The sequence below is a fragment of the Passer montanus genome, unplaced genomic scaffold, assembly GCF_014805655.1.
Source record: "Passer montanus isolate IOZ18808 unplaced genomic scaffold, ASM1480565v1 scaffold2, whole genome shotgun sequence".
Taxonomy (NCBI): Eukaryota; Metazoa; Chordata; class Aves; order Passeriformes; family Passeridae; genus Passer; species Passer montanus.
The window spans coordinates 29,645,977-29,717,095 of record NW_024366591.1 but is presented as its reverse complement, the minus strand read 5'-3'; the positions used below and the strand labels follow the sequence as shown (position 1 = coordinate 29,717,095).

Below are 71,119 nucleotides of genomic sequence, written 5' to 3'. Positions count from 1 at the left end.
GCCGGGCTCTCCAAGGCTGCTGTGAGATGCTCAGGGCTTTTGGGGACAGTTCCCCCCTCTGTTTGCTTTCCCAGAGATGTTGCCATACGCTGACAGGTGAAGTTTAGTGCCGGGACACTTTGGATTCCACCTGTTGCTCCATGCTGCTGCGCAGACTTTGCCAACACGGTGGATAACAAGCACACACTTACAAACGCTTCTCGTGTTTCCTTCAAACGCAGAACACTCAGCTGCTGCCGTGCTTCACACACATGTCTATGCACGGGCAAATACGTGCTATTTGCCCCAGTTTTTAAGTGCTAAAAAAGCACAAGTTCAGTGGGTCTGAAGGGAAGCTTTGCACTCAGCTCCACTCAGCTACCCTCCGGTCTGTGTGTAAAAGTGTGTACATCCCTACGTGCATGTGTTTCCTCAGACCGGATAATTTAATCTTCTTAGATTGATATTATATAATGTGAGCGTATGTGGGTGTTTCACATCAGGCTGCAGCAAGCTGCTGCTTTGTGCCACATCAAAATGAATCACAAGGAGTCGATCGAGCCCCTGCAAGCATGTGGAAATTCAGGTGGGTGCGAGTGAGCTCCCTGCCAAGGGCCACCAGTCACCTTCCACAAGGTTAAAGGCAGGGAGGCAGCAGAGGGACTTGGTGCACACAGTCCCTTTGCCCTCCTTGAGCCTCCTGACTATGAGGTTTGGAGTCAGGGAGAGGAGTAAGAGGACAACCAAATCTCCAAAGTGCTGGGGAAACAGCTTCCCTCTGTTTTGGTGGTCTGTCCACCTGGACCCCCTCTCCCTGCTGCATCCCCTGGGACACACATGTTCACATTGACTGTCTTTGCTGATCTCTCCACTAAGAGAACACAAAGACTTGACTTGTAAAATGCTTTTTTGATGCTGAACAGCTCAGCTCAGTACCTAGTGGTATGTGCAGAGGCTGGGAGACCACTCTGGGAGGGATGAGGCAGGGTGCTGCTTCACTCAAGTCTCTTAAAATTAATTTTACAGCCTGCCCCAAGTGCTTTCATCTCCCACCATGTCCAGTTAAAATGTGGGACATGAGGTGGGGACACAGCTCAATTCCCTGGGATGTTTCATTCACAGCAACCCTGCCTGTGTCCCTCAAACACACCTGCTATGCATTTCCTGGTGGTGTCTGTACAAAATAAAAGCTGATGAAAAACCCACATGCCCCCCAGGCACTCTTGCACCAGGCACACTGATTTGTCATTCTAAATGCCTTCCTACGCTCAGCAGGGCTGGAAGTTCAAGGTTTTTCCCTCCTTGGGAAGCTCATTCCTTTAAGTATATAATTTTTGATACATCAAAGTCCCTGAAGGAGGTCAAGGGACAGAACTGGGGCTCAACCTCCCCTCCATCCAGCTTCCATGGCTCCTGCAGCCACCACTGAGAAAAAGCAGTTCAGATCAGCCCTTTGCCTATCTCCTCTGGGTCCTCTTGCCATTTTGGCTGGCATGGGAAGATATTGAAGTTTCTACCTGGATAAGTGCCTTTCAGGGGGAGTGAGGGGGATGACACGGAACAGAATCCCTGGATGTCTCTGTGCTGAGTATGCAGATTACATCCCAACAAGTGGGTGAGAACATGGGCCCTGGCCCTGGCCAATTCCCATCGGGAGGCCTGGGGATCCGTGCTTTTACTGCTCGCTCTGGCTCCAAGCCACGGCGAGATTTATTTGTGTGATTAACCCTAAGGGCGTTAATAGCCCTTTTGAAAGCAAAGGCACACCTCCAGTGATTCCCATCAGTGATTCCCATCAGCCACACTTGGCTGCTTCTCTGCTTCAGGGTGGCTCCACAGCCCGTGGCCACGAGGGTGAGGTTCTGTGGGTGAGCTGTGTACCAGGAACACTGCACCTTTGGACCTACCCTTGGGGGAAGTCTTGCCGAAGGTATCCAGGTGTCCCAGGGATGGAAATTGTGTTATACGCCTGGGGAGGTGTTCTCCATGCAAGGGGGGTGTCCTAAAACAGCTCCTTCTGCTTTGTTTGCCCCAGCCACATGTGAAAAGCTGGGGCTGCAGAGGTGAGCAGGAGGGGCTGTTGTACCTGTGGCTCCCACCTTGCTAAGAACAAGCTTTTCCCTTTGGATAAGCCTTTATGTCAATGTCTAGGCTGAAAATGAGGGAGCCCAATTAACCCTTGAGCTGCTGAACTGCCACCTTGGAAATGGCATGTCCATGCAATCAGTTTTCATTACATCCCACATCCTAAAATGCCAAGTCCTCACTTCTCTCAAAGAGCAAAGCAAGAGGGGTTTCCTGCCATCCCTGACCTCACAACCACAGAGCAGTACATACATGGGAGTAGAGAATAAAATGGGATTAGCTCACAGTCTTTGATCACAAATGAGAATGAGCCCCTGTGCTCATTCTCTGCTCTCTTGGTAGGAGCAAGATACAAGCATTTCAAATTGCTATTTTTTGTCTTTATTTTCAGCCAGTACTAGTAAACAGAGCTCAACCTACTCTGATTTCCACTCCTTCCCTCATCTCAATGCTCACCAATTCCTGTTTCACTGCTGTGTATTTTTGCACTAAACAGTGTGGACTCCCCAGTCACCTGGGGGCAGGAACAGCAAGACTTGGGCTCTCAGCTGGGATAAAGGGCTTTCCAAGGAGTTGTGCTGAGGGGAACCAGATGAGTCCCTGTGCCTTTTTTATTACCTTCAGTTAATTTTATAAATCTCTGTAATATTTTGCTTTTCAGGACAGCATAAGCCAGTAAACAAATGGTAGCTCGTACGTTCAGGATCAGCAGCAGTCCAGCAGGAGCAGTGATGACAGAGCATTGCTGTCCTCCTGGAAGACACTTGTGCATCAGCATAGCCAAGGAGATTGCTCATTTCCCCATATTTTCCTCTAACCTGCTTGGAATGTAAGAGTTTTCATTGCATGTGCCTCCAAGCAAACACAAGACGCTTCGTGTCTGGATTTAGATCCCACTCGGCACGGGCTGACCGCACGACAGCCGGCCCCGCTGGCATCCCAGCCCCTCTGCAGCCATGCACGTGGCCACCTCCCTTTTCCAAGGGGCAACTGAGGCTGCACGAGGCGACGTGACCAGCGCAGGGTCACCCTTAGGGTCACCTCCATTTGGGAGCGGAGCTCGCCGGTTCTTGTCTCGCGGCCAGCGTTGTGAATCCTACGGGGAAAGTTTCCTAGTGAAAAAATAAACTCTTCCCACTTGGAATTTAAAAACAAAACCATGGAAACATTTCTCTCCATCCTAATGTTTTGCAAAAAGTTATTTTAACAAATTTAAATTTGGGGCTTGATTTGACCGTCCAGTGCCCTTTGAAATAGTTGAATCCAAGCCATCACCACAACCACGCTGGAGCAGGCCTCGAGCTCCGGCTTGCCTGACATCCCACCAGCACCTTGGGCATTTAAGTCCCCCCTCCTCAGCTGAGAGGTGGTCAGGCTCCCCCCAGTTCTGGGTTCCTGCACACACAGTGTGCAGTAGCTTGTTTTGCTTCACCAAGTTTCATGACCCCCCTTGCAAATAGTTTGCATGCCCAAGGATGCTGCAGACAAACTGAAACAGCTGCCACCTGCAGGCTGCCACCTTGGTGGCACCGTCAGAGACTGTCCCATGTGCCTCTGACCAGCAAAATCTTCCTAAGAGGTGGTGACTGCAGCTCAGACAAACTCCAGGCTGTCCCTGCATGGCCCTACCTGTGCATGACCTGGCACAAACCCTCTCCTCTCCGTGCTCGTGGCACACAATCTATTTATTTCCTTGGAAAAAAATAGGCTCTCGCAGTGTCATTCTTTCCAGCCACTTTCCACATAGCATCGCATTTCACAGTGACTTTCAGAGAGTGATTGAGAAGAAAAGGCCACTCAACGTTTGGCTGTGCTGCTCTGTGTGCCTCCTGTTGAAGCGGGCTGGAGAGCAGAGAGGGAAAATGGGATTCATACTCTGTGTTGAAAAGCAAAAAGGATGGATACAGCTGGCAGAGTAGAGAGGTTTGATCTTATAGACCCAGATGGGCTGCTAAGGGCCTGGGAATTGGATCTGCTTTTGCAAGGTTGCCTCTGGTTTTATTTTACACTGACCCCCCAGGAAGGAAGGGGCCGTGCTGGAGCTCAGTCTGGAGCCTCTGGTGAGGCTGGCTCGGGGTGGCTCAGCTGGTTCCCATCCAGCTCTGCAGGCCTGATTCAGTGAAAACTTTAATCTTGTCCTGATAATTCGGTTTACGCTTAAGGACTTTTCTGAGCTGGGGCCTTTCCTTGGATGGTGACAGCTCCTGTAGATAACCATGAGGAGAGTGGAAGGGCCAGCAACAGGAGGAAAGGACAAAGGACATGGCTTCTCTGTCCCAAGAAACTGAAAATATGAAGGCCTTGGTTTCTTCATGGTTTCTTCTCTTTTCCTCTCCATTGCTAGGTGGCACAGCTTGTTAGCCCCATGTCCAGAGTTACACCCAATGCCTGGTCCTTGTTTCACCCAGCCCTGCCTGGGACATGTCCCCACACAGCCTGCAGTTTCCTGGGCACGTGGCTGGTCTCCCTGACTCTTCCCTGGCCCTCTCTGTTGCCCACTGCTCTCACCAGAGGGGCAGAATTTCAGAGCCATTTTGCAATAAGGTAAAATTCTACAAAGCAGGAGAGAATTTGGCTCAAAAGCCCAGAGAAGGGGGGTTGATGTGGACCTCACATGGTGTAAGTGTCTCACCAGCATTCCCTCCAGGTTCCTGCAAAAGGAGGTGTCTTCTCCATCCTTCTGATGGTTCCTGCAGGAGATGCAGTTGGATAAAGCATGGATGAGCAGCAGAGCCCCACGTTCAGGGCAGGAGAACGTGTCCTTGCCCGACTCTCTGGAGTTGTAGCAAGCACCCTGCACCCTCAAGGAAGCCAGCAGAAGATGTGAGCTCTCAATGTGGCTCCAGATCATGCCAATACAAAAGGACACATTGAGAACAAAGAGTGTCTGGATTAATATTTATATTCTGTAAAGGGAATAGAAATGCCTTTTGGCTGGAATTGGAAGATCTCTCATTTAAAAAATTGAATCCTTTACTCAATCACTGCATTTCCACTTTTCATCATCCTAGAGTTTTATTTATTGATGGATTTATTTTTTTTAGCAGGGTATGTTTTTTAACAGCGTAGGTTTGGGGTTTTTTTAAAACAGAGTTTATTTTTTTTAAACACTGGTATTTATTTCCCTTTATTTTAATCTGTTGGTCAGATGAGCAGTGCCCTGAGATAAGTTGACCCTAGAGGCAACATCTCCCCTTCCCAGTTTCTGGCAGGTCACTTGCAAGCATCAGGGAGGCAGTGGGAGCATGAGAAACACAAAGATAAGTCCCCTGCCTAAGAGGGAGAGAAGCAACATGGAAATCCAAGCATCAAGAAGGCACAAAAACACAGGAGCTAACTGGGGGAATTCATTGCTTCTGTAGTATCTCATCTATGCTGTGACCACTGCTATCACAGCACAGGACATAGTATCTCATCTATGCTGTAGTTAAAGCTGTGACCACTGCTATCACAGCACAGGACAACTTTTACACCAGTAATACCATTTTTGCACCAAAGGAGGACTAACATTCTCGATGTCAGGCACATCTGTCTCAATAGAAATGAGCCAGTGCTCTAGCTCTGGCTGCTGTGAGAGCAGGTAAACCATTGTGTCCCCACCACAAAGCATGGGAGAGGATAAGCAGGGACATGGCAGACCCTGGAGTTTCCCCAGCAGAGTCAGTTTTGTTAAAAAGAGTAGAAAGAAGCTGGGGCAGAAAATCAGTGATGAAAATCTAGTATTGATTTAGGGGAATAGCTTCTCAACCAGCAGAGCCCCAAGCTCTTCGTCTTGTTGGATGAAAGGCAGACTTAGGAAGAGCTATGGCCACACTGCAGATGAGGAGCATGGAACAGCTTGCACTAGGATGTGACCTGGCTCCTGGCAGGCACCCAGCTCCTCTGGGTTTGTGGTAGGTCCAGGCTTGGGGAGCAAATCCAGGCACTTGGGAGAGAGGGACTCTGACCACATGGGTCTCAGCAATGCTCCTCTCCACACCCTGTCCTGCATGTGCACAGGGGTGCAAGAGCCAGCACGGTCCCTTGTGGTCGTCGGCCTGTCCCATCCCTGTCCTGATGAAAGTTTCTTACTGTTGTCTATTGAATCAAACCATGATGCTCAGCACTGACCTCAACTCTGACCTAAGAGGGCCTACATCTGTCAAGGAGAAAGAAGTAATCCCATAAAATCCTCAGCTTCCTACTTAAGAGTGGAGGCTAGTTAGCCTTTTGCCTTCTGCTCCGAGAGCTCACTAAGACAGGGATCGATGCAGTAATTGCTTCTTTGGGGACTCAAGGAATGAGTAGCTAAAGTAGCTCAGCTCTGAAGTCCTGTGCCTACTCAGTGGCAGCTCCTCCCTCCCTTTCCAAAGGCTGCAGCATGGCCTCAGTGGGGATTTGTGTTCTGCTCTCAGTGCCACTTCTCAATCCCTGGTTTGTGATCCACTGCCCAGAATAACCATGGCAGGATGATTCCTTCCTCCCCCCACCCACCACTACTCCTACCATTCCCAAAGCAGCAGGGAAAGGATCCTGGCCCCTGCTCATCACATCCCATACAGGTACACACATGGGAGTGGGACAGTCTCCACTGTGTAAACCCTCCATCCAGCGAGGTCCCCAGGAAGGGTCACTGCAGTTTGTCTTACACAGCTCCGGGTGCTTCCCATGGTAGGAAGCAGCCTGGTGGCTCCTTTCCTCTGGCAGCTGCATTGTCTGGCCAGCCCACAAGGTAAGGGATGAGCTTTATCTGAAATCCTTCACTACTGTTGAAGAATAGTAATCAGACAGCTCGGTCATGGCTCCAAAGAAGAGACAAATTCTCTGCTCACCTACGTCTACTCGTATGGACTTCAGTGCAACTGCACCAGGAGAAAACCCCCTTTGCCCCGCTGCGGTGACCGCTCCCAGCTGCTGAGGGCACCCAGGACACGCCGTGTCCCCATGCCACCCTGTGCCCACAGGTGGCAGCGGCCCCCGTCCTGCCATGCAACCTGGGCACTAAAATTCCTGCAGAAAGCATCTTAGGGGAAAATTGCGTCCAGAGCGTGAACCGGCGGCACGAGCTGATGCTCGTCCAGGTCTCCGAGTCATCCGGTGTCCAGGAGGGGGGAGCAGGGAAAGCAGCCGGCTGCCGAGGTCTCGATCCACGGCTCTCCAGCCGCTCTGCATCCCCCCGCGCCTCCTCTCGCTCCCGCGGCGTGCGGGACACGCTCCCTGCCGGGAGCGCCCGGCCCTGCAGCATCCTCTGCGGGGAGCGGCCCCGGGCGCCGCGCATCCATCTGTCCTCGGCACGGGACAGACGGACGGGCCACGCCGTGCGCCCAGCGGGGCTGCTCGGCGTTTCGCAGCTGCGGAGCAAGCCTGCGTGCCTTGCGGGTGGGGACTGCCTGCTGCTCGGTAGGCAGACGGCAGCAGAGGGTTTGTGGGTGGGAAGGTGTCTCCAAACACAGCCTCAGCCTCCACCAGCTCAGTCTTGCAGTCGGGGTGTTTCTGCAATATGGAAATCTATCACCACGGCTCCCCCCTCTGCAAAAGAGCACTTGGCAGCCGAGAAGTAGGTTGTGAGTGCAGCCACAACCGATGCTGCAAGAAGTGGCACTCGTCCCACAGGAAGCCTCTTAAAATGCTCCATGGACCCAGTGCAGAGCATCGCCGACACCTCCATGGTGCAGCCACCCCTACAGGAGGGTTTGAAGATGAGGCCATGCCAGTCTGGCCCTGCAGCAGTTTGACAGGCATGGGGAAGGAGGAGGATGACCTTCTCCACTTGGAATTGAAATCTACATAACAGGCAGGAGAACCAGCAGCCCCCACCGCCAGGGCTGAGCGAGGTGGCTGGAGTTGGCATCAGGTGGCAAATATGCCTGGACCTTCAGAGCATCTCAGTTCTGTATGAAGGAGGAATTGTCCCACTCACCTGACTGTGGACCACACGGCCTCACCACCACAGGACACGTGGAGGCCCACCCTGCTCGCAGAGGGAGCCAATAGATTCCCTGGGTTATGCTGGACAAAGTCAAAACCTGCAGCTCAGCTGTGGTGCCTGGGAGCAAGGGATGGCACAGAGGCCTCACCAGGGATGGCTTTCTCATTGCAGCACCAGCTACTGCACCAGACCAAAACCAGCACCTCGTCTGAAATATGGTGTTCCCTGACCTGGCAAAAACCATACTGGGCTTGCAAGGTGGGGCTGGCTGGCTGCACAGGGAGCTGCACAGGAATCAGGCCCCACATCTGTGCCTGCAAGAAAGCTCATCTCCCATACCAGTGTCAGTGTTGACCCAGCCTTGCCTGGGTCTTGAGAACTATCAGCCCCACCATCCTGAGGGTGTGCCAGGGGCAGGTCCTTGCAGAGATAACCCAGCTCTGTGTCAAAAGCCATGCCTCCAAACACCCCACTGCTTGTGGGGAGCCCTCGGGCCAGCAGAGAGACCCAGCACCAGGGAGGTGGGAAGGAGGACGATACAGCAGCAGGGCTGGCCAAACCTTGCTGTGAGCTGCTTCAATAGAAAAGCAATCACTCATGCTCCACCTAAAAGCCTGTGATTTAATCCTGGGGGACCAACAAGGGGAGATCCAAGATAAACAACATCTGTGCATTCACAAATAGGAAATGGAGTTGCTTTCATGTCCTGAGCCTGTTGATTAACCGCGTTATTGTTTGGCTTGGCACTAGAAGCTCGGTGACTTGGAAAGAAGGTAACTAAAAGGGATCATTTTGTTACACACCCTGAATTTGAGAATCTTAAAATAGTGTACGGGTTTGCATTTTGCCTGCAGAAGACTGATGGGAAAAGGTAGCAGAAGAGTGCAGATGGCTATCAGAAAGGAACCTGTGTTTAGTCTGCTTGTGCCAGATGGGAATGGAAAGTTCTCTCCCTTGCCAAGTGTTTAAAAGAGGAAATAGGATGTGATATTCTGCGTCCCACTCCTTTCTCTCCCCTGAAACCAACTCACTGCTCTACTTCCATTTGTTGTAAAAAGATTTAAAAAAAAAGTAGCTTGGCCCATGTAAAGCCTTGGAGACAGCTGGAGACACACCTTGTTCCTTTTTAATGTGTTTATCATGTGGAGACGGATGGAACAGTGTATTTTTATACGCAGCTGGGCCCAGCACTGCGCAGCACCTGTCCTTCAGTCACTCATATTCATCCATGTCACAGAAACAACACTGCAAAGCCCCCAAACCATCTTCTGCTGTCATCTCCTCCACACAACTCAAGATTCAGACACCTTGGCTGACAAACCTACCCATGAGATGGACCAAAGCTTCTTGCCTGAAATTCCTATGCTTTCCCCTGGCTAATAGATCCAGGTCTGCTCTGAACTGCAATCGCCTGGGGAACTTGTGGAGGTGGGGAAGGCTGGGATCATGACGCTGGTTTGAGGCATTCCTTTAGAGAGCTCCAGCGATTGACCCAACGCTGCCCTGTCCACATGAGTGCTGCAGCACTTGGTGATGTGGTGCATCAGTAAACTCTTGGGTTAATTGCAGAAATATCTTATGGATGTGGAGGATGTGGATAACAGAATCACAAAGCAGCTCTGGGCAGAAAGGACTGGTCCAGGGCCTCCTGTCCAGCCCCTGCTTGGAGCCAAGCTGGCCTGCAAAGTTGAGCAGGTAGCTGAGGGCAGGTCCAGGTGAGCTGTGTTTCCCAGGGCAGAGATCCCACCACCTCCCCAGGCAACAGGTCCAGGGCCTCACTGTTCCCATGGAGAACATTCTTCTTTCTCCCTAACCAGAACTTCCCTCTGCAGTTTGTGCCTATTGTCTCTTGCTATGTTCCTCCAAGAAGGGTCTGGCCCCACTTTCTCACCAGCTCCCCACAGGGGGTGGATGACAGTAGCCAGACCCCCACCTTTGCTTCTTGCTCTCCAGATGGGACAAACCACCTGCTCAAAATGGAGCTATGTCCTAAATTGCTAAAGCAGTGTCCTCATAGCAATAATATCCACCCAGTTAGTCTCAAGCACAGGCACTTCTGCAGTGTCCTACAGCTATAGCTTCTGAAGGAAGGCTTTGATCACTTATTTCCCCAGGTAATTAAAGAACATTTGTATAACCTTTTCATAGAGGCAAATGGCCTCTTGTGCTCCAGCCCCGATCTGTGTGTACCCAGAAATGAAACTGAGCAGAGCAGCAGAGCCTTCAGGAGAAAAGCTTCTCTCACACCTTCCCATACAGCCTCCAGGCCACCCCACAAACACACCTGCCTTGTTCACAAAGCCACGGGGCACTGGGTCTGAGCACAGTCCCCACCACTGCAGAAATCCTTGAGGAGGAGAGGAAACGGGCCAGCACCCACCCAGCTGGAGATGCTGCATCTGCTGGGCATTGACCACATGGCCATCTCCAGGTGAAAGGACACAGCTCCTCAGAGTGGGGACGAGGCACCCGACAGAGCGGGGAGAGCTGAGCCTGGTGGCCAGAGTGTGGGCAGGAGGGAGCTGGGGCAGCCTGGTCCCCTGTGTGGCCCTGGTGTGTGCGGGAAGCCATCAGGCAGCAACAGGACTCTAAGGACCTGGGCATTTAATGAGCAGTTTCAGGAATGCTCTCAGCTTTGCTGTTTCTGGCACTAATTACTAAATGTTTCCAAAGCTGCTGTCCATGTGGAACAAGGCCCTTTGTCTGTGCTGCTGTGGGCAGCAGGGCAATATTGCAAGGGTGTCTGCTCAGTCTGGAGGGGCTGTGCATGTTATTCCTACCTTTTTCTCACAGGGGAAAGAAAGGATAAGGCCTCCCTCTCACTGTCACATGAGAGGTGCTGTCACTTGCCTTGCCGGGCACTGGGCTGTCCTGCCTCTGCTCTGGGAGGGTGTAAGCTTCTCAGGTGTGGGGAGAATGGGAATGGGGCAGAAATAGGCCTGGCCTGCCCAGGATATGTGTGAGGACCTGCCTCCAGCTAGCAAGAAATCCACATGGAGACTGGTGAGATCAGTTTAGTAATGGTCGCAGGAGAGGACGGGAGAAGGAAAGGCAGGGATGGGGAGGGATGAATACAAGATGGATGGGTGGCTGGGATCTGACTGGCAAAACATAAGAGCTGTATATTTAGGACAGGGCCAGGTACACATGGGGACAGTTGTGGGAGAGAAGTTTAGATAGTGCTGGCTGTTTTTGTAAAAAAGTTGCCATGAGGAATGGCCACCCAAAGGTCAGCCTTTCCCTGTGCCAGTGCGTGCCCCCAGCAAAGGCACGGCACACAGGGAGGCAGCTGTAACCCCTGTCTGCCAAAAGGCCAGCTAGCTTCCCAGCCCTTGTCCCTTTCCCTGCCTGTAAGAGCACTGCACCCAGGGTGGTGTGAAGCCCCGCTGTGTTTTTTCTAAGTGAGACTCCCCGTATCACAGCTCCCTCAAAGCTGGTGGTCACAATCTCCTGACAATCTGCAGGCAGCATGGCAGGGTCTTGCTCCTCAGCTGCATTCCTTGCTCTCAGGTACAGAAAGGTAAAATCTTTTCCATTGCTCTGGGCTCCTGGAAGGTTAAGCCCTGGTTAAGGAGAGCAAACAAGCAGTTTGGCATGTTGTGCCACCAATGCAGAGAGCTATGGCCACATCTGGGCGGGAGTGGGGGCCGAGCGCATCCCTGCTGCAGGGCTGCTGCCGGCTGCACTTCGGCAGGGAGGGATTTAGCCCTAAGACTCTTAGTGACGCATCTTGGGAGACTTAGGCTGAGCCTGGCTTGCAGAGACGTGACCCGTGCTGCATTTCCCGTGGTCACCTGCCAGTCTGCATTATGTGAGCTGTCACCCGCTCCCAGACACAACACGTGAGCGCGGTGGCACAGGGGCTTGGCAGACGAGGAGGGGGAAAACCAGCCCAATTCCTTACTTGGCCAAGCCTTGCCCCTGCACCAAGGCTGCTGAAACACAACGTGGGGCTGCTCCCAAAGAACAAAACCCACTGCTTAAAGCTGACAGGGAACCAGCAACCAGTTTGCTGTTGCTTTAACTGGAGGGAGGAGATGCTAAGGAACCTCAGGTCTCTGGATCTACAGGAGAGTCCTTCCCACTGCCTTTGGGGGGGTCAGCATTTAGGATGGGGAAGAGCCAGGACTGTGATTGCTGAATTCTGGCTCCTGTTTGACCTGTATTTGTAAGAATTGCAGAATGAGTCACTGCAAAGAAAGCAGCAAAGACCAAGGCACAATTTAATGACGTTGTTTATAATAATCCTATCCACAGGTGTATTATTATAGCTGAAGAAAATGGAGAAAGGAAAATAAAGGTCTTACTTTGCCTTGCAGAAAGGCAGTCCCAGGGCCAGGACCAGCCCTGGGAGAAAGGAGCAACATGCTGGTTTTCACTGTGAGGAATGGCTTGCACAGAGACCACCCACTCCGAGAACTGACCTGACTTTGGTGATCACATTCAGCTGAGATGAAAGTTGAAACAAGGCCAGCTGTAATCCCCAAGAAACCAGGCCACTCTCAGGACTCAGGACAATCAGGTCCCATTAAAAAGCATCTGCCAGACTGATGTCCTGTGGGTTTTATTACTGTGCTTAGCTAGAAATCATTGGTGAGGACTGATCTCCTGTGGCCTGGGGAAGGAGCTCAAAAGCTGCAGGTCAGTTTCAGGGGCAGCAATGTCTGTTTTCAGAATTTCTTGTCTCCCAAAGGCAATGGGATGGTGCCTTTGGCAAGTAGTGTACTCAGCTTCTTCCCTAAAAGACATGGAAACTTAGGAAGAGAAATGTGACAGTCTTGGAAGTGACAGGTGAAGCGCTCGAAGTACTCCGTACGTGACAGGGCACAGTTAATAAGGAGCAAAGAGGACACCATGGAAATGCCTGCTGTTGTTTGCTTTTTCTCCTCACCATCCGTTTGTCTTTTGACTACTGCAGTCTCCGAGCCACAATTAGGAGTGAACTTGTTGCAAGAGTTCCCAGATTTAATTGAGCTCCCTTGAAATGAAACCATTTATAACAACCTTTTGCAAGGACGAAACACGATGTACTGTGCTCTGGTACAGCCAGGAATATGCTGTCCTGGGGGCTGGGGAGCCCCGCTGCAGCACACAGGGACAGCTGCCACCCAGGGACGAGCTCCCTGCTGGTCCAGCAGCTTGAGCCCAATCCCACTGAAATCAGTAGGAATTTTAAGATCCCTGAAGCAGGAGTCATAGGATGCAGAACTTGACTCTGGCTCCAGGAAATTTATTTAGCAGAGAGGAACAAGAGCAGGCTGTAAGGAAGATAATTTTTTTGTTTTACTTCATGTATCTCGCCTCCCAAATGAGTGAGATCCCTGTCCCAGTCCCTAACTGGAGTGCACCTAATGAGACCTTGATTTGCCTTTTTTAATCAATGAGGAACGCTCTCTGCCCTGCCTCTTGGCAGGACAGAAAAAATGCTCACATTGCAGTGGTGGAAGCATAGAAGGGCAGATCCAGACCTTGGCTCATGTTCTGGACCTCTTGCTCATCCCTGCTCCTGAACAGCTAGACCTGGTGGCAGCTGAGGACTTCTTCATGTATTTTTGGAAGAGAAGTCTCCTAGCTGTCTAGAAATCACACACTTGCCTTTCTGCCTGTCTGGGGCAAGAGCACATGATGCCAAAGTCACGAGCTGACCCTGGGTGACACTTGGGCCTCTCTGGCTAGTATAGGAATAGAGCACAGGGTCATGGCAGGACCAATCATTTACTCACTAAAAAAAGGTTGGTTTGGACTAAAGGGGAATGTTTGCAAATGTCACCCCAAGTCAGCAGACAGTCACACCAGTGCTTCAGACATTAGGGTTAAACCCAAATACAAAGAAGCCCTGGCTGGCTTCAAACTCCTTTCAGGGAAGTTCTTTCATTTTGCTGAGCAAACCAAACTACCAGAAATGTTCGCTTCTGACTGATCTAAAATGAACCCACTTGACCTTCTTCCTGATTTGATTAATAGGGGAAAGAATTTCGTATTTGTACAGTTTTAATAACAAGCCATCAAGGAGGAGCCGTGAACTGTGGGTGAGCCACGTCGGGAGCCTCCTGGAGAAGGAAAAATTGTCCCAGCCTGACCTGCAGCAGCTGCAGCACCATGGGCTCAGTGGAGCTCTTCAAGATTCACTGAGGTGCCTTCTCCTAGGCCCTGAATGTGGCAGCTGGAAGACACCCCTCATGGCTTAGGGGTGCTCTCAAGAATGGCTGCATTATCAAAAAAGTCCTCGTTGCAGCAGGTTTTACAAGAAAAAACAGAATCAGCATGGGGCGCTTGTAGTGGGGATAGAAAGAAGAAAAACATGCAGCCTTCTTTTATGAATAAAGTAATTTTAAAATGTTGACATGTGTCTAAAATAAAAAAGGCCACTCTGTAGAACTGGCCCAAACCAACATGACAGTAAAACAGGAACATATCTGCCTTGTTTTACGGCCTCCTGCCCTCCACACCCAGCAAGGCCCAACACCAGGGGACCAGCCTTGTGTCCAAAGAAGTCACGGCTTGCAAGAGCAAATTTGGCAGAAGCTGCATGGCAGAGTAACTTTGAAGAGAAGCAGCTTGTTTCTTTTGGAGACAGGGAGGAAGGGATGTTAAGTAAAAACTGCCATGGCTTTTATCCACGCGTGCCTAAACGCAAACCTGGCTTCACCCGCGGCTTCAAGTACTTACATGACACGAGCAGCCGCTGCCGATGGTTGTTGCTCTCCTCCGATACACACTTGTCTCATGCTTTAGCGGGACAAATGAGCCCGGCCGGGGGTTTTTGCGGGGCGGCAGCAGCGGTGCGGGAGCCCGTGCCGACAGCAGAGGGGGGTGTTGGGCCGCTTTTCCCGCTCGTCCCGTGCCGAGCCCGCCGGCCGAGCCGGAGCTCCGCGCCCGGCCGCCCTCAGAGCCCGCCGCGGGCCCCTCCGGCCGGCCCCCATCGTGTGCCCCATGGAACGGAGGCGTGGGGGGCTGCAAGGGCCCCCTCCTCATCTCCAGGTTCGGGTTTTGTGCTGCCAGCTTCTGCTGATGCCTCAGGTTTTAGCTTTTATGTTTTTCAGACTATGCTCTGCTTTAGCGTCTAAGTCCAGGCTTCATATTAGGGGACAGCAAGCTCTCTTCACAGAACAGGTAGGCAAAACAATTCCTTCTCTAGCTGGGGACCCAAGGACAGCTGATCCAGATCTCAGGCCCAAGAGCATAAACAACGGTGGAATGAAGAGAGAAAAACAAGAAGGATGGGACTTCATGGGCTAAAGCTGTAATTGGACAATTAGCTCCAATATGCTAATGGACCAAAACTTACAAAAGCGTGAGACCCCATGACTGGTCAGGCATTTTGTGACCATTTTGGGTTGTGCTGCCCAAGGTGGATCTATTTAGGCCTTTTAATAAATCCCTACTTTATTCTTTAGCTCCGTCTAGTCTCTGTTCCAGGTCAGCCTTCACAAGGCATCGCTGCGGCCCCTCGGCTGCTCCCGCACCGTGTCAGAGCAAAGCTCCTCCATGGGCAGCGCTCAGGAGCACAGCTCACACCTGGAAAGTGGCCCCCCCTGAGCAGGGTGAGGGTGGAAATTCATTCCCACCAGAGGACTGGAAGTGCTCAGCTCTGTGGGGCCTGGCCTCTGACAGGCACAGGCCTGAGGTAAATTCATAGAAATGGAGAATGGTGCAGGTTGGAGGGTGCCTTAAAGGTCACTTAGTTCTAAACTCCTGTCAGGTCCAGGGACCCTGGACCTTCCACTAGACCAGGTTGCTGAAAGCCCCATCCAACCTGGCCTTGAGCACTTCCAGGGAAGGGGCATCCACAGCTTCTCTGGGCACCCTGTGCCAGTACTTCACCATCCTCTAAGCAAAGAGCTCCTTCCTAACTTCTAACCTAAATTGCTCCCCTTTTAGTTTACAACCATTTCCCCTTGTCCTATCCCAGTCTGCCCATTTAAAAAGGTCACTCTCCCTTTTTTTATTAAGTCCCCTTTAAGTACTTGAAGGTGCTCTGGGGTCTCTTTGGAGCCTTCTCCAGGCTGAACAGCCCCAGATCTCTCAGCCTCTTTTCATAGGAGAGGTGCCCCAGCCCTCTGAGTGTCTTTCTGACCTTCCTGAACTGTCTCTAAGAGGTTCATGTCTCTCTGCTGGACCCCAGAGCTGGGCCCAGAACTCCAGGTGGGGTCTCACAAAGGCAGAGCAGAGGGGCAGGATCCGCTCCCTCAACCCACTGACGGTGCTGCTCATGATGCACCCATGAGAACCCCTAAGACCTCAGTGGGGCTGCTCTCAAGGAGTTCTTCTGCCTGCCTCTACTCATGTCTGGGATTGCCCCAACCCAGGTGTTGCAGATGGCCTTACTCCAAGCAGGTCCTGGAGCAGGACAAAGGGACAAAGGCCCTCTCTGCTGCAGTGCTGTGCAACCTGCCCAGTGCAGGCCAGTCGTGTAGCTGGTCCCCTGAAACCGTGTATTTCATGGTTAAAGAAGGCACTGCAGGGGAAAAGTACACCTTTTATAAATTGGTTGAGCTCCTGGGGACAAAAGGTATTCTATGAAGTTAAATATTAAAGCTACCCTGGATTATTCATTAAGCATCAATTATCATCATCACATTTGCTGTCAGATGTTTCAACGCTGCTATTCTGCTCTAGGAGGGAACATATTTTTAGGCTGGTTTCTGAAGGAAGGATGTTCTTGGGGTCAGCTGTGCAGCGTGCTTGTCTGTCCTCACTGATTCGGTGAGGACATTTCAGCCGAAGTTTTTGGCAGGCTGGAAGCCTCCACACACTGTGTTGCTGCAGATTAATTAGCCAGGGGGGTGGTGGGGAGCCCCCAGACCCAGCAGGTGGTGTGGGTGCAGGTAGGGCAAGCACCTGAAGGGTGCAAGAGAAGCTCCAGGCAGGGCAGCTTTGGTGCCAGCACTGGGGAGCTCAGCCATGGGACACAACACCATGGGAGACCTCAGCTTCCCTAACTCTGCTGCCCAATGAATAATTTACACAAATACCTGCCAACTGTGAATTGGCTCCTTATTCCACATCCTTTCTGCTACTCCTGCCTCCCCTCGTTTGTGCCTTTATGGCATTACACACTTGGAACAAGCTTTGGTTTAACAATAAAGGCAGCCTCATCTGCAAAACAGGATGTTCCAAAATAAGATCTAATTTTCCTCTGCGAGAACCTAAGGCAAAAGTAAATGGATATCCACTCTAAAGGCAAACACAAACAAGGACTTATTATTTATCATTAAAACATCTTTAAAAGGCTCTAGAGCCCTAAAAGCAAAAGTTTTGTGCTGTGTAAAAGAGTTATGTTTCTGAGATGTATCAGTTCAATAATTAAAACAGCATCTATGAAATATAAATGTAAGATATTAATAAATTAAATTAAATTAAAGCCACTGAAAGCCAATTATCTTGTAAAAGATCTCTGATAGCTAAACTAATGAGATGTAGAAAGATTAATTTAGATCCCCATTTTGGGAGGTGATTATAAATTGCTATAATGCCACATCCAGTTACTAGGTTGTTATTGAAACCTGTGAAATACATTTGGAAAGGTTTTTAAATATTCAGGATGAAGTAGAAATTAGAAAGGAGTTAGAAATAATTAAAAATTAGCTGTCTTGTCATATTGCGGCTTTAATCCTATTACCTCTTCTAGTTTACAAAGCTTCAGATGTCTCTCAAAGCATTGATCTGTGGGGACGGTGGGGTTTATGAGCAGGGATTTATGTGTTTTAATAACTGCTGAACTTCAAATATTTCTCTGGTTTTGCTTATTTGAGGGATTGTTTCAGTGTAGGATTATCACCCTTGCTGCCAGCACTGCCTGATGGATTTCTTTGGCCATGGGGGCAGGACAGGCCATCAGCCATGGTCCCATTGAGCCCCCAAAGAGCCACTGCTTTCCTTGCAGCTCCTGGTGAAAACGCTGAGGAGCATCAGTGATGGTCTTTGAGGTCAGGGCAAAGCACAAGGCCTTTGTGCCTCTGTTTCTGTGGCTGTTGTAGCAAAGCACAGAGCTCTTGGGGAATGCAGCAGGGTGATGGTGGTGCAAGGCATGCCCATGACCCACAGACTGTGCTAGAGGTTGGCCATGAGGTTTTGGGACCTGCCATGCAGGGAGCTCTTGGAGAGCTTTGTCTAAGGACTCAGGGATTCACCCCTCAGCGCTCAGTTTTGCTTCCCCTGGTCCAAGGGGTGCCAAAAGCTCTCCAGCAGCATGTCTCGGCTGTATTTTTACAGAGCAGTGGGAGCATGGCAATCTCTCCTTGAGCCAGCAGGAAAATTGCAGGTAGGGGAGGGCAGTGGGGCCTTGAAACCTCTGGCACAGGGTGATAGCAGCAGCACTGGTGCTGTGAGCTACTCCCCCAGGGGCAGCTGCTGCATCAGCGGGGACACGGCCTTGGGGCTGGCAGACTGCACTCGGGGGCAGCAGGGAGGGAGAGGAGCAGCTCAGCAAGGTGTGCACAGCTCTGCCTGCAGGGTCAGTGCCCACATCCCAGATCTGGGGGAGGAGGAGCAGGGCGAGGGGAGCCTTAGGGCACCACACAGACAGCCCCGGGTGGACTCCAGCAGAAGAGGAGGAGGCAGAATCCCACCAGCAGCACTCTGGAGAGGCAGACAGAGGGGTTCCATCGTCAGCACTGCGCTCCTTGGAGGTGAGGGACTTGTGCCAGGAAGCTTGCAGCCATCCTTGGGCAGAGGAGGGGTGAGCATGAACTGGGGAAAGGCATAGCAGACAAGGGAGGGGGTGGATTTGATACTGATAAAGGATTGATTTTCGCTTTTATCTCCTTTTCCTCTAATAGCCTAGATAATATCACTGAGCACTGTAAGTGGATTGATTAACACTCTTTGATCAGGCTGTTAGAACTCTGAAGTAGTCAAACAGCAGATTGATTCTCCTGTGTGAGGTGTTTCCCCAGCCCATGTCCTCTGGTGCACAGAACCCGCAGAGAAGGCAGCAGCGCTCTGGGGAGCCCTTATGGCATTTTTGTGAGTAGCCCTTCTGAGAGAGCCTTTTTTTGGGTGCCATCCTGTGGCAGTCAGAGACAACCAGCACCAAGGCTGCTCTGTGTTCACACAGCCTCAAGTGTCTTGCTGAAAGCATGGCACCTGGTTTTGGGGGCAACACAGACTAGTTGAAAATATTGAAGTGGGGAACCCAGCAGGTTTGAAAGCCTTCCTCCCACCTAGGGAAGAGAAATGTTCAAAGGATGCCTCTAAGCATCCTTGGACAGAGGAATGAAAGCTCTCTGCCTTGTCTCTGAGAAAAGATAAATTAGAAATCCCTGCTTAGGGGATTTCTTGGTTGAGAAAACTTTCTGGAGGGAAGAAGTACACTAGAAAAACAACAGAGGAGCAAGCCCAGATTTGGGTGAGGCTCTGCCATCTTCTCTCAACCTGCTTGAGCTGTAGTTTGTAAACAGACCTTTCTGTAAAGTCTAAAATACCTTTAGAGAAGATAAAAAGATGTCAGAGCTGGCAAATTGGGTTACTCAGTGGGGAACAAACCCCTGGGGTCCAAACTCTTGCAGAAGTATGCAGCAGGCTGACCTAGAGTTTGCCAAATTAAAAGAGATGACCAAGTGTAAACTCTTCTCCCAAAAATCCTTAAAATGTGCAGGAGCGTGGGCTGTGTGGTTAGTTGCCAAAAGCTTAGCTGAAGAAAAACAGGCAGCCCAGGTAGAAATTCAGAAGCTAAGGGAGGAAAACAAGAAACTGAAAGAAGAAATAAAGGCTCAGCAGCTTAAACTAGAGGAGGGTATAACTCAAGAAAGAGCTGTGGCCATGGAAAAAGTGCGAAGTGTTCTCCAGTATCAAGAGGTGTGTGAACAAAAAAAGGCCATTTTGAATGAAAATCAGGCATTGAAGGAAAAAGTAGCCATCAGTACAAAAGCCGTAGAGGAGGCACAAGGAACAATCCAATTACTGGTGCAAAAAATACAGAGCCTAAAAGAGAGGGGCACAGACCACCGGGCCTGTGAGGTCAAGATAGAAAAGTTAAAAGCCGCATTAGAGGCGAAGCACAGGGCTGTCACAAAAACACCCCATCGAAGGGATGATGAGCACTGGGATGGAAAGGAGTGGGTTGATCCCGATGGAAGCCCCTCCACAGAGGAGTGTAAGCCTGCGAGCCCACAGTCAGTAGTTTTTGAGAGGCCAGAAAGATTTAAAGCAAATCCCGTTCCGCCTACCTGCGCTCCAGTGTCTGGGAAGAGGGAGAGGGGAGTAGCGGAGCAGGGCAGGGAGGGAAGCAGGCAGCCGCAGGCAGAACAGGCTCTCAGGGAGGGAAGAACCACCGCTGGCCCAGCTCCTCGCCACTTCAGACCCAGGGGCACCCAGGGGAGGAGAGAGCAGTCGGCAGGGAGTGTCTGGGCAAGGGAGGGCAGAGGGGGATCCGGGAGAGGAAGGGAAAGCTCCAGGGATATGCGGGACGCAGAGGTGCTGCAGAGCACTGCCTCTGCTGCTGTGAGCCCCCAGAGCCCCTTCCTGGGAAGAGGGACGAGAGGAAAGTGGCAGGACAAGAGACAGTGGCAGTACAGTGCAGCCCCCCGATTTGTGGTGCATAATACCGTGGCCAGCAGGGAGTTAAGCACGATACGAATGGAGATATGGAGGGAGCTTCGGAGGCAGGGGGAGGACATGGCCCGCTGGGATAACGCTCCCACCAGGCTTCTGTTGGATCGCCTGCTGGAGATCAGCGGGAGAAGAGAGGGAAGCGAGCCCGGGGCTCCTGCCCTCCCTATCTTAGCCTAGAGCAGACAGTCCCCCTCTTCCCCGGGCTCGAGGGCGGACCAAAACCGGACCACTGGGGAAGGCTCCCACACTGGGGAAGGCTCGGAAAAAAGGATTACTGGGAGATGGGAAGCAGGGCCCTCGAGGTATCGTCCATGTCTGTCACGCATACAGCTGGGGCACCAGAGCGTGCCTGGTGCAAATTGAGACGGCTCCTCTGGGGAGAGAAATGCAGGAGTGAAGTGTTAAGGGGGTTTGGGTTTGCTTGTTTTTAAAGGAGAAACACAGAGGGAAAAGTTGACTTTTCCAGCAGGAACAAGTCAGGGCTGCAGTAAAGCAGAGGCTGCTTGAGCGCTGCCACAGCCAACTCGGCACCCACTCTGCTGCCCTGAGTCTGGGCAGCAGTGTGAAATGCTGCTCAGGCCAAGTTAGCAGAAGCTATTTTGGGGGAAATGAAAGCTTTTAGGACTGATAAAACACTGGAGCTGTGATAACAGCTGTGCTGTTGCACTTGTGAGTAGGGATGTGCAGCACTAGGACTGGGAATGAGCTCTAGGTATGAAGGGCTGTGCAGAAATGGTTACAGGAGTCCCAATCATGGAGGAAAGAATAACATCTTCTTTCTGGGTCTTCTGTAGGTAATCCAAAAGGATTTGGGATTACAAAAAGAAAAAAAGCCCACCATTTAAAAAAAAATAATACCTATCTGCTGTCAGAGGCAAAGCAGAGAAATCAAGAGATAAAAGCAGAGCAAATTCAAGAGGTACCAACAAAATTAAGCAGCTCATGTTTAGCATTAGTCTTGTTAAATTCAGTAGTGTGTTCTCACAAAAGCACGTGGAAGCATGTGCAGCAAAGACATTTAGGAGTGGTATCAAAAAAAAAAAGGAAAAAAGGATTAAAACAGAGGAATGTGAACTAATTGCTCAAAAAGTTACAACCTGGAAAATGGCAGATTATGTATCTACCTATAAAGTTTTGAGGGGATGGTTATTAATGATAAAATATTCTAATTGACTTGGGACAGAATTCACTCTGAAAGCAAAAAGTTAAATGTGTGATGCATGGTTGGTGCATTAACACCAGTGTTTTTTTCTTAGAGTGGGGAAAAAGAGAAGTAAAAAAAAAAGGAAGTAAGTGTATGGTAAAGTATACACATTAATGTAATTATTTTGGTAAATTATCATGGTAAAGTATACATATTAATGTAATAATTTTAAATCAAAATATAAAGTTATTCTGTGGTAGAGATATGATGGGAGCAGCTGAAGCAATTATGATGGAGGATTGGTGAGCAACTGTTTAAAAACATAAGCTAATAAATTGTACAAAAATATGTGAAGATGCAGTTTATTAGATCCTTAATGTCATCAAAAATTCTATGGGTGTATATGTTTTCTACCTTGTTTAACTGAGATAATTATTCATAACAATCTTTGCTGTTTTGTCTTCCATAGGTAGCACAGAAGAATAAGTAACAATTCCAAATTACAGATATTATTAATTGTATGATGCTTAGTGCTTGCTTTCTTGCTTTTATTTTCCTTTGTTATCATACATGCATTGATGTGTGGAAAAATATAATCTCCTTTTTTTAGAACAGTTGCTATTAATGAAGCTCAAGTAAGAGAAAAGAATTAACAAGCTGTGGTGACAAGGAAAAACTTGATCCATTTTAAAGGGGTCATCATCTCCAAAAAAGAGACATCTAGAAATCTAGTTTCCCTAGATGAGTATGGACATACTTCCTGTTATTGGTAATGATCCTGACTGGTAGAGCACCTGTATATGTGAAACAGGAAACACACAGCTGAAAAACTTAAGTATTTTTGGATACTGTGAGAAGAAAAGATGAACAAAAGAAAAGATGAAGTATAGAAATTTTTAGTAAGGTAAATTATATTTCAAAAATATATACACTTAGTGTAGCTTTGCACAGTTTTTAGTTTAGAGCACCTATGTATAAATTGATGGTGCTGGGATAGGTGGAAAGCTGAAGGTCCCCAGTGGTGGGGATATCAAATCACTGCATGGATGATACATGTAGTGTGCTGATGAAAAAGTTAATTTTGTTATGGAGGAGATGAGGAGGTGACTTTAGACACTGACAGCAGGAGGTTTGCTGAGATGAGAGCTGCACACTGGCCATGTCAAGCAGCCCAGCAAGGTGGAGTGCTCCCAGCTGCCTCTCTGCAGGGACACCAGCAAGCAAGGAGCACTTACATGTGCAAATTGCTTACAAAAAGATAATCAGTTTAGAACTGGCTCTAGCCAGAGGTGAATATGAAATATACCCTTTGGTTTCCAGTGGGAATGTAATCACTTATATGGGATCCAGCTGTGTTTGTGTGTATCTCCAGAATCCAGAAATCACCTCTGCATGTCTAAGTTATCTGGTAATGCATGACTGTTTAATGTGACTTTAATTTAAATGTATGATTTTAATGACAAAATATTTTTACAAGTGACACTAAAATTGCTAGAAACTTTTTAACTGTGCACTGAACAAAGAAACTTTTGAACTGTGTACATTTGGGCTGGGTTTTGACCAGTTGTTGCAGATTACAGCATCTACCTGTAATTTTTGTAGTCTCACGGGCACCAAAGCAAGGTTTGCAGTATGTCACAAAAATGAGCAAGTTGCTCTTCCTACAACAGCAATAAAAGATGCTGGCCATCATACTCGGTGTAAATCCTTCCTTGTTGGCACTCCCATCACCTACTGAAATTTTTAACTAGGCTAGAAGTCTAGAAGTGTAATCCTGGGAATTGCAGGAATTCAGTTAATTGTGCAAACTATTTAACTGGCTATAAAATATTACAAAAACCAAGCAGCAGCCATCCACCTAAGTCAAGAGCTACAGACTCACACGAGGCAAGACCAGGTAGGAAAGAGCAAATGCCTCCAAGAAGATCAGCTGCTCGGTCCTGGTAGGAGCCTTGAGCCACAGGAGGGTTTGTGACATCCTTGCTGGACTCGTGTGTGACAGCTCTTGCCCATGGGGTGGCAGATGGGGTCTGTTTGCCTATAGCCCATGAAACACAGCTTGGCCACTGCCAGAAACAGACCTGCAAAACCTGAGAGAGAGGTCTGTGAACCTTGCTTTGGTTGGGACATGCAGGGACCCAGCAGCCCCAGTGCTATGAGCTACTCCCCCTCAGGCAGCTGCTGCATCAACAGAGGAGCTGACCTTGGGGCAGGGAAACATCACTCACAGCAGCCAGGAGGGCCAGGAGCAGCTCTGCCAGCTGTGCACAGCTCTGCCTGGGCCAGTGCAATGCACCCAGCTCTGAGGACTGAGGAGCACTGCAAGAGGAGCCTTGAAGATGGGGTAGAAGCAGCCCAAGGTGGACTCCAGCAGAGGAGAAGGCAGAATCACCATGACCATCCTCCCACCATTGTGCTGCTGGAGCAAAGGACTTGTTGGGCCCATGATACCTGCAGCCCTTCCCCTTCTCCTGGGGGACAGACAGCACCTCTGAATCTGGTACCCTGGAAAGTTTCAGCAGATAAAGTGCTTTTATGTATTAGTTTGGACCCTTTCTCTCTAATACTCTAGATAATATTGTTTATAATTTTTAGCATAATTGTAATTGACAAGTACTCTCTGAGCACACTGCTAAAACTTTTAAGTAGACTAACAATAAATGTCTTTTCATACTAGCTGTGTTTCTCTAGCCAACATAAATGGCAAAAGTAGTGGAAAACAACATTGGCTTCCATGAGAAATGTATTTTCTAAGCTGAAATAATGATGGAGAGAAAGACGAGCATTCAAAGATAACCTCAGAAAGTCGGGTCTAATTAAGTATCACTTTTCATTGTCTTTCCAGGCTACATTATCAAGCCCAGGCCTTCTTGGCCTTTCTCTGCAGTGCTTTCTCACTTGCTCAACAAATGATTAAATGATCTGCCTGCTCACAGTGCAGGTAATTCAGTGAAATGCCCAATTTCTAAAGCACAGCCTCACAGACACTGAAAACCAGTGTGCACAAGCACTCTGACACTAGCAGCCTGTGTACAGAGCATCATGTGTCAGGTATTTTAGGATGTGTACAATGTTGTTCAAACCCAGAGCAAGCTGCTGGCTCCTCCATCCCACCAGGGAATAACTGGAGTACAAATCTGGGTCAGGTCAGGAGAGCAGCCACTGATTTACAGAAGAACAGGTTCTGCTGCTGTGAGAGCTGTTTGCAGGGTGGATAGAAGAAGGTTTACACTCCCTTAGAGGTGCTGTGTGAAAGACAAACAGTGGGGTACAAATTGTACACATCTGTCACACACACAGTCCTGCCAGACCACTCAGGCCAGTCTGGATTCTTTCTTCAGCACAGGAACTGGTTTATCACAGAGGTTACACAGTGATTACTGCTTCAGGAGGCTGGGTGGAGGTTCAGTCAGGAAGCTGCTTACACCCTAGCATTTCTACTTCCACAGTGCTCCAGAAGTTCCTCATGGCAATCAGCAGTGCAGGGACACTGCCCATTAAATGGAAACACAGAGCTGCTGGCGGCTATCAAGGGGGTTTATCCCTCAGGAGGATGGGTGACATAGACTTCACACTGTGAGACACAGCTGCTGCACCACACATCTGACACTCGCCTGCATGAATACTTTTAAACAAAATTCCTGACTCCCCACTGTGAGCCAACTTAGTCCCTGCTGTTGTCCTCAGGATTGCAGCCCTGGAGCATTGCATGGTGCAGCCAGTACAGCCCTGAGAGCCACGCCCTACCAGCCATGCCCACAGACTGTTCCTGTCTATCAGGCTACTCCTCAGACTCTTGCCTGTCAAGGAGGGGATCTGAAAGGGTTTGCTTTACCTTGGCATTGACTTTTACACATCTTCTCATTCTGGGTCCACCACACAATTTTCCTGAGCTCTGCATCAGTGGAGTTTCATCACAGGTTAGTGTCTCAGTGTTGATGAAGAGGCGACCCACCAGCCAAGGCTACATACACTCCTTATGGATACAAGAGAATACACTTTGGGGAGAAGGGAGCCAGGAGATTTTAATCCAAAAAACTGCAAGAACAAGAAGAGATTCCTTTCTCATGAGAGTATCTCCAAGCACTCCTGTATCAGGACAAGGAACCACAAACTGGCAAGGTCAGTATTTACAAAAGCAGTTAGTCTGAGGACAGCAAAACCTGATTTTCAAATCAATCATACATCTCACTTGTCTCTGTGCTCACTGCACCCCTACAAACCTGTCTCTAGATTGCCCAAGTCAAGCACTGGAACAGCAGTACCTAGTTCATGTGGCTGTGTGAGCACTGAGCACAGTCATAGCTGTGTTCAGGAACCACAGTGATTCCCCATCCTCCTTCAAGGCTGCACATGAACCCCTCCTCCTTCTTCAGGGCACTGTGCATCCCTCAGACAGTGATCTCCTACCAACACTGCAAACCCTTAATTTCTTTTTAAGGGGGCTTTAAAACTCCTCCTAATTACAGCAGTCATCAGCAGTCATCATTTGTTTAATCATCCAAATTCCTCTGTGTGCTGGGTTACCTTCCTGGGCTCAGGATTCAGCTTTCTGACACATCTTAAAAACACCCCTGCACACCTGATCTTTAAAACATTAACTCTCTTCCTGTCTTGCTCATTATTTTAGGTGGCCTTTAACTACATAATCAGAAGTCATATTCCCCAAATTTCAAATCAACGTCAAAGCATCTGTTAAAAGAATGGTACAATTACAGCATCTTCTTTTAGGTCTGAAATGTAAACCATTTCAGTACCTTCTGCCTAATAACAGTGAACCACAATATTGTCCCTTAGGTCTGACATATAAATAATTTCACTACCTTACACCTAATTACAATGAACTGGTGAAAGCGTCTAGAATAGGCAAAGGGAAAAAAAATTATTTATATGCAATAGTAATTCTTTTCTTTGGCAAAAATGATAGAGAAGAAAAGGATTCTGCATAAGCCTCAATCTTTCCCTTTGTCTTGTTCTTCTTTCCTTTTGATTATTTATATGCAATAGTAATTCTTCTTTTCTTTGGCAAAAATGATAGAGAAAAGGATTCTGCATAAGCCTCAATCTTTCCCTTTGTCTTGTTCTTCTTTCCTTTTTGATGTCTGGATAAAAAGGGAGTAAGGAAAGTTTACATTCATAGAAACAAATGCTGCAAGATTCACAGAACAGCTTCTGTGTTGATTATTCCTCAGCATCTCCCAGCCCTATTAAAGCACTCAAAGATATTCAAGGGAAAACATTGCAGAAATGTTTTTCTTTAATAAAAATCAGTTTAGCCATCTAAACAAGTGTGATACGTCCAAGGGCAGGCTACCATAACACAGGCAGACCTCAAACTGCCCTGTTTTGTTTGTCACATCTCAAAGTTATTCCAAAATATTCCCTGCTACATCTCAGCCCTCTCAGATATCTCAAATGGCTCTCATAGAGAATCAAGTTTGTCCTTCTTGGACATATGTTTGCATTTTTACAGGTGAAATATAAACTTGTTATTGAGCTCTCACATTTCCAGTCTCCAGATAGATGTATTCCTAGAACAAGAAGGAATGCAGGGAGGATAGAAGTTAGCATAACACAAGACAAAGGCAAAATAGGAACTGGTACACATCTGGAAAAACCCTCAGGTATGGCTCCTACAACTTCCTAGTCCCTGCAGAAGTAAGCAGTGGTATAGCTCCCCAGCTGCAGGTAATTCCTGGCAGGAGCATTGTTATTATTAAGAATCTTAGCAACGAGAGTCTCAGCAGTGGTTGCACTTGCTAGGTCACCATCCAGCATATCCCATAAACTCATCAATCTGGCTGAAAAAGGGTAACATCAATACAAGCAGAGAAACTTGAGGCACTTGTTTGTTCTTCCCTTCCACCCCTTAATCTGGCAATCCTCTTTCCCTCACTCTATTTTAGGCTATTTTTTGTGACTCCTTCAATGTCCTTCAATTCTGGTGGAAAAGTCTACTTTTAGCCCACACCACAGATGTTCCAAAGGCAGTGACTGACTCAAGTTAATCTTGTGATGGAAACCATGCTGTAGCTTTATGTTGCCATGGCGTCTTTAGTTGACAAAATAGTACTTTTGACAGACAACTTCTACATCTTTCACAGCCCTCTTATTTCACACTGGGTGGTGGCAACTTCAAAGACAGAAAGTGAAATGACCTTGTAGGGAAAAGGGGTTTAGGGGAAAGCTGGTGGCAGCAGTGGACATAGGCCCAGGGCTGTACCACCTGCCATCCTTCTGAATGCACTTGATGCAGGTAGGATTTTTCAGCAACAAAATGCAGCCCAGTACTGGTAACTGCTGATTCACTCAGGCAATCTGTGAGGCTGTCCTGGATTCAATGAAGCTTGACCAATAGGTTTTCCTGTGCTCCTCAGCAGAGCTGCTGGTGGGGTGACACACAGAGCATCTCCCTCTCCCCACAGTGCAGTGCTTATGGTCTGCAAAGATCAGAGAATGTGCTCAGTTGGGAGGGACCCACAGGGATCATCGAGTCCAGCTCCAGACCCTGCACAGGACTCTTCAGGAATCATGGGCTGAGAGCGTTGTCCAAATGTTTTTTGAACCCTGGCAGGCTTGGTGCTGGATATCAGAAATATTAAAAAAACCCACACTTCAATTCAGTGCTTCTGCATCTACAGTGAAGGTATCAGCCACCAGCTATTAACTCCTGCTTGTTCCTCCTCTCCTCCTTTGGGAAAGGGATCTAGGGAGGCATCAGTGTTTGGTACTGCAGTGCAGCCCTCTGCAGAGCAGGAGGAAATGTCTAAATCAGTTCCTGTCAGATGTAGGCGTTAAGCCACGTTCAGCCTCTGTGCAGGCTGTACATCCCAACTTCTCCAGACAGAAGCTGGCCCCTGATCTTCCTCTATTCTCCCCCAAAAAATCTATTATTAAGAAAAGGGGGAGAAAGAGACAGAGAGAGAGTAATGTCATTAAAAAAAAAATCAGTCAAAACATACCATCTACTCCTTCCCTCTGCATTTGCATCTCAGCCTCATTATGTCACCTGAACAATAGGAATTCTCACGGACTATCTTAAGGTGGCAGCTGCCTTGGAAAGCTCCAAGTATGACATTCTCTGTGTAGAATCCTGGGGAAATAAAGATGCTTCAGACTTCCTATAAATACTTCTTCAACCAACATGAGATGAACAATGTCTGCTCCAAATCTTGATGTTGCAATAAACAGTGCTGAAACACAACTTTGGGAAGTACCTGACCCAAGTTTTATTTCAGAAGGAACACGCAAACTTGGGATCTGACCTGAGAACTTGAAGTGATGCAGATGTGTTTCATTCTAAAGATTATAGCCAGATACCATATATCCTTCAAGTCAGTAACAAACAGTGCTTCCCTTTCAAATCCCATAGATGTCTAGTTCAGCCAGATCAGGATGAATCATAAATCACTTTAATCTCAAATTGCAACAGCAGCCTCCTGGAGAAGGCTGACTGAAGTTATTCTATGAGGATAAATCCAAGTGTCTTTGTTAGCAGCTTTGACCAATCAGGAAAATAAAATTAGAATTTTTCAGGAAAAGCTTTTAAGGCCCAGGTACACTCCTCAGGGAAAGGCTCTCCTCTTTGGACAGGGCATCCCAACCCTCTCAGCTAAAAGTTAGGCAGAGGAGATCTGGCAAAGGCCAAGAAAGCAGGCAGGACCATATCTCCAGGCCACAGTGATTCAGTGGAAGTCAAGCCCACACTTCTTTTGCTCCCAGGTAATAAATAATTTGCAGGCTGCCAAGTTCTGCTTCAGGTTTCACTCCCCAACATTCCTAGATGTTGAAACTCCCACAGTCTCTCTTATGCTGTCAGAAAATAGCTCTTCATTAAAATAGAGGGTTGCTAAGGTATGGCATATGGTATATCCCCAGCCATTAATATTTCTGAAACACAGACCTTGATTATTAGAATGTGCACATCCCACTGCAGAGCTGATAATGGGGGAAGGGACATGCAGATGCCCCCAGGAGGCGAGCTGGCACTGATGGATCCTTACCGTGCCAGGAGGGTCAGCTCCCAGATGCTTTTGGAAGGGAGTGCAACAGTGTTTTTTTAATGGCAGAAATCTTTAAAACAGCGCTGATGTGTGGAACACTCATGCTTTGCAGAGGAGATGGATTTATCCACACACACATGAAGCAAGGCATGTAGTAAAAAGACATTTGACAGTGGCTGGCATTCCTCTCTGAGGTCTGGTCACAAGAAATATCAGAGGAGCACAAAATACCCCTCTGTAAAAAAATATATTGAAAGGAGTATGCAAGGCAATGCACTGTCTATGGACACACACTGCAGTGCCCAGCTGCAGCATTCTCTTTTGTTTCCTAGGCTGAGGGAGGGAAATAATGGTATCTCTATTCAGGGGTCCCTGCCACTGCTCACTTCACCTCTGTGGAAATTGATTTTGTCACCTCTATCACACCCCACCAGCTGCAGTCAGGGCAGCTTGGGATTTCATTAAAGGTGAGCTGGGGATGGTTACCAGATACAATCAAAGCAGCCCAGACAGAAGAACTTCATTCATTGAGGAAGCCATGGAAAGGACCCTGCATTAATCTTAAAGACTTCCAGGATCAGTTTCAAACTAGAAAGGTGGAATGTCTGTAGAGGACACTTGTTTGAATCAGGAAAATAAAATGAGAATTGTTTGAGTCTCTGTTGCTTTTTGCATAAATCCTACCTAGAAAAAAAAAAATATTCAATAAGAGCTCTGGACCCTACTTGATCTAACAAGAAATAACATGGATTTGGTAATGTAGAAAGAGTAGCCAAAGCCAAGAAACAGTGAGCAAAAGGTCTTCAAGAAAAAAGATGGTAGTTTGAAAGGATGTCACAATAAGTAAAGTAGTGTTCAGCTTGTGATGGATAGATGGAGACAAAAGACAGAAGCAAAGAAAGGGAAGAAATTCAGATGGCAGACCACCAAATTTGTTTATCCAAGAGGACTTGAAAGGAATCCTTCTGAAAGGGGACTGAAAAATTACACCATTTAATTGCCTTTTAATTCAGCATCACTGTAAGCCTTGCCATGAGGCACAACTGAGTTAATATTTGGAATTGTCCTGCCTAAAAAACTGAAATAAATGATTTAGTGTTTTTAACACTATCTGATGCAGACAGGAAAATTTACAACGGCAAAGTCACCCAGCACTAAAGAACATTTGCAGGTGTAAAGAAGGTATTCTTTAGGGAAGATGTGCTTGGAAGTATGTTTCAGGAGACTGGTAATCTCAGCACATGTGCACAAGATCAAGTGAAACCAAAACCCACCAGGTACTATGATTTCATTTCTACTCTGTATAATTCCTCTCTATAGATATATACATATTTATCTATACAGAATAATATATGTATATATATTTCTAGTCATACCAAAACTGCAAGGGATTAGTAGCTCCAATGAAGTAAGCTGATGTCAAGAGGAAAAAAAAACTGTAAAGGAGAGAAGAATCAGGTCCAGAGTCTTTCAAACACTGATTATTTGGCAGCTAATCAGTACTTGAAAAGGGCACTGAACGAAGGTATTTCCAAGGCAATATTGTGAACAATTTTACAATGTTAAGATTCACAAAAGTATATGCCTCTGACAGATTTCACAAAACTGCCCATTGAAGACAAGAAAAACCAGATGTATGTATGAATCCTGAAAGGACATCTCAAAGCATAGTAAATGAAGAAAATAAAGCAGTTTTCCATTCCCTTGTCCAAACTGATGCACTTGTTGGCAGCTGGGCTCTCTTTTCTGTTGAGCTGAAATGCCTGTCCAAAAAATGACTCCTGAATGAAGGCTGCTTGGCACTTGCCAGCACACAGCTCTTTTCAGCTGGCTATGATTTTGCTCACAAAGCATTACACAGTTGAAGTTTTCCCTGCTGGAGGTCTGCATCAGGATGGGTTATTATATTCTAAACCAGTTCCTCTAGAAACAGGCATTTCTGAAAACCAAGCTCGGAGGATTTGCATGATTCTGCCCTTTTAAAACAAGGTGCCCAATTACTTTGTTAAAAAGTTGTGACACAACGCTTTGGAGCTGGGCCTTGAAATTTGGTAGGGCTGTCACTCCCGAGGACTCCTTTTGCCATTCATTACCTGTGTGTCTGCAGAGGGGTGTGCAGTGTCCATCTCAGCTCCTCACCACCCTGGGTGCAGCCCAGCCCCGTCCAGACCTGTCTCTGCCGAGCATCAGTGCCAGCGGGGCAGGAACTGACAACAGCAGGGTCGCTTCATGCGTGTGAGTGTGTGCAGAGATGAAAACCTGATTTCTGCTGCAGTGCACCCCTTGGCCTCCCCCTGGCCGTGTGCTCACAGGGCTGGGTGTGCTCTGCCGTGCCAGCCCGGTGGCTCAGGCCGGCCGGAGCCCCTCGGTGTCCCCGGCAGGAGGGACAGAGAGGAGCCAGAGGCAGTGTGGGGAGGTGGCAAGCGGCCGAAGCACGGAGTGCAGGAGGAACGAAGCGCACTGTGGTGCAGAGAACAAGGAGAGAAGGGATCCAAAAGGAAGAGACAGGTAAAGGAGGCAGAGATGAGCATCACCTTCCCCAAGGCGCCTGGAGCCGATATCTGAGCATCAACACTGCCGGCAGGTAACAGCAAAACCTCTGGCAGAGCATCTTTCTGTGCCTTTGCTTTCACTTCCTGTGGCAAGCGCCCCCCACCTTCTCCTTCAACCTTTTGACATAAAAGTACCAGTGCTGCTGAAGTGAGTTTTATGGGGGGAATGGCTTTATGTCTACTTTTAGGAATAATGCTATAATCTTATGTCCTAAATTTGCACTGGATTGTGTTAAAAGCTGTTGTTTTTCTGTGCCTCTGGTTTGTTTTTGCAGGCAGCCAAAGCTTCAGAAGCCCTGAGCTTACCTGCAGCTTGATAGAGCAAATGAAGCAGGGTGAGATAGCAAGCTGCCTCCCACTGCTCCCCCCTTTCCCAGGAATGTGGGGCATGAATCATGGTGCTGCTCTCTCCTTGACAGGGAGCATGCATGGAGCAGGAACCTTCCCGAGCTCAGGAGCCTGGGAGCAAGAGTCAGTTAGGCAGCTTGGATGGGAAATACAATGTAATTTTCATCTTCCTGCTTCTTCCTGTAAAGTCCTACATGGAGCAGGAAATTCACCCACTCCACGTACCAGAAGGGGAAAAATACAAACCCCAACCAAAACAAAAAAAAACTACAACTGCCTCAACCAAATCACAGCTAGCATACAAACTGAAAATAAAATTCCCAGTCCCATACTGAAACTTTACATCACATCTAAAGCCTTCATCTGTCATCTGCTCAGCTTTCTTTATCAAAAGCTTCCTCCAGCTACTGGTTAAGCAGCAGTCAGCCTTGGAGCTTAAGTAGTGATGATTACTGCACCAAAGGGGGCTCCCAGTTCAAATACCAGCCATGAAGAAGCCAGCAATTACAAATACTTAATCTCATTTTCTTTTAGTTTTGCCACTTAAATGCACATCAGAAAGTTCATTTTCAAATTGCCTTTAAAAACAAAATTAATAAGAAGTCCAGCAGTGTGGTGTTAAGAATGGTGAGATGGAGGCTGTAGCTACAAGGTAAATGCATATCATATAAAGGGGTGATGATGGTGCCATCCTTCCTCTTGTACATCACATGGCACTTTCATCCCCAAGCTGCACGTATGCAGGGACAGGATAACCAGGTGCTGCCCAATCCATTGGAAATCTGGCATTTTTCAAGTGTTCTACTTCTGTGACCTAAATCGTATCTCTCTGATGTACTTTCAGCTACAATGTGAAATCCCGCTGAGGAACTTCATCCCAAGAATGCACTCTCTTTGAGTACATCACTAAGCTAATCCCTCCTCAGCAGGGAGCCATGGAATAGACAATCCATGGATCCCTCTGTGCTGTGATAACTAATCCATAGTACTGGTATAGTACAGGATAGAAGTGACCATCTAATATTGCCAAAAGCAGGCACTTCCCCAAGTCCTCAAGCTGCCCTAATTCCGCAGGGAAGGTGCAACAATCACTACAGACCAAACCAGAGACAATAAAAATGGGTAAGAGGGGAGGAAAGAACTGCTGGCCAAATAGCAACAGGAGCATCACCACAGAGGCTCTCTCTGCACTCTGTCCATGGGATGTACCCGAGTTCTCACTACCAAATCCAGAGCATCCCAGCTTTTTGACCGTGCACATGTGCCAAGCTCTACCGCTGAAAATAACAAACGCCCTCTTTTTTTATAAAAATTTTATACTCATCATATATCTGTGCCTGGAATATTAGTTTTCAAACTCTTCCAGGGACAGAGGACTGTTGTCTCTAAAGACAGCTGAAAGCCACCAGGCAGTTCTTTGGTTAAGCAGCCTTGTATGAGCCAGTCTGCTTTGTGTTCCCCTTGTAGAAAAGGGATCTCCCTACTCCACTAACTACATCTATTGCAACATCTGCCATTAGTGTGCAAACAGCCGTGGCATGCAGTCTGTTGCAATCCAGTAAATTTACTGTTTCAATCACCTGTAAATGTTTACAACTGTCAAATCAAATGCTTACAAAAGGACAAAGCAAAATCACATATCTAAACATCCCTGAGTCCCAGAGAGAAACAGCACTAGATCTTGATGTCAGGCAAACACACATCTCTCTCCTGGGCAGAGTCAAAATACAAAATCTGAACATCCTTCTCTCTCCCATTTACCCCTCATGCTTAGAAAATCCAAATTCTTACCATAGTCTTTTGTTCTTTCTCCTACTTTCACTTCTATACAAATGTAAGTTCCTGATAGTAATAAATGCTTCACCTAATGAGAACACAAACAGAGCCTACTTCAAAGGACAAATACCTTCCAGCTGCCTTCATCCAAACACAACACAGAGCCTGTACCAAAGTTAGCCCTGGTGCTGCACTTCCCACTCCTCTCTTCATCAGGGTACCTTGGATCCTCTGCAATGCCCAAGTGATTTCCAGTTTCCCTGACCCACACCAGGCAAAAAGGCACAAGTTTACCTCTAGAATTTCTCCCACCCCTGCTGCTTCGGTGACCAGTTTAGTTGACATGAATCACACACACACACACACTTTCACCTGGGTTTCTTCTCCATACCCTAAAGTCCCATGCAGGGAAATTTTTGGCCATATCTTAGACAAGCTCTGGGGTTTATTTTTGCAGGAACAAGTCAAACAGGAACACAGCCGTGCCTTCCAACTGAACAGCACACAGAGCACTCTGTACCAAATTGTAAGTATTTAATGTCCTTCAGAAGGAAATGCCATGTTTAAGAGGCACAGACTGCTGTCTCTTAGGCACCTCCTTTTTAAAAGGAGGACTCGAAATGCAAACTTAAGCAAATCACACTTAAAATAAGAACATCAGGAGAGAGATGCAGCACAGCAATGGAAGTATCCTGTGAATGAGGTCTTCCTTCACATCTCCTCTACCCAGAATACAATGTTCAGTCAAGCATCACTCCCAAACAACCTCTGTCCAGACCTGTGGATGAGAGATGATAAAGTCACTAATATTCTGCTAAAGGGCCATTAAGTAAATGCAGCAGCAGTCTAGCAGCAGTTTTACTGAGCTCACAGAAATCCATTCAAGTAAGAGCACTATCAGTATCAGTGCTACCACTATCACTACCACTATACAAAAGGCTGGGAGGCAAATGTGAGATTTCTCCCATTAAACTTTCCTACATGTATCAGAAATCCTTACATGAGAGAGATGTAGGGAAGGAAGTAACTATGAGACCAGGAAGAACTCCACACTTGCAGAAACCAGCCTCCTCAGCAGCTCTTGAAGGTCTTTGCCACACAACAAGTAATGAGACAGCCAGCAGCTCACTTTCTTTGGCCATATTTCACATCTTCTGCAAGAAGAAAAAAGCTTGCACAGGAACTTTATCTACCAGGTCATACTCCTCCTCATCACTCAAAGCAATCTTTTGAAGTTTTCAGGCAATTTTAACTCTGGGTTATGAAGAGACTGGCCTCAAAATTGCTTAATTCTTTTAAGTCCTGCAAAACCAGGAGTGGAGAGCAATTCTTATTAGTGCCCCAAGCAAAATAAAAAGGCAGAAGCATTTCCTTGTCAGGCATCAAGGAGTCTGCAAAGCCCTTGAGATCCACAGGAAAGCAAGCGTCACTGGATTTTTAAAATTTATTGTTGTTCTAAGTAAAGGCAGGCCCAAGGAGGAAATATAATACATTATTTCTATCTTTTGCAGAATGTTACTGCAGTATCAGCTTGTGTTTCTTGTCTAAAATAGAGTTCATCAACCAGCTAGCTTCTTCCCACATCAATGCCAGAGCCTTCCCAGCCAGCTCATCCTTGTACCCAGCAATTGTGTCCTCAACTGCAGCTTCACCTGTGCCTTACCTGCTCATCCACTGACGATCTGCCAACTTCTTTTCCTAAAGCTCTGACCCAAATCTGCAGAGGCAATCATGCCCTGTAAGAATAAGGCTGTGGCAGTGACCACAGCCAACCCCAGAGCCCTGGGTAAGGCTACTTTTTCTAACAGAGCCACAAGACATGTATGTCATTTCAAAAGTTCTTCTAACATCCCTGGAGAGCATAAGTAAAATGCTTTTACACTTCACAAACACACCATCCAAACTTTTCCTTTTTCCAAAGCTGTGTTTGCTGAAACAGCAGCAAGTATTTCAGTTTCAAGCACACCCACAAGATGGGATCCCAGCATGGGTGACATGAACTCTAATCCAGCCCATGCCATGCCAATGTCACAGCACCACTGCTGGCCCAGGCTGCAGCCTATGAGCACAGATTCTGAGGTCTCCAGGAATGCAAGGTGCACTCTGTTGTGCACTGCAATTTCCTTGTTCCCTTCTTTACCTCAGGCCCCACCACAGGCCAGGCAAAAGATCACTGTGGTGGCATATTTTCCCATGCCAGCCCTTGTTTGAGAATGCCAGGCTACTGCACTACTACAAAATTGCAGCTGATTCCAAACAGCAATGTCTCCTCTGTCTCTGGATGTGCTGTAACCAATGGCCTTGTTCCCCACAGATAAGTTATCTGTGTTCACACACCAAGTGTCTCAAGGAGGAGCAGCCAAAATACAGGAGGCTAAACTCTCCCAGAGCCATCAGAAGTGATACAGGAGGGAACAGCATGTAAGCTGAAACAGCAAGCCAAAGTCTACTGCTTTAAAGCTGCAGAGGACTTGCTTAAGTCTCATGGGATTTTAAAGAATTCACCTCACATGTGTTTTTCCAATCAAAGGCTTTGTGAAAAGTAATTTTTAGCATCTCACACCAACATTCTACTGAAATGGTCTTAATATAAGTGAGAATAAGAGCCCCAGTCTCCATCACACCAACAAAACAATCCTTTCATCTCAGTTCTTCAGCTTTAGAAGTTGACCAGCTGCTGGCAGGTTTCTGGCTAACATTTGAACACAAAGGAAAAAGTCACAGAAGTCCAGATATATAATACAAAATTCATTAATTCCCAAGCCATTTCAAAAGCTCAAGTTTCTTGCAGAAAGTGGATTTTTGCTTAGCTTGCTGTCTTTTCAAAGCCATGGAAAGACATTTGGCACCCAGAATTCCATAAAATGAGACATTTCTTGTTTTCTCTTTAACAGGAGTAAATTGAAGGCTTTCAAGTGTCCAAGTGGTATGCTTGAAGCTCTACTTGGCACCTTCCAAAATCAACAGAACTCTTTTACCACCTATACAGAAAGGGATGCTCGTCAACAGCTTGTCACTGTGCTGCAGAAACTTAACACAAGGAATGAAAGATGGGTTATGTGATTTGGCTGACGGACTCTATGACAATAACTCTAAAAGAACAGCAAAGATCAGTTCAGGACAAAACATACTTTATTGTACTGTAATGTCAGAAGTACAAGAAAAGTACTGCAGAGAACCATGCTAATGGCGCTTCCAGGGTCTGTGAAGAACAGAAGTACAAGATAATGGGGTACTACTGTACTCAGTGCAAAAACTGATTCATTTGAGGCACAAGTACACTATTGTTTAAGCAGCTTGATTCAAGCACAGCTCTGGTATGTGATCTACTCTGTTTTCTTTCTATGTGACATTTCTAGAACAAAGCTACCTTTACATGAAAGAGGCAGTAGATTCAAGTCAGGGGTGTCCAACTTGCCACCTGGCAACCAAAAAAAAAAAATACTCTGCATAGTCACCCTCCACATTTTAGTTTGATATGGAGCTGTGGCTAGAGAAGAAAAATTACTCTGAAAGGTCAGAACCCAGATCCATTTGGCAGGGTGGGTTCCCCTCCTTTTCTGCGTCTGTGGGTACCTTATTTCACGTTGACCACAAATTATCCAATAAGAAAAAAAACCACAACCAACTCATATCTTGGATAAGAAATCAGACATATCTAACATTCAAATAAATTTCAGCCCTTGAGATCCTAACTTATGGCTTAAGACACAATGAAATTGTTTGGGCACCCTTGAGTTAAGTTAATGAAGAGCATTTTTGCTAAAAAAAGGCAAGCAAGCTCACTGTTTTAAACAGAGCTGACCTCTACAAGAACAAAGCAGGAATCCAAGTCACTAGTTACTACTAGGCTGACATGTACTGCTGCCCAGAAAGATAAAAACATAACATCACAATGAAAACGTTCAACAAAGTTGAAAGATAAAGGTTTCAACACCAGAAGCAGCATTTGAAAACAAGCTGTTTAAGTTAATCTTTTCAAGAGATGCAGATTGCATAACTCTACGCATGAACAAACATGCTGGCAATCTTCTCCTTTTACACAGCAGCTGTGTTTAACATAGGAAGTTCTGGGTTTAAAGAAAGCTACTTGAAGAAGAATTAAGATTTGCAATTCCCTGTCTAACTTAATGAGATTAGTAGAGAAACGAAAAAAAAATTACTACTGAAACAGTAGTTTCTCAGTGGATCCCTATCATTACAAACACAGCCGGATTTGTAAGCAATGCAAGACTAAACAGACAGCTATTACTTTATATTATTACTATGCTCATAAGTTACATCTGTTAAAGTTAAAAATAGCCAAGCAGTTTCACCCTATTTCAAGGATAGTTTCCAATCAACACCAGTTTACATGGTGAATGGGACTTCACGAATAAACAAGGAATGGTGACATCTTTGGGTCAAGAATGACAAGAAATAATGGGCTCTGTGCTACCAATCAACCTCAACAAGAATATGGCACATGGGCCAGCCCAAGCTGTACCAACACTGAACCTTTAGCACTCAGCACAAATTCGGATCTCTTCACTTTAGCTAGCAAACCAGGTGAAAAGGCTGGGTAAAAAAAACCCAAAAAACCAAAAACCTAACTAAAAACTTAAGCCAAAAGTTGGAATATATTTAAAAAAAAAAATCTGTAGTTTTAAAATAACTTGATGCTGACATCAGTTTGTGCAAACTAAAAAAAAAACAAACAAAAACCTCACTGAATTTCTCTCCAACAAAAGACAAATCCTGCAAATATTTTCCTTTTAGCCCACTGTACCTTAAGATACAATCTCAAATCTAACAGATGTAAATGAAAGAGAGAAGTTACAGCATCTGCACAACATTCTTTCTACAAACAGCTGCTGGAGGGAAAGTAAAATATAAAAGGAATAAAGAAAGTAAGGTTCCATCTGAAATAGTCTCACAATCTTTCCCACTTTGTAGTCCATGAATCCGACTCTGATGCTAAGGTGACAGTGTATGTAAGCAGATTTTTTTGTTGATTTTATTACATTGGAGTTTCAATTGAAGAGAACCTGAGAAGAGACTGGAGCCTCTTCAGGAATTGTCGGATGGAACATGCTCCTCGAAGCCTTCGCTCTCCCGGACCAAGGCTCTTTCCAGGATAACGCGGCCTTCCTTGTAGCGCTGGCTGTCTTCAGTGGCAAACTCATAGATCCAGCCCAGCTTGCTGTTGCAGTTCTTGCAGCTCACGTCCCGCACCATGTGGCGGCCGGTGAGCATGACCCGATCCTGAACTTCACTGTACTGCAGGTTGACCACCTGGGATAAACACACAGCACACGGGAACACAGGATTAGTGTGCCATGGGGAAACCTGCTAAATGACTAGCAGCACTTAGAAGGGAAGAGCCTGTGCCACCACACACACACTGAAAACTGTAGTGTAAAAAATCTCCTTTGTGAGAGAGAGGGTAACACCTTAAAGATGTGCTTCATAGTGATGTAAAACCCTTACATTTTAACTGAGAGACACGGATTGCTATCACAAAATATGCAAAAGGGCTGTGTTCAGATCTGGGTGAGAAGCTCCCAGTGAACAGCTTGTAAATTTATATTAATCCAGTTGTAATGTATATAACCCATTTCTAGCAACTGATGTGATCACCAAGTCCCAGAACTCAGAAACAAAATATTAAAAGAGGTGCTTCTTTAAAAATCTTGTGTTGCTTTTGAACTAATTACCTAAAAAAAGCCAGGGTCAGTGGCTGAGAACGTAGACATCAAACATGCACCTTTTTGTGTGCTATATCAGCAGTTTAAATATACTTGCAACTTCTTCTGCAGCATCACCACGAAACCACGATGTTTACTTCATTGAAAAGTTGATGTCAGAACTGCACCCAAGCTGCTGATTTGCAGATTCTAAAAGATGGGACTGTACTACTTTCTCAGCTTTGGACCTGACTGCTTCAAATGTACAGCTTCTGACTCCAGAAATGCAAAACCTCAAACTGCTGTAATTAAACCCCACTATTTAACATTTAAAAAAAATCTGAACTCCAGGATTCAGAGCTTATTGAATGAGGAAGGGATGAGGAAGAAATCTCTCAGTACTGATAAGATTCGGGATACCAAAAGTCCCAGAGCAAAACACAGTTAAGACAATATTGATGCCTCCATCAACTCTGCCCATGGCCAAATGGCTTATAAGAAAAAAACAAAACTAAAATACACCAAGCATTATATGACCAGGAACTTTGCAAGAAAGCAAAGGACAATCACAGTTTTTTTCCATTAATCTAATGGACAAGTCTTTATGCAAGGTTAATAAATAATCCTACAATTCACTCAAAATTTTTGACTTCTGTATTTTGATCCATTGAATTGAATCAAGTAAAAACTCTTAAACTAAACCAGAGTATTACTGACTATAAAAAAGATTGTGATTGATTTTGGCAACTTAAGCTGCCCAACTACTGTTACATTAAATGCATTTCAGAAATTAAACAAAATATTACCTAGATTTTTTTTAACTGCATCTAAGTGAAAAGACCTTTGGAACCCTTTGACAGACACCAGATACTCTCAGAGTGAATTTGAGATTCATATTACAGAAGTCTCTGAAGTTAAAACTCCATCAATTTTGGCCTGAGGCCTCTAAATACACAGTCTTCTTTACAGTCTTTCAGAATTTCAGACAAAACTAATTTAGCTAAGTTTCCCATCAACAGTAAATGTCAAATTTGACTTCAAAGACAAAAAAAAAAGTTCCAATAGTAATTACACAACACTTTAGCCAAGAAGTTTTTTCGCTCTCATGACAGATTCATATCCCACAAACTCATTTTTCAAAAATAAATAGCAGTTCCTCCAGCTTCTTACCAACCTTGTTAAAAAGAAAGGCCCTTCCTGTGGCCCCTGTAAAGCGAGTGGAGATGAGCTCGGAGCGGTTGGTCAGGATCGTGTCGCAGTTTGCACAGGAGAACAGGCGAGTGCCACCAATGTGATCCAAAAAAATTCTTCCCATTTTTAGAACTTATGTACGTCTATACCCAAGACCTGAAAGCAAAAAGAAACATCATGTAAAAAAAAGCATTACAGCAAAAAAACCTGAAACTCCCAAACATCCCATATATATGGCAGGATACTGTTCAAACCAATTCAGCTAATGATTGCTCACAGTCATTCCTCTGGTGGTGAACTGCTGAACTTACAGTCTGCCTTCACCCTCTCATCAAGACAAGTTATTTCCCAAAGTGACCATTTTACCAATAAGATGACTTAAATACAAACTAACATTACAATAAATGAGAAAAACACAAACTTAAACCTTTAAAATACAGTTCAGACTTTTGCACACCCCCTACTGGCCCCTACAGTTCTTAAACTCAGAAGCTTCTACTTCCTTTAACACAAAACTGAAATTCTATTTCAGTGCATTCCCAACAACTCACTCATCTTAGTCAGCACTAAGAAATGAAGCACTGAGAATTACACTGAGTCACCAAGACAATTATAGCTTAATTTTCCCAAGTCACCCCCACCTTTTATAATACATATTTATTATGTCACTTCCCCATAGCTTTGTACAATTTATGACACATGATCACACAACACCACCACTCAGAATGTTGGTATAGCATCCTGGCTGCTGTATTTGACTTGACACTTCTTTGTTTCACATACACACTCCAACATAGGAAAGGTTTGGATGTTATTTCACATAATAAACAATCCACCCAGTCTTTACACCAGCCAGTTTTATATACAAATGCTGAAAGTTGTCTAATCCAAATATAAAATACTGTGCCATTTATCCAAGGTATTTCCAAAGCCTCACCACTAAAATACCTCAGCAACTCCAATGAGAAAAAAACCACAGCTTAAAAACTTCATAGCAGATGACCTGCAGTGCCTGATATATCAGCCTCTTCACTGCTTGGGAAAATTGAAGTGTCTCACTAACTTCACACTAACAAACATAAATTACTCAAAGTTAACTAGTGAGTAGGCACAGAATGTATAGCCAAAAACTTAAATAATGATGGATGATGCAACATGACAAAGGAATTGAATTATGATGTTATTTCCCTTTCCACTGCAGAAGTTTAATGACTAAACTTCTACATTAAACAAGTTAAATGTACCTCCATTAATGCTTCAGATGTGGAATCAGAAAAATGTATTGTCTCTGCTTTTGTCATGCAGAGCAATGCAAAGTAAATCTGACACACTGCAATATTAGAATTGTGTGGGTTTTACTTTTCAGAGCAGGAGACTGTGCTGTTCATAGAGAAGTCAATCAAATTTTGTGCTCATCTAATTGAATATTCTAAGTCAAACACCATTAAGAAGCACAAATACCAAATTTAAACTCATTTAAAGGTTTAGGGGATCAGTTTTTAAAAGCCTACTCTTAACATGCACAAAGCAAATGGACTAAAACTTGCACCTGCACACACAGAGATTAACACATAATTTTTACATCTAAAAATCAGAAGTCACTGACATAATGATTTTTTTCCAATTGATTTATTTCACACTTTGTTTTCTTAAAATGTGAGGCAACAAAAAGGGTTCCCAATATTGAACAGAGATTTTAGCTCAGATTTCTTACCTTTAGATTTTTCAAACCACTATTAATCTTCTGTATCCCATCTGAAGGATACATAAAAATTAAAAGCAATGTCATGACTCTTCCTTTTAAAGGCAATATAATACCAATTTCTCTTCTTCAAAGAAAAAACAAAACAGGTCTGAATGTTAGAAGTGTGATTCCACTCAAAATACAGAAAACATTTTTATTTAGATTTCTCTAAGCTTTATACCTTTCTAACATGTCTTTATCTTTCCCAGCAACCAAAGGCAAAAAAAAACCAGTGACAGAATGAAGGAAAATCAACAGACAATTAAGTGTGAATAAACAAGTATCAGTAAAAGTCTCTAGCCACAAGAAACCAAAAATACAAACAATTAATGCAATTGTAACAGATATGCCCATAAGGCACTTGCCCTAGGTCCATGTGCCATCCTTCCTAATTTTGGATAATGTTATATTTGTGCTGATTGCATTGTGGATTCGAAACAATTAACTGATCGTAAGTTACAGTAAATGTGGAATCAGCATCCAAAGGGGTATTTCTTTTAGAGTAAATACAGTGCCCACCCTGCTAGTACTTTTAGAAGGTAACATAACATAAATCCAAACTGAGAACGACACCAACACAGAGCTTGGTGTCCAGAACAGATCCTTTACACAGACTGACCCTGTGCAGCATGACATTTTGAAAAATGCACCTAAACACTTCAAATGCAAGTGCATCACCTTCCTAAAATCATAATTCATGTCAGTGCCCTCAGAAAAACAATAGCCCAGAGACATTAAAAATGGAAATTAAATACTTCAGAAGGGAGCAGACGTGCAATTCTAACAAGCAAGTTAGAAGTCATAGCAACATACAAATATATTACTTCTGGATATGGCATTATGGCATGGACTGAAGTCTTGAGTCCCAAAGATCTCAAAAGTTAAAATAAATGCATAAATAAATATATTCAAAGGCTGAAAAATCTGCCTACTAATATAAGGCCTAAAATCCTCACTTATGTCACCTTAAAGAGGTGAAAGTAACCGAAAGTCACAGCAGAATCTAACAAACCAACTGGTACCAGAACACATTTTTTCAGAATATAGTGCATAAAGAAATCCAAATTCTTGAAATAATACACATTTAAAAAATTTAGAAAATTAAATTCTACAGTCAGCAGTGTAACAGTCAAAACAACATAGATTTTGTCTATGTTTTCTTACGAAACTACCAAAATACTGTAAGGTTACCAGAGTGTCTAACTTTTTCAAAGTAACCTCTACACTCACCTACCACCTGGTAGACTTCAGTCAAAATACACAGCAGGCTACAGCTACTGCTGACCTCAGTTTTGATTGCTGAATTCAATTAACTTGTAAGGGCCCAGCTGAAGCACTATAAAACTAGTCACCTTACATTAGTCCTTATGTTACTGCTCACAGTAGTAAAAAGTAGGTAAAAAACACAAAATGACTACTAGCAATGCAGACTTAAAATGCCACACTTTATCGTGGATATCTGAAAAACTAACATGGAAATTTTTCTTTTTCCTCTCTTGTAAAATAGAGAAACTGATTTCAACTTGAAATCATTTCTCGGTCTCCCCTTCCTTTTTCTTCCCCCAAGCTAAAAACATAGCATTCCCTTATAAGACCAAATCAGAAGGTACTTGCTGTGGATAAAGACTCTTCTCTCCTTACGTAAGGATGCTGAATCCTGTAGGGTATACTTACTGCACACAGGAAAAAAAACCAGAAGCACAATAGAACAAGGGAAAAGCAATTTTCCATTGCTCTCAGGCTCCTGCCCCTTACAAACATAAGTGGTGTATACAAAGTCACACAAGTTAACTGTGCAGATTTCCTTCCCTATAGTTTCACTACCAATGGGAAAGGTGCGGGCGTCTATTTATGTTCACACATGCATAAATGATCTGAAAAAGCCACTTATAGGCAGCTTTGATAGGCAGTGGGAGGGCTCTCTTAAATAAGGAGAAGCCAAAGAATTGTGAAACATAAAAGCATTTCTAAAGGTCCTCTAAACAGGGGGAGGAAAATACAGTAAGTGCACTTGGCCATTCATCCACTATTTACACTTAAAAACACAGAAGATAACTTCCACTGGTCCAGAGAACCAGCCAGGTTCCCTAGTGCTACTTACAGCTCCAGAAAGTGACACTATCCCACCAATTCCATCATGCTACCAGCAGAATTTTCCGAAGTAGTGGACCGGGATGTTGGTTATTCACAAAACCAAATGCTGAGGAAAGAACAGATTTTTTTTTTTCCTTTGGCCCATGATTTCACTTTTAAAATCAGCTAAGCATTCTTTACTGGGTATGTATCAGTGATGAAGTTCTAGCACTCCTGCCTTCATGCAAATTACCAAACACAAGTCATTATATTAAATGAATGGCTGCAATATAAGAAAGGCAGACTTTTTTACTTTCCTTAAAAATGGGATATAAAGTATCTATTGCTTGTCAAATCTCTCCAGGTCCAAGAGAGGGGTGCTTCATGAACTGAGAGAGGATGACACTTCCATTATTCAGCCCCCAGACCACCTTCCTGACAGGACCTTTAGGAGAGCAATCAATGACAGGTCATAATGCCTAGCAGGTCAGGCTGGCTGTCAGTGCATGATTTTGACAGTACATTATTCTGACATCATAAACCTTGATACCACTTCTCAATCTCTCTGTGAAAAATTTCCTCTCTGCATGCTTCTCCCAGTGAGTGCATGGACAGACAGGAAACACAGGCACTGTGGCTGAGTGCTATAATGTGTATTCCAAAAGCAGTAGCTCCCAAACTCCCCAAACACTTTCAGTGTTGATTTCAGCAATACTGAGCAACAACCATATCAAAGGGCTGATATTCAACATTTTAAAGTTGACCGCTATCCGCACACACACCCAAAACCACCTGAAGCACCACTTGGTTGGTATTTGGACTACCTCATCTGCCTACCTTCTCCATCAATAAAGAATGAAAAAGTAACACAAAGAATTATTTATTAACATCTTTTAAACTAACAGTCAGTGTTTTCTTGTCCTGGAATGCATCTCTTGAAGACACAGGACCGTCAACACTTGGGAGAGTCAGCAAGCACTTTCTCTATACACATTGGACTGTGGATATTTCACAGGAGGAGCCTCAGTGTTGCTTCAGCACCATCTACTGCGTTCACATCTACAACAGAGAACAGCTGCTAGTTAAAGGACAAAAAACTGTGACCGCCTCTCTTTCACCATTTTACCAGCTAAAAACATTTTCCTTGTGAGCAAATAAGCATCTCTACCCTCTGAGAAAGGGTTATGCATTCCCCTAAGCACACTGAAACATTCTCAAGATGTACTTACATTGGAACCAGGCTGAAACATCATCATGGCATCTCAGGAACTGGGCTTCAGCTTCCTCTTCTTATCTCAGAGATGGACAAAAGAGGAAAGAGAATTCTTAGCACAGCTGCACAAGACCAAACATTAAAGAATCATAAAGAAAAAATAAAACTTGCTCCTTACCTTCCCAGGCTTCCCTGCTCACAGGTGAACATCCAAAAATACACACGTGGTCAGTCTCTTAGCAGGTTGGAGATTCAGTGTCGGCCACCAACTTCTGCGACTGTTCCAGTAAACAAGGCCTGGCCTCTGCCTACATGCAGAATTGAAACCACCACATGTAGCCAAATGTGGAGAGAAGCTGAACTGGACCAGCATACTGTGCTCTTTAGAACCATCCATCTACTACAGCACACTGTGAAGGGAACTTAATACAGTCCAATGACAGAAGAGGCTTTGGCAAAGCCCAGCTGCAGGGCACAGCACCCACCAACAACAGGCTGCCTTGCAGGATGAAAACACCCTTGTGCAAGTTGCAGCAGTGTAATTCTGTATTGCAGGCTGCAGTAGTATCATTTCCTATTGCAAACTGCATTTTTTCTTAGGTAAGGCGAGGATTGCACTAGGACACTGGCATTTAAATTTGTTTATGTCATATTGGTGCAGTGAAACACTAATCCAGGGTACTTTGTTTCACATTTAGAGAGAACAGAGGCACACGGATGGGTGCTTGTTTCTCATACAGCCCCCCTATCTCAGCATCTCCCACAGAGTAACTTAAACCCTCACAATACTCTTGCTAGATAACATATAAAAGTATTAGTTTACAAATGGTATCAGACTCAAATTAATTTTCTTTCCCACCACTACACAGAGTCCAAAACCAGCAACTAGACCTGTCTCCCTGCTTCTTTTTCCCTTCCTAATTACTCCACTGTTTTTAAGAAACCTGTATCTTCTTGTTTTTAATTTAATTTTAAATTTGTTTAAAATTAAACAAATTTAAAATTAAATTTGTTTGTAATAAATTTACTCTTATACTACTTAAGCAGTTGAGATAACTTTCATCTACGAATCCATTCTGCAACTTTCAGAAAGCTAAACTACACACTGTTTTCATCAGTTTTAGTGCTGAAATGATACAAAACTTCATCCAAAGACATCACTAACTGATTTCATGAGTCATTAAAAATAAAATCCAATAAACAACCTTTTAAGAAACGGTGTAAAGACAAGTATCATCCAAACCAGCGACATCCAGCTGGCAGAAAGGGTGCTAATACACTAAGTGCATACCACCAAGAGATTTTTATATTAACTACAAAGGTCCTAAATGTAGCTAAGGGCTCCAAAATTAGAGATCACCTTGCTAACAAACGTCCACAGTGTACAGGCATTTAATCTACACATTTAACAAGAAATTTTTAACTTGAACCTTGCTTAAGTGAATTACGTATTTCAGTAACAGCTGAGCAACCCAGGATTTCAACACAGGTCAAATGTTAGTAAACAAACATGAACCAATGACCTGACTTGGACAACACCCCTTCAAGCTTGTAATGATTACCACGTTAAATAAAGACATATAAAAATGTGTACAGCTCTCAGCGTGTGACAAGTAACAAATACAGCTTGTTCTTGTCATCTTCTCTGTTGGGCTTTGAGATGCAGTTTCATTTGTCCTCACGCACTTGGCAACCACACTTGAAACTCACTCGTCATCATTAAAATCTATATACAAACAATAAGCTCTGCATCTCTAAGTAATTCTGTAACTACGGAAGTGAAAGTAGCAGATGACAGAAGCCTCCACACTTTGAAGACTATACTTTAGAAAAACTGAGCAGCGCTTAAAAACTGACAGTTTTGTTTGTCACACACGCGACTTGAATTCAGCCATTCAGAAAGAGGCTCTATACAAAAATATATAGGATTATAGATATAGCAGTTACATACAGTCACGTGAGGGAATGTTTACAGCTGGGGAGCAAGTTCCCTTCTTTCAGTCACAAACATTAGTTAAGATAATGGTTAATCTACAGCCATTAGCTGCTGACATCAAGAGTTGTTGTGATACCACTTTCGAAAGAGCCCTGCCCTGTTTCTCTCTCATAAGACCGTGTTTACTTGCTTTGTTATTCTCTCTATCTAACCCTAAACCCCTTTGGGGTTCTTTATTGTTTAAAGAAACCAAAGACAAATAATTTATTAAATTCTACGGCGCTATCAGTCCAAAACACGACCTTTATTCTTAAATAAACACGCTGGATTAATCTAATCTTTGGGGTTCTTTATTGTTTAAAGAAATCAAAGACAAATAATTTATTAAATTCTATCAGTCCAAAACATGACCTTTATTCTTAAATAAACACGCTGGATTAATCTAATCTACATCTGCTTGCACAGGACAGCTGAGGGCTGTGCACAGAGTAACAAACGAAGCAGACAGACAACAGCCTTCACATTCATTTTTGCTTTGACTTAGAACCTTTCCCAAAGCGCCGGCAGAATATTTCTGGGCTCCATATCCCAGAATATATCTGGGAATCCATACTTGCACGGGGAAAACTCCAGCGGCCGAACGCGCCTCGCCGCTGAGCGAGCCGCGAGCACCTCCACAGAGCAAGCAAAGCCCCACGGCCGGGTCGGTGACAGCGCCCCGCGGGAGGCACCTGTCCGCCGGGAACACCGGGGCGCTCGGGGGGCGATGCGTCAGGCGGCGCCGCCGCCCCCCGAGCGCGACCGGGCAGGGCGGTTCAACCCCCGCGCAACCCCCGCGGCCGGGCCGGGGGGGCTCCGCACAAGAACCGGCCCGAAAAGTTGCCCAGCGCCGGGCCGGGGGAGGAAGTTGTGTCGGCGGCGGCGGGGAGGGGGTGCTCGGTGCCGGCCCCCGCCGGGCAGGCTGGGCGGCGCTGGGAGACGCTGACGGAGAAGGGGACGCGGTGAGGAAAGGCCGGTGCTTTGTGGCGGCGCCGGGTAACGCACCGGGTCAGGCAGGGCCGACCACTGCCCCTTTCCGCGCCCGTCGCCGGACCGGAGCGGCTCGCCCGGGGCTCTGCCGCGGCCCGACAGACACAGCGCCGCGACACGGCGGTCGCCACCTCCCTCCCCAGCCGCCCCGACCTCCCCTGGTAGCGCGGGGCGAGCGCGGCCCCCGCCCGGTTACCTGGCTGCGGAGAGCGGCGGCGGCGGCTCCGTGCCCGGTGTCTCCCCCGCCCTCCACGGCCCCGGCGCTCCGGATCGGCCGCGCGGCTCCGCCCCGCCGTGGCCCCGCCCCGCCTGTCAATCAGCGCGGTGAGGCCCCGGTCCCGCCCATTCACAGCGGCGGAGGCCCCGCCCCTGCCGGCTCGCGCTCCGCCCCGCCCCGGGTCGCCTCACGGCCGCGCCCGGCGGGGCACGCCGGGTCACGGAGCCACGGATTTACAGAATGGCAGAATTACAGTTACAGAATTACGGAATCACAGAATCATCGACTCATCAAGGCTGAAAAAGGCCATTAATGTCGTCTAGTCTGATCGTCCACCTAGCACTACCCTGGTAACCCCTAAATCTCTACACACCCCCCAGCGCCATGTCCAGAAGCCTCTTGAACACCTTCAGGCATGGTGACCTCCCGGGACAACCTATTGCAATTCCAACCACCCTAACAATGACAATCCGCTTAAGTGACAATCAGTTGAAGGCCATTTCCTCTGGTGCTGTCACTGCAGGCAGGTCAGAGAAGAAGCCTCGTACAGCATCCTCTCAGGTAACTGTGCAGAGCAGTGGGCTCTCCTCCACGCTGCACTCCCCCAGCTCCCTCAGCCATTGCTCACAAGATGTGTTTTCTAGACCCTTCACGAGCCTTGTTGCCCTTTGCTGGCCGCGCTCCAGCGCCTCAATGTCCCTTCTGGAGTGAGAGGCTCGGAGCTGAGCACAGCACTGAGGACAGGGCCAGGGCTGGAGATGGAGCCAGGCCTGGAGCCGGTGTCAGAGCCAAAGCTGGAGCCTTGTGCAGCGCTCAGCCCTTCCCCATCTGCCAAGTTCCATTTCCCAGGCACCTGTCAGGTGCTGCCCTGAGCCTGGTGCCTTCCACTCCCCCTCCACCAGCCTCCCGGACCCCCTTGCTTCCCTCACAGCCTGGCAGAAATTCCCACTCCTAGGGAGCACCTCCCTGCGCCCCTAGAGCACATTGCCATGGTCCTGGCTGGGAGGAAAGGGAGTCCTGTCCCCAGGCACCTGCATTCTCAGGGATTTGGCCTACCCTGCCTGTGAGCTTCACCACACCATGGGGCCCTGTAGAGTTGGAGGTGTAGAAAGGCACAGAGATGGCTTTTGGCGACATCCCCCCCTCAGTGAAGCTGTGACTCATGCTGCTTGCAGACTTTCAGGCCATTCACATTGAAATCTTTGTGGGATACCTTAAACACTGCCCACTGTGGACATGAAACTTCAGAGAAGAATGAGGTGAGGCCCTTCTTAGCATTTGTTTGCAAGTGCTATCAGTTCCCTACCAGTTTTAAGTGCTCACAAACTGCCTCCTTGGCAAATAGTGGTCTTGGAAAAAATACAAGAAAAAAAGTCCTTTTGAGTTGTCAGTTATGAAAAAGAGATGCAAAAGGCATTGTTTTCCTTCTGTGGGGTGAGCCATGCCATTTTAAGGATGTCTGTTCTGGAGAAAGTATTCTCATTCCCGGGTCTATCCATGTGGTATCACCAGAGGAGCTGCAGTAAGGGCAGGAAGGAATGAGTCAGCAGGATTCTTTTGTCATTTGACACAGAGGCAGAGGGGCATCTCATTGTGAATATGCAGCACAGAAAACCTGCTTACACACCCAGCTATTCTTCAGCCTGTGTCTTTTGCATGGATTCTTTTATAAAAAGAAATGATGAGGTAGAAGAGAATACAACAGCCTGTGTGAGGGTAGACAGTCAGTGACAGGTCAACATCAATGTGCTAAGAGCTGCTGTTGCTTTGGACAGACCTGCAGAAAATCAGATCTCTTCAGTATGGTCAGCTCTGGCCTGATCCTGAGCAGAGCTGAGCATTGACATTTCTCACTGGCCTCTCATCAGCTTCTCTTTAGATCGTGGAAAGGGAGTGAAAGATGTTAGAGCAGTCCATCAGACAGCAATCACCACTTGGTTAATGGCACAGGGACAGCAGAAGTACTGAGAATATTAGAAGGAAGCCATAAAGCCATGCCTGGGGTCCCATTTTCCACCAAGAAATGGAGGAAATAACCGATCCAACATGCCCCCTCTGTTAACAGGCTGACCTGATCTGCTGCTGATGCTCACTGGGTAACCAGAGCTGTGTCCCTGGTGGGTCTGCTGCATCTCGTCAGAGGAGCTGTGCAAAGGTCCATGTCTTACTCATCTCTGCACAGCTCCTGTGGAGATCTCCACAAACAAAGCCAAAACAGAGCAGAGAGTCAAAGCAGTGGTGCTTTAGCCAGCACTGGTGACTGGGTCTTATCTGGGGCCTGTGAGCTCACTGCTCAGCTCTGCTGCTGAGGCACCCACACATGCCAGGGCAAGCTGGTTCTTCCTGCCTCATTTTCCCTCTGTACACGGGGCAGAGTGATGCTCCCTGCCTTACTGGGAGGTTGCAGGTTTGCTTAAGTACCCTTCTCCAGCCTGGGCATATGGAGGGGTTGCATGTCTGAATATTGCAATCATCACAATAATATTACCAGGAAAACAAAGCAAAGCCCAAACCTATGAGTAGAATTAAACTCTCAGCAATAAGAAGGGTAGCTGTACCAATCAGAGAGAAACCAAATTGACCATGAGACAAGCAGAGAATGGATTAGCCTGTGCTTGACAGATGGTGCCAGGGACTGATGTTTTTATTTCCCTCGCAGAGGAGCTTAGAGGAAAGGGGGGTAGGGGAGGGTGAGGTAGGGCACGTTTAATAGAACAAAGCAGCAGGCTGTAGCAGCTCTGCTGAAAAATGCTAAAAATACCAAAAGCAATTTCCAATTAGCTTGTAAGGGACATGCTACGTGTCAGCTACAGGGTGAAAAACAGGATCAGCAGTATTGTACCACATGGCACTTTTAATTTTCAAAGCAGCCTGAAAACATTAATTAATTCTCCTCTGACATAGGGAAATGCAGTGCAGTCAGCAGTTTGCTCCTTTACTTCTTATGCCAGGTTTTGGGAAGACCCTGGGCCTTTTCCACAGCTGATTCATATCACAATAGCTCAGATTACTCTGGAGGAGCCAGACTTCTCTGCAGCACTATTGAGCAAAAAAAGGCTGTGTTAAATCTGGAACTTCATGAACCAGAGAAAGGGGAGATGCCCAACAGCCTTAGTAAGACCCACCTTTAATATTTGCCCCATCTAAAGCCATTTCTCAGTGCTATGAGCAACTCTATAGGAAGCATTTCATGGCTAGCTGAGGAATTAATCACAATCTCAGGCAGAACTGTGTAGTGAAACTCAACCACAACATATCAATCTAATTAAAACCTGTGACAAAACTTCAGTGGAATTCAGCAGGACCTGGGTACATCCCACTGAATGAGTGTCAGGGCTTGGAGGCTGTTGTGCATATCTCTCCCTTTAAAAAGAAAAACTTCCAGCTCAGTAGTTTTTGTTCTTGCTCCTTCTCAGAGCCACTAATAATCTTTTGGTATGCTTGTGGATTGCTGTGTGGCAAAGTTAAGCCTACCAAACCAGGCATGCCTGAGGTCGGACAATGATGCAGTGGGATTTTCCATTGCTGTTCCTTCCGTGCCCAGGATTTCTGTCAGCAGAGAGGAGGCAGCTGAAATACAGAGCCAGGCTTACAGGCTGCGATCTCTCTGGGAGACAGCGTGACTCCTCACTGCCCCCTCTGTGCCTTCTCAGCTTTGCCTCGCATCAAAGGCTGGGTTCATCCCACGAGCTGCTCTTGTTATTTGGCTGTGGCTACTGATAGCCTGTTTTTCAGAGGAAATGGTACAGCCTGCAGCTTCATTCTCATAAGGTAAGCCTACTGACACACACACAAAAAAGGAATTGTCTTCCATTTGATATCACAAGCAGACCTTAGTGCGTTTGGCTCACCTGAAAGCTGACACAGGGACAAGTCCTACTTACAGATACTTTTTCAGATGGTTGTATTTTTTGCCAGGGGAAATTATTTCTACAGTTAATCACAGTGTCAAAAGATGAAGGTCAGTGATGAAGCAGTCCCTCCACACCCTCTCCATAATGACAGAGCTGGTCTCATTACCCTGTCACCATAACTAGTAGCTGTTGGCCAGGTTTTAAAAGCTGTTTAAATGTAAAACCCCAAAAGACCCAGGAGCCGTATCAGAGAAAGTACTTAATGCCTGAAGAGGGACTTTGAATTTCCATGTCATTATTAAGACATCAGGAATGGAGCCAATAAGCAGGCCTGGTGCCAGGGAATGCAGAACAGTGTCCTGCAGGAACCAGGAGCCATGGCTGTGCACAGGGCAGCTCAGGGAGTCCAGCAGGCAGACACAGAGACCCTGGGGCCAGGCACTGTTGCAGCGAGCCTCACTGCCATGCCCTAGCAAAGAAAGCAAAGTTGCTAAATAGGATGGGTGGTGACACAAACATATCACAGTGGGGCAAGGACCTTGCAGGGTTTTTCATTGCTGAGCCTTCTCTTTTGGTCCTCCACAGTGAAGGACAATTACTGAAATAAGGAGACCTTTCAGGTTTGAGTCTGCAAGTCCCATCTCACAAATCCTGTCCAGTGGCAATGCTCTGCAAGATCACATATGTTATCCCTTTCCTTTGGGGGAGGTTTTGTCAGGTGTCCAACTCATGGATGACAGCCATCTGATGACAGCCACTTCCTCCACACAGAGGCTTGGTTTGATGCATGTGTGTTAGAGCAGAGAGAAGATGCTGTGGGGTGGTGCCCCACTGACCCAGCTGGTGCAGTGAGCCAGCTGCCAACTCCCCTGTGCTTTATAGGAGGTGATTTCAAGGGAGCTTGTGTCCTCAGCTGAGAAGGTAAAGCTTAAACCATTCCCTTGGTACAGAAAAACATCACAGCAGCTGTCTGCCAGGAGATAAACAGTTTGGGAGAGAGCAGCTACTCCAACGCACGTGGACTTCATCAGACAGTCTGGGCTGTCCCTATTGTTTGTGAGCACTGGGTGAGAACAAAGACAGATTGGGCTAGAAAGGGCCCCATGCAGAGACATTCAGAGCCTGTACAGAACAGGGCACTTTAATGTCTGCACTGGGTTGCTGGGGGTTTTTATATAATCAGAGGAATCTACTAACTTGGGAATATATAAATGTACACACACCTGAGGCCCAGATGAATTCCCATAACTGTTTCGTTTTTGGTTGCATTTACCAAGAGATGAAACTGGTTTGTTGGAATTGTCACATCACAGACAGGGGAGTGAGAAGAATTTTTTGTAGTATTGCCAGTCTTTTCCATTCGCTGCTCCTGCAGCTCTGGGTGGAGTTTCCCAGCCTCAGTCAACACAGCATTTCCTCAAAGGTCTTGAAGCTGATTCAGTGTTGCTTTCAGTCTTTTAACAGTACCACCCCCTGCCTAGGAGGCACGCTTCTGAGTGTCAAAGGTGAGCCTGTGTGAAGGAAAACAGCCAGCCCTGCTTTAGGCTTACTACTTTCTTTTGTTCACAGATATCTACCCAAAGACATTTATGTTAAATTCAGAGGGAGCAGAGTGAAAAAGGCAAGCAGAGCCTGGGGGAAGAAACAGGTGGGCCACATGAAAAGGGGAGACAGGAGATGCAAGGGAAGAGGACAGGACCTGGAAACCTACCCAATAAACAGCTTCATCCATACCACTGAAATGGTTGGGTAGAGACTTGTTTTAGGATCCTTTTGACACCCTAATAATCCTTGGTCACTGTCAAACAGTCAAACAGTGAAGGTACAATGCATGTGAAACCAGGAGGAGAGCTCAGCAGATGTGTGTCCATGTTTAACACCAGCCTCCAGGATGGAGAAAACTTGAGGAGGAGACTTCACACCTGGTTTCTATCCAGCAGCCCTGACACGTGGGTGGCACCTCTCCCTGCAGGGACTGTGTGTCTCAGCAAGGGAAGTCTGTGAGAGGATCCCGCACCTGAGGAAACAGAAAACGCCCAGCTCCCCTTCTGCAAGTGCTTCAGAGTCTGCCAGGGGGCTGTCCCTCGGAGCCCAGCCGCACAGCTGAGTAAACACTAACGTGTTTGCCTCTGGGGCAGCCTAAGAGACATGACCCATGGTTTATTCCAGGGCATTCCTGAAACCTCCACAGAAGTGAGAAAGGATTTCTTTCCTTCCCAGGTACAATAGTAACAAAAAGCAGGAAGCTGTCTGCAGACCTTACATCAGAACACACAGAAAGATTTCCAAGTAGTCTGCCGAGTAAGCAATGTAGTTCTTGCTGCAGAAATAAAAATTAGGAGTACAAGAGAGTAGAAGCAAGTGATCTGAAGCCCCTTGTCCTGTCAGAGGGGGACTGGCAGGGTTAGGCCACGAGCACATGGAAAAGAGTCTTCCATTTGTTTGCTTTCCAGGCTCCATTTTGGATGAGATCCCAAAGGAAGGGTGCTTGAGGGTTTTCATGTGGCCAGTTGCCTATACAGTGAGTAATGTAATTATTCAGCACATGTGGCTGGCCTTGTGCAGGGCAGGCTCTGAGTTACTCTAGCAAGGGACTTTTAGTAAAGGCAGCCTGAGTGACTCATAAGCCAGTGAAACAGGTGAGAAGAAGAAGAATAAGAATTACTACGTATTTAAAATCAGGTGGACTCACAAAACTGTAGCACAGGACTCATGTAAGCAACCCACAATGTGTCTGATTCAGTTTTCTCATTTCACTGGGACTCCACATGCAGATTGCTCACATTTGACAGAGGTGAGCAAGGTCCCTTCCTCAGTTTGTAGGATGTGACGTGAGGGGGATATTTGCCTCCACACAGGATTATGCATCAACAAGTACAACACAGGCAGGCAACAGGGCATCAACAGTGCAGGGAGCTGAGCTGCAGCAGTGACCACTTGATATGGGACCTGTAATTCCACCACAGGATGGAGGGCATGGCTGGCTATGTCCTTGAAGAAGTGCTGGCTATGTCTTCTTGAAAGAAGAATTCTTTAGGGGAAGAGATGGATACTCCATGCACTCCGAGGGGGCAGAAAGCAGGAACAAAGCAGAAAAACACTCCAGTAACTTGCCAATAAAGCGTGGAAGAGTATTTCATCATACTGTTGTTACATCATTATTAGTCAAGCTTCTAGGAATCTGCTAATGTGACAGCTATTTATTATTATTACAGTGTTCAGACAGATTTCCAAAAGGCATCATGTAGGTGCCTGACTCCCATTCATTTCAGAGAGACTTAGGCAACAGGGACTTAGCTCATAGTGCAGCCTCAGCCGGGAATGTGGGAGGCTGCATGGAGGGATCAGCCCTTCATGAGCCTCTAAACAACAAAAAACAAATAGACTTTCACAGGTACCCTATTAAAATCTAGACCAATCAAATTTGGAAAGAGCTGTTAGACTGAACTAATTAACCACTCTTAGCCCTTGAAAGCCACATGGTGGGAAACAGCCTCTGTAGTATTTGCCAGGGCACAGCAATGGCCTGATGTTCCAAGAGGGCAGCAGCTGGAGGCAGAGCCAGCACGGGCAGGGCTCTCAGGGATCTCATGGTCCCACAAGAGCTAAACACAGCTGCTGGTGAGGCCAGTCAGTGCAATAAGGCCTTTGACTGCCCTCACAGCCATGACTACATTTTAGAGGTAAAATGGCACAAGGAAGTGGATCACAGGAACAAATTCATTTGAATTCCTTGCAGTACAGCATTTACGTTGGAATTTCCTAATTCTGGTTTTTCAAAAGCTCAGCTATTATCATTTAGTGTGACTTTTCTCCACGGAAATGTACTGACTGACCTCAGTCTGGTGGAATCTCAGGTTCAAATCTGATCAGTTAGCAAGAGAAACACTGATCTCATTCCAATCCCTTGCAGATTTTTGCCCAAAAAAATCATACAGACACTTGGCAGCTTCTAACTCACTTTGGGAAGATCCAATTTTAGATAGTTGAGAACAAACTAATTCAAGAAGAAGCACATCACAAGGACTGGGATGCTTTTAAACATGATACTCAATTGACCTGTGTTTTCCTCTTTTCCTGTCTCCCAGTATCAACTCAGTAGTGATCTCACAGAGCCCTTCCATGCTTCTCCTCCCCAGACAGATAACTGGTAGCCAGACCAGCTGGGCATTTTGGCTTTGTCTGGGGGCTGTTTTTTTCCCCTCCCTTGCTGCCTTAAGCTGAGAAGCAGCCTCAGAGCTCACAGAATGCAGACAGTGTGACTGCCTGTGGGCAAAGGGAGCTGGTTTCTCCCAGGTCGAGTAAGTCACTAGCAAATGTGTTTCTGTTTGGAATACTTGTTGTGGGTAGCTCCCAAAGGAATTGACCAATGCAGTACTCCTTCCCCCAAAATAGTGAGCAAACAAGATAAATCCAGTGACACTTACACATGAAAAAATAGAAGCTGATTAAACACAAGGAACAGCTCAGAACTAGGGGCAGGAAAGCAAAATGACACAGCCAAGAAATGGATTAAAGAAATAAATCGGTCGAATCAACTTGAAAAACCAGGGAAAGCTTTTTTGTCCCTGGCAAATTCACTTGAGCAACTGATCAGTAACAGAAAGGAGAGCTGAACCATGTGTCAGGCAGGTGAGTTTTCCGTGGTTGTTAATTATCCCCGGATTCTGCAGGCGCTGTTAGTGGCTATTGATAGCGTGTGACACATCACACTCCTGCCCACATCCCTAACTTCGGGGACAGTGATGCACACATGAGCCACGTTGGGTTGCCACACAGCCCTCCACGGGCAGCCCACGTAGTGGCATCTTTGCTGGCTCACTGTCACTAATCCGTGTCGTTTTCTGCTGCAAAAGGAGCGCGGTGGCTCTCGGGGCAGGGGCTGGGTGTCCCTGTGCGGTGACTCACGGCATGGCCCTCCCCGCCCTTTCCCGGTGTGCAAACACAACCGGGACAGAACAAGAGATGGTTGTCGAATGATCGATTTGAGTTAATCAAGGCTTCATTAATCGCGGGGTTTTATCTTGGATGACCTGGGAGATTTTCTTTTGTGCAGCGTAGCTCTGTCTACAATTGACTCATCCCACCTGAGGGCAGAGGATACTTAGCCCTGTCCTAGCTATTGAATTACTGCTCTGCAGTTTGTTTGTTTAATGTGTTCCCCGGTTCTTTGGCCCAAACCCACAATCTGATCGTTCATTTGCATGTAGGCAGGGGCAAGCTCCAGCTCGGAGTCAGCTGTTCAACGCAACATTCTAAATAATTCCTTGACAAAGCTGAGAAACGTAAAGTAAATTGGAACCCAGAGATATTTATCTTGTCACCACTGCTTAAAGTAAGCAAACTGAGCAAACAGTGAGCTGAAATAACTGTGTGTAGAAACCACTTGAAAATAGCCTGAGGTGCTTTGTTAAGGCAGGAGACCACCTTAAAAATGAGACATTTTATGCATATCAAACTGCAATACCATAACTCAGTGGTTTTCTTGCCTTAAGCAAATCAGCATTTGGGACTTTTCTGACACACTGTTTGTCCTTGCTGTGCACGGCTTGATTCACCATTGCTTTGCTTTTTGTGGAGTCATTTAAACCTGGGCTAAGTTATGTGATCCCTCCTCTCCGGGAGAGTGTTGTAGAATTATAAATACTCAACATGAGACAGGACAGTTTATAAATCAGTTTTTGGCTCATGACACCAGCTCTCAAACTGAGAGCCACAGCATCGAGGAATTTTTTCCTACCAGCTGAGCAGCACTCAATTTTCCAACTAACACTGGTGTTTTTCCTCCTTTCTAGAAATCGGCCTATGTCAAGTGGAAAGGCAAATATAGGAAATAATTTCCTGACATTGCTCTCCTGGTAGTTTTTTGTATAACTGTTGGAGCTGTAGCAAGACTGAGCTATGACTTGAGTGGAAGAAGAGGCCACCTGTGCTATGGTGAACAGGAGAGGAGGTCTCCACATGGCACTCAAATGAGTTAATACCAAGAAAAAGGCTGGCAAGATGCAAAGACTTTGCTGTTAGTCCTACAAGCAAATCACCTTTAGTGCTCTGTGTGATGGTGGAAACACATCTCAGCTGTTTTTTTTTTTTTCTATACAAAATTATGTATTAAAGTAGAAGGGAGGTAAAGGAATTGGTTACATCCAGGCAAAGAAGTCAGGCATAAACAGTCCTTCAAAGCACAGAAGCAGCATGCACAGAGGTGTGGTGGATAGGCGCAGGTTCTTCTCCTGTGCCCTGTTCTTGCTGTGACTGCAGGCTCTGGGGACCTACCCTGCACACACTGCATGCTGCCTTACACTCCCTAAGGCATCCAGGAAATCAATTCCAAGCTTTGTTCACAGACATTTTCCATATCTTTCCTATTTTAAGCCTTGCTGCTGCCCTCTGAGGCCCTTAGTGGGACCTGGGAGCTGAAAGGGAAACATACCAGGTTGAGAATACTCCTGCATGTAGTCTTTAGAGCAGTTTGGATGCTTCAGAGAAAGGAGTTAATCTGTTCCCAGTTGGGAGCAGTCTTCAGGCAGGATTTGCAAGGCAGTAGGGGCTGTACCAGACGTGAGGGCAGTGATTAACTCCCTGCCTGGATCACTGAGGAGCTGTGCATAATTGGCACCTTATTTTAGCAGCTTTTAGGATCCAGTCTATAATTAAGAGTTTAGATTAAATTCACCCTGATTTGAAAGAGAGAAGCTGAGAAAACAGGGATTGTTTGGGACTATAATGGCCTGGGTTTTATCCCTTCTTGAAGGGGAGGGAAGAAAAGCTTTAGGAATCCAGCCATTTCTGTCACAGAGTTACTCTGATTTTGTTAGAGTCAAACAGAAGCTTTTACTAGTCAAGACAGTGTGAATTCTCAGAAGTGCTTATTTTTAAAAGGAATGATTCATAGATACTTATTTTTATTTAAAGATGAATTGTTTTCTGGGGGGATTTAAATCTTTCTTGACAGTGGTTGTAACTTGACATGCCACAAAGCAGGGCTGTCACATAGCAATTGGAAGATAATGCTGACGAGAAACTGGCTATTCTCGCTGGGCTGTCTGGATGGGAAGGAGCTGCAGACAGTGAACAAATAGAGCCACGTGAAACACTGCTAGAAGCAACCTCCAGAGGTCACCTCTGTTGCTAGGCAGGATTTGCTAACACAAGCAAGGAAACGAAAATTAACCTCAGAAAATAATTTAAGCTTTAATAATTCAGGCTGGTACTGACACTTAGGAATAGATTTGATTTTTAGATGCAGATTTTTATAGTAAATGTAACCTTCCCCCTTATTTTTTTTCCCCCATCCCAGTTCACTTTGACTGGGGAATAATTCTCAGCCCAAGCTCATGATTGATTTTGTCTGGAGTTGACATCTCTCCTGGTGGGCCCCATCATGATCCCACCAGTGGAATTAAACCACCTGGAAAATTTGGGCCAGGAGCCTTGTGTGGAGAGCTCTCTTGGGGGGGACAACACTTTTAAATTAACTGGCAGAAACCATCAGTGGGGAATGATTGCCAGTTCCATCTGAGGGGAGCAATCCCAGCTGCAGGCTGTAATTCCTGTTACCTGTACACTGGAAAAGTCTCCCAGCATTAGCTCTTTTTTCCTCTCAGAGGAGCTAAAAATATGTTCTTTGGAAAGAGTAGTACTGGTTTGAAATGGGAGAGGGAAGAAGCAAAGATATCTGGGACCTATGTGTAGGGCATGCTGACAAATTTCCAAAGTGTTTTCAGGGACAGCAGTTCACAGGCAGCATTGGGTTCTGAAAATCATTGTCATCTGTCCCACAGCTAATTATGTGAGTGGATTAGTCACTGCTGGCTTTGGCAGGGCTTTTAATTTGATTTCCAAAAAGAGGCTGCAATCTTCAGTCCTATCTCACCTGCTTGTGGCACACTGGCCAAGGAAAGGTCCATGAGGACAACACAGCACTTGTCTGGGCAAGGGAGAGCAAGAATACTGAGTGGCATTTTGGGGGGCAGAAGGAGAGCTCTGTTCATGTTAGCCTTGGACTGTTTGATTTAGTTTAGTTTTTTTTTCTGTTTTGTTTTTTTATTATTGTTATTATTCTATACAGTGAAAAGCTCCTGGAATCAAGTTAAAAGGTGAAAATATGGACTTTCTTGGAACAAAGTGCAAAACACTTCCAATTTTTTGAGTTACAGAGTCCTGATATCAAACCAAGGTGGTTTGCTTATGAGGTGGATCCTACGCTGCCAGCTCAAACCTTCCTGCTGCAGAGCAGGACTGGTGCCTGCCCAGCAGGAAAACATGGGGCTGCCAACTTGAGCCAGCTGCAGGGCTGCACCAAGGCCAGCTGAGCTCTCACCAGCCAGGCAGCCTGGGCAGTGGGGTTTGGTAACCTCCTCAGTCGTGCTCGTGAAAATCATCTCAACTCAAGACTCACCTTCCAGTGAGAAGCTTGAAGCAACAGCAGCAGCAGCAATATCTGAGGAAGAGGGCTTGGAGTCTGGAAGTTTCTGGTCATAAAGCCTGGGAAACCCTGAAGAAGTCAGGTATTCAGATATGAATGTGGTGGCTCTCCTTCACACTTCTGGCAGATGTTTATCCAAATGCCATCAACTGCTGTTTGCAAAGGGATTAAAGGGTGCAGGAGTCACTGAGGTATCTCTTACCTAGATCGGGGTTTAGTCACTTCAAGTGTAATTGCAGTTTCCATCTTAAACTGCTCTTGGTTACCTACTTTTTCATGCTTCCATTTTTCTGAAGGATCTTCAGATCCTCCAAATGCAATGAAAAACACTGGCACATTGACTCATGGTTGATTCCCTGAAGAAAGCACTGGGAAACAGCATTTAGAGACAAGAGCTGAGCATGCTGCATTTGCCAACCATATGCTGGGATATTTTCTTTCATACTGGGCTTCACCAGTAGCTTGTATTTACAGGGGTAGAATTGGAAACAACACAGATTGGGAGTAAACAGCATTCAAAAATCATGTTGAGATTTAACATCCTTTATTTCAGAGAAGAAGTACAAGAAAGGAAAAAACAGAAAACAAGGTAAGGGCAGATCACACCAGAGTTCTCACTGGCACCCCAGAAAAGAGGAGTTAAAGGCATGATTTGAAGGAGGGTAATTTGCAGATATTTATAGGGAAGATGAAATGATAATGTCTGTAAGAAGGAAGCACCCCATGGAACTGGCTGGTTGCCAAATCCCACCATCAGGTGACTTCTGATGAATAATATAGGCCAGGGTTATGCCAAATTTGCATTGCTTCCACTTGCACAGAGGAGAGAAAGAATGGACCAAGCTGCCTTATCCCTTCAGCAGGTCACAGGACTGCTCCTGTTCTGATGAACCTCTCCCTGCTCCACAGGGGTTCCTCACCCCCTCTGGGCCCATGAAACTTGCTTTGTCCCAGACTGCACGGCAGCTGTGCTGGGGACAGGGAGGCCTAGGAACATTGCAGGACAAGTACATGTGTAAGTCACTGCAGGGATGAGGCAGCCAGGATAGTGCTTACAGTGAGCCAGAAAAGGAGCTCTGTTGAAGGACCCTCTTAAGACCTGAATTCCATGGTGTAACACAAGTTGTGCAGAAATGCACAGCTCAGACCTAGTTTTTTTTGAAGGGGAGGCCCATTAACTGGCTCCAAAATGTGCTCCCTGCTTGCCTTGACTGCCTCCCTCTTCCAGCATCTACCACCTGCAGAAAGACCCCTCACCCCTTTCCTGTCCCACAGAGCCCACTTCACCTTACCAGCTGCTGTGCACTGGGGACTCTCACTGCATTCAGTCCTTTTTCTTACTGACCAACAAGCTCTGCTCTAAAGGCCAGATTCTGCTGGTGAATCTCCATGGGACTGACAGGAGCCAGCACACTGAGGGCAGCCCAAGCTGCTTTGGGTCAATGAGATATTAATTTAGATTCTGCTTTAAGATATTTTGCTGCCATAGCTAAGAGTGGTGGGTGTGGCAATATTTCATAGGGCTTCCATGGCTTTGTAGCCAGGAGAGACAAGAGGCTGTAGCAAAAGCAGTTGCTGTGCACATGTGAGGCTGTATTTGTCATTCTAAACCAAGAAGCACATTTTAGCCTGGCTTTCTAAAGAAACAGAGCTTATGCTTTCATGCTGCTTTTCCATCTGTTTCCCCTCTGATTGTTCCTCAGCAAATCTGGAGCCCATTGGCCAGTGTCAGCCAAATTTGACCATGGAACAGTGTGCACTTCCCTCTGTGGAGAGAGGGGTGGCTTGGTGCAGGAGAAGGCAGGGATAGCCCATCTCTTTCATTGGGAATGACCACAGCCAACTGGACCAGAGTGCCAGCTTGGCCTGTCAGCCCACGCTTGGCTCTGGCTCCACCACAGCTTGTGCCCAACCACGCAGGCTGGGTAAGACCTTGGCTACCATGGCTAGTAACTGTGCCTGCTGGGGAGAGTCTCCTCCCTGACCATTGTGCTAATCAGCTTAACCCTGCAAGATGTCATCTGATAAACTTGGGCTCTCTAAGAAAATATCTCGTAGTTATTTTGTGTTTGTGTGATTCAAAGCACCCTGAGAGGAGATGATATATTATTAAATGCCTAATTTTCTCAAGAATTTGTATTTTGACCTGACAATATTTTGAGGAAACCCTTTGAGGGATGTCTTTTTGCAGGGCAATCACTAGTGTTACTGTAAACACATGCCCCTATCAGTGCCTCTGTCTGACCTCGCACCATCAGATAAGCAGGCTTAGCCTTCACATGTCTGTAGGGATTACTTTATATCTGTCCATAGCGGTGACTGGGATAAAGTGATATTTTCTGCAAATACAGTTTAGCCTTTAGGAAGTCACTGCTTACTCATGTGTTAACCTCAGCTCTGAGCAGGTGACCAAAGGCAGGCGGACTGCAGCTTGTCTGAGCTATAAATAAAGAGGAGCCTGCAGCTACAGCTGCCTGTGCTCTGCTGCAGGTAAATATTTGTCCATGGAAGCTCAGGGAGAGCAGCTTGCATTTGAATGGCTGACCACAAATCCCCACAGGAGACTTCAATAAAAATGATTTGGTGGCATCAGGTGCCACAAGGTATTAAGACTCCCAGGAAAAAAAAATAATAGTTCAGTTCATTATCTCAGTGACAGGCTGTTGACACAGAAATGCAGTATTTGATACCAGAGACTCAAATAATGAAGAGTCAGAAGCCAGCTCAGGAGATGTACCTCTTAGGCTAAGGCAGGAGCAAGTACTTCAGGATCATCCTAAGCATATTTTAAATATCTCAAATGGCAAAGATTCCACAGTCTTCCCAGTTAAACATAACATTTGTGATATATTTTCTTTCTAGTGGGTATTCCATTCTCATTCTCTGAGCTGCATCCTCCCTGAAGTGTATCCAGCTTTGATTACAACTGTCCAAGTTTTCAGGAGCTGTTTTCCTATGTCCCAGTGACTTTCCTGGGTTGTAAATTTGACAGCATCAATAATTTTGAATATCCTACTTTCCCAATACATTCAGGATGGGGATCACTCCTGATTCCAGCTTTGTAAAAAGCTGATTTCTGACATGCTAATGAAAAGCTGTGGAGCAGAGAGGCTACAATGCAGGACAGTTTGAGAGAACTGCCCTTCCCAACTCCTTGTGACACCCCTGGAGTTTTGTGTAGCCACAAGAGGTTGACTGATCTACTATTCTTCATCCCTACACGTCTCTGCTCCTTTGTGTTCCTGTGTGTGGTGATGAAAACCAGTGCAGAGCCCCCGCTGGGGTAGAAACATCAGAGCACATCAAAGAGGCCACTCAGCAGAACAATCTGTTGGGGCACATTCAACAGAGTGGGGGCCACTTGGGTGACACTGCAAAAGCAGAGAGGGCAGAGAGCAGAGCAGGGGAAAAAGGGGTCACCACACCACCCCAGCACCATCATCACCCCCTGCCACTGCTTTGCCAAACTCCTCTGTCAGCAGCACCAACCCCAAATGTCTTACCTTTGCTCCTCAAAGGCCTTTTGTGGCCTCTTTCCATGCAGTTCAAGTGTCTCCATTTAGCAAAGCACAACACTCTCATTGATAAGGTGTTTTTTCCACACTGCACCAGGCAGCAAAGGAGCCCCTCTGTTTAAACACCATGACATCACCTTCAAGGTCATCCTATAAATTCCTTCCTAAAACTGTTTGTCACAAGCTCTGTGGAAAACGCAGTGACAATGAGACTGATGGCATGCATTAAATACACTGCCAAGCACAGACCTCTGCTCTGACTCTTGACTTTGAGCATGGGAGCTTCTCTGCTGTGTTCTAGCTCACACTGGGCTGGGTTGCTGGCACATGGGCCACCTTTCTCTTTTATCTTTGGATAATGGGCACCCCAGTACAAAGCTGGAGCTCTGAGCTCAGACACAATTAATAAGCAAGTTGGTCACAGCAGAATGGAGAATGAGTATCAGTTGTTTTAAGGTCAGAACAGTCTTGAAGCTTTGTTAATACAATTTCAGTATTATTCTTTATGAAACAATCCTGCTTAACCAAGATGACCAGACTTTTCCCCTCTCTAATTTTAATGTGGTTTTATAAAATGGATACATTTGGCATGTCATCTGGAGACATTAACCAGGGAGGTTAAGAGGTGAGGCTGTTGGGTTTAAAGCATCCATTTAGTAGATAGATAAATGAATTGACTAAGTGCTACCCCATTTGTCATTGGGCTATTATACCTGATTTTTTTTCTGGGCTAGTTCTAAGCTATTGGTTAATGGGATAGAATTAGATTTTTACAGAATTCTGTGCAGATAATTTTCTTGGAAAACATTTTGAAGAGCCTGCCTGTCCAGAATATGAGAGGTGATGTTCCACTGCTGTCTGATGGATTGGTTCTCAAACAGCAGGACTGCATCTGCAAGTGGTAGCCTGTGGCTCCTCCATTAAAGTTTCTGCACTAGCACAGGAGAGCTGTAATAAAGAGAAATGACATATTAATGTGGAAGTAAGTTCAAAGCCCTCAGATCTGAGCATCATGGGACATTAAGGAAATTTAACATTTGATCTAGAGCAGGGCTCCTTGGCCTGGGGAGCCTCAGGTCCAAAGTCATCACATTTTAAAATTCTGTGTGCTGACTGTTTAACTTGGGCTTATCTGTCCTCATGAGATTAATCCAAATAAAGAATAATACCAAGGTATCTTCCTCACAATGGGGTCCCAGAGCAATGGAGAGCCATTTCAAACTATATCAATACTAGGTGATGTAAAACCTGGCTGGATAAAACAGTGTCTTAAACATAACAAAAGTTATCCTACACCTGTGGGGACAGAAGTAGAGGCAGATTTTCCATATATTTTCCCTATATTTTAGATTATATTTTCCTCTGAAAAACTCCCTGCCTTTCCCATAATCTAACATCTCAGTCAGGCTGAGGAAGGTACAGAGGGAATGCTCTGGGACATTCCAGGGTTATGAAGTATTTAATCTGCAGGACACCCTTACCTGAAGTTGGTTGAGACAATTCAGACAGAAATAGGTCCCATCCTAACAGAGAGTAAAGGGAACAGAGGATGTTTTCTAGTGGATAATTGACAGAATTCCACAAAATCACCACCAAGGCATTACAGAGAAGCTTTTTAATTTTTTTATTTTTTTTTTTTTAGCCCTAGCAATGAGGCTGAAGGATGCATAAAACACAGAAGGGCTCTGCATAAGGTGAGGGGCAATTCCCTATACACTCAGCAGGGCTTATTTGCCCCCACAAGAGATCTAGAAGAGGGTGGTGTTATTCCTTCACTACATATCTCCTTTGATGCTCTCTATTTTTGTCAAGCAACAGTGATCTCTTTCCACAGTATATCCTTGACCTTACATATGTTCATTCCCAAGCTATTCCTATCATTCTGTTTTGCTCTTTAGTCCTCCTTTGTTATACTTTCCTTAGCAAACAGAGTCTCATGATGCTCTCTGTGGCTGGGAGGAACTCCCTTAGCACAACCCCAGATCTCACTTGCTGTTCTCTGTTAAAATCCTACTCAGGAAGCCCAAATGCCTGGAAAAAAGCTGTAGGTTGACTTGCTGCTCTCGTGTTCACTTTTAGCCCCCAGCCATGCCGTGCTCAGGTTTTTTTCTCTGCCTTGAAAACTGTTTGGGAGCATCTTGGCCATTTTGCTCTGGGTGTGTGTCTCAGGCAGCTGAGAGGATTGGATACTCTGACTGGCACCCCTGTGTTTTATGAATAAAATGTTAATATTGTGAAGAGTAAGCTGCTTTAGGACCACAGCTTGGCAGGTTCAGTCATGCAGAACTGAAAGCAGACTTGAGGTCCAAAATAGCCTGTGAATGCCTCACCAGGGAGGCTGGGATGACAGGCACCCAGCTTCCCAGCAGGTGCTCATTTCTTTCACATGGAGCTACTGCTGGAGGTCAGGCCCTCTTTATTGGAACATGGTGTGACTGCATCACTTCTGTTACAGCACAAAGAACAGAGTCATCCCAGTGACACTGAGAATGGGCCTTTCAGTGAGGTGAATAAATAACAAACGCTCTCTGTCACTGGAAACCTGTGATGGTGTCAGTACAAATCAGGGGATAACAAGAAAGAGGTGCTCCCAGCTACTATATCAGATACATTGTCTCTCTATAGATTTTGTCTCAGAAAGGTCGCACCACTTTTTTGGGAGGTTCTGCAAAATGCAAGTGTTCAGTTTTGGAACTGATGCTCATCAAGTCATGGAAATATTGGCTGAAAGTCCCCTCTGCAGGTCTCCTCCTGCATATGTCTTGCCTAAAATCCAGCCTGGCTCTCCCAAACTGCAAGCCTTGGATACCATCCCTTGTATTGTCCACTGTTCCTGAAAAGTATCTGCTGTTTGTGTCTCTCAGCTGGGTGATTCTGGCCACCTCCAGCTCACGTCTCCCCAGCCTAAGCAAGCCCAGCTCCCTCCAGCTCTCTGAGGGGTACATCCTGCAGACCCTGAACACACAGCAGCCCCACTGGGCCCTGCCTGTTTCCCCACATCCCCCTTGACCTGGGAAGGGAAGCCAGGGCTGGACACAACCCAGGTACAGCCTCCCCATCACCAAGCAGTCTGGAATAAGTAACTTCTCTCAGAGCTGGCTGTCCTCCTCCCCAGGAACACACAAAGGCTTTCTGAGGGAGGAGGTGCTGTCAAAGGCACTCATGGGTTCTTACCCAGGAAGATGTCCAGTTGCTTTTTGAACCTCCATAAAGGTTTGAATCTAAAATCTCCTCCAGCAAGGAGTTTTACAGATTTCTTGCACAGTGTGTGAAAGAACACTTCCTCCTGCTCTGTGGAGAGCTTGCTAATTGCTAGTTTCATTTCTTGTTCTCATGCAAGAAAGCACAATGAACCATTTATCATCCTCCTGCCCTTCCTTTTTTTTATAGATCTCTATAGAAGTGATAAAAAAGGACAAAAATACATGAGGAAGACAAATGCTATATTCTGCTTTTCTCTCCCTTTATGTCCTGAAACATGTGACTCCTAACACTCATTTGAGCATCACCTTTGGAGATTGTCTCTCATTGTTTCCTTCTCCTTTGTCTTTATTGCACTCCACCAGTGAACAGCAACTAGGAGTAACGGGCCATAAACAACTATTTTCCTGCTCATTTACCTGTGTTGTTCTGGCAATTGCTTAATGGTAAACATATGACTTACTGACACTGTTTAGACCACAATGCTAACAAGTTTAATTCCTTGCCTTTGAAGGCTAATACAATTTTCCTCTGCATTCCTCCGGGCCATAGAGTCAAGAACAGCCGCAAGCAGAGGTGCTCTCAAGACCCCCAGCTTCATTATCATCTGAATTTCATTAGTATTCTGAATAGCACCGCTGATGAAGTTGACTGGGAAAAAAAGGGTAACTTAATCTATTAAAGAGCTGCAAAAAAGAGCTTTAATTCTTTCTAAAAGATTGTTTTAGCTTCTTGCTCTGCTAATCTGATGCTTGTGTTTATAAGGACAGTCAGTATGCATCCTCAAGCAACAATTTTAATGTCTGCTCAACATATGCTGTTTACAGATTTAGAAGTCACTGATCTTGCAGGCAGTTTGACATTCAGCAAAGAACAAGGCCTGAAGGGAAGGAGATAGCCTGCAGGTTAGGAACAACCAGCTGAACCCTGGAGAAACTAACCCCAGCCTCCAGAAGAGCTTTGCTAGAGCAAGGGGTTCAGTCAGGGGCTGAGGGAGGGGTGCACATCTAAGCCTCTCCTCTGAATCTGACACAGGCAGGAAGCCTTCAAGTCCTCAAAATGTTCTGGTCATCCAAGGCTTGCTGGAAAATAAGCTGGCCACCTCCATGGAGTGGAAAACCTGATGTGGAGCACAGCTGGTGGTGTCCTGCTGATACCAAACAAAGGGGCTCCCACTCTTCACTCTGTTGACTCAGTTATCCCGAGTCTATCACAAGGGAGGACAGCGTGTGTCCTGTGAGCAGGAGATGGTGATGTAGGAAGAACAAACAGCCTCTTATGGGGACGGGAATTATCAGGAGAGCTGACAATAACCCTTGCCAGGGACTTTCCCCGTGCTTATTAACCATCCAAAGCAAACTGAGCTGCTTTTTCCTGGGCCATGAGGTTAAAGATGGTCTCTGTTTAACACAGAGTGTCAGGTGTGCAGACAGGGAGACAGCCGGGATTGTGGGTTTTTTTACACTGCAGAGCCACCCCATATAGAGGAAAGTTCCTAGAGCTGCATGCAGAGGTGGACACAACCCTGAAACAGGGAAGAGGCTGAAGGAAACACAAGACAGCAGCCAGAATCCTTGATCTGATGCTTTGGATTGACTGAGTGCAAGTTGCTGTTCACGTGGTGCTTAGCCTATGATTTAGCAAACAAGAGTTTCTTGCGCAATAGATCGTAATTCCTAGTGGGAGCTGGATCTTGGTTTTTCCTCCCCAATGCCTCGGTGGTGGGTCTTCTCCTAAAATTATTGAATGGCACCACCTTGTGGGTGCGCGGAGGTGCGGAGACTTTTCCATCTTTATTCCATGTGCGGACCCTGCAGGGGCACATCTGAACAGCGAGGCGTGCAAAGGGGGATTCGTTCTCACGCTGCTTCTCAAAGACCGGGCACTCATCAATAAGTGCTTTTCTGCTTGTTTGCTGCCAGCTGACAGAAACAGATTTTAGTGCTTAGGGGTTGATTTTCAGAGCTTAATTGATTTTGCCGTTGCTAGAGGTTGTATTGGAAAACTGTAAACAGACAAAATAATTGGTACTTTCCAATTATAGAGGAAGTGCAGAGGAAAAACACTGAAATACACATTAAAGATCATCTGCCCAGGATGCCACTTCTTATCTTTTTCCAAGGTGTGAAATCTATGTGTCAGCTTGTCCATGCATCACACAATTCCCTAAACTCCTGAAAGTAAGGTGTAGTGGGAGAATTTACCATATTGTACTCTTAGGTTTGCCTTTAGGGATTACCCTGGCAGTGACAGGCAGCACATGTCCTAAACTGCAGTTTCTGGGAAGCACCAGACATATGTTTGTGAATAGAACAGCCTGTGTACATCGACTCCAAGACTTTCCAGAAAGCACTGGCTGCATGTTGTGTATTTTATACAGCATTAAGAATCACGTTACCATGGGTATGCAGGAACACAGGATGCTAAACAGGAGCTATGGCACAGTGGGACTGTGCATGTATGGAGTCCCAGGTTTTTTGGTCAAGTGGGATTATCCTGTATAAACCCAAGAAGCTCCACTAAATCTACCCAGACAAGATTTTGCTGAGTGAAGAGGATGATGTCCTAAAAAAATGGATATATTGTAGCCTAAACTACATCAAGAAAAGAACAGAATCTTAAGCAGAATATAGACATGTGGGCAGACACATCCATACAATTCTATTGTCCACAGGGGAAAAAAACCCCAAAAACATAAATAA

At 46.0% G+C, this 71,119-nt stretch overlaps 1 protein-coding gene and 1 long non-coding RNA gene across 11 annotated transcripts; one reads left to right on the top strand and one right to left on the bottom strand.

Annotated features, from left to right (window-relative positions):
• Positions 1 to 10,889: 10,889 nt before the first annotated feature.
• On the top strand, positions 10,890 to 12,519 carry LOC120501383. Of its 2 annotated transcripts, none has more exons than XR_005627270.1 (2): positions 10,890 to 10,975; positions 12,230 to 12,519. It is a non-coding gene; the product is annotated as an uncharacterized LOC120501383 (long non-coding RNA). The 2 variants fall into 2 exon arrangements; XR_005627271.1 differs by having other exon boundaries at positions 10,901 to 10,975; positions 12,292 to 12,519.
• A 24,941-nt stretch (positions 12,520 to 37,460) lies between these two features.
• Positions 37,461 to 49,534, bottom strand: YPEL5 (yippee like 5). Of its 9 annotated transcripts, XM_039706985.1 has the most exons (8): positions 49,399 to 49,534; positions 46,416 to 46,545; positions 46,254 to 46,318; positions 45,928 to 46,083; positions 45,053 to 45,151; positions 42,922 to 43,036; positions 41,191 to 41,363; positions 37,461 to 39,624 (listed from the first exon to the last, which is right to left on the bottom strand). In XM_039706985.1, exons 7-8 carry the CDS (start codon positions 41,329 to 41,331, stop codon positions 39,400 to 39,402), a joined length of 366 nt encoding a protein of 121 aa, XP_039562919.1. In that variant the 5' UTR covers positions 41,332 to 41,363; positions 42,922 to 43,036; positions 45,053 to 45,151; positions 45,928 to 46,083; positions 46,254 to 46,318; positions 46,416 to 46,545; positions 49,399 to 49,534; the 3' UTR covers positions 37,461 to 39,399. The 9 variants fall into 9 exon arrangements, with proteins under 9 accessions (XP_039562919.1, XP_039562918.1, XP_039562920.1 ...); XM_039706984.1 differs by lacking the exon at positions 42,922 to 43,036; XM_039706986.1 differs by lacking the exon at positions 42,922 to 43,036 and having other exon boundaries at positions 46,254 to 46,313.
• Between the last annotated feature and the right edge of the window lie 21,585 nt (positions 49,535 to 71,119).

What these genes read in the sequence shown, in the direction of transcription:
- YPEL5 (XM_039706985.1), bottom strand. Translation starts at nt 41,331, where the DNA reads ATGGGAAGAATTTTTTTGGATCACATTGGTGGCACTCGCCTGTTCTCC. An exon ending in GGGCCTTTCTTTTTAACAAG is followed by an intron (nt 39,625 to 41,190) that starts GTTGGTAAGAAG and finishes TGTTTATCCCAG; the next exon opens with GTGGTCAACCTGCAGTACAG.